The sequence below is a fragment of the Lygodium microphyllum genome, chromosome 1 (assembly GCF_053477565.2).
Source record: "Lygodium microphyllum isolate KBCC chromosome 1, Lygodium_microphyllum_v1.1.10, whole genome shotgun sequence".
NCBI classification, from domain to species: domain Eukaryota; kingdom Viridiplantae; phylum Streptophyta; class Polypodiopsida; order Schizaeales; family Lygodiaceae; genus Lygodium; species Lygodium microphyllum.
The window spans coordinates 192,025,143-192,097,231 of record NC_141135.1 but is presented as its reverse complement, the minus strand read 5'-3'; the positions used below and the strand labels follow the sequence as shown (position 1 = coordinate 192,097,231).

General features: G+C 40.3%; 2 protein-coding genes across 2 annotated transcripts; one reads left to right on the top strand and one right to left on the bottom strand.

Annotated features, from left to right (window-relative positions):
* Positions 1 to 18,313: 18,313 nt before the first annotated feature.
* Positions 18,314 to 20,095, bottom strand: SCPL50 (serine carboxypeptidase-like 50). Its single transcript, XM_087685584.1, has 2 exons — positions 19,217 to 20,095; positions 18,314 to 19,022 (listed from the first exon to the last, which is right to left on the bottom strand). Exons 1-2 carry the CDS (start codon positions 19,952 to 19,954, stop codon positions 18,348 to 18,350), a joined length of 1,413 nt encoding a protein of 470 aa, XP_087541710.1. The 5' UTR covers positions 19,955 to 20,095; the 3' UTR covers positions 18,314 to 18,347.
* Positions 20,096 to 46,554: 26,459 nt separating this feature from the next.
* Positions 46,555 to 55,298, top strand: LOC148042109 (uncharacterized). The gene is made up of 5 exons (XM_087685579.1): positions 46,555 to 47,151; positions 49,538 to 49,644; positions 53,785 to 53,908; positions 54,074 to 54,434; positions 54,518 to 55,298. Exons 1-5 carry the CDS (start codon positions 46,725 to 46,727, stop codon positions 54,999 to 55,001), a joined length of 1,503 nt encoding a protein of 500 aa, XP_087541705.1. The 5' UTR covers positions 46,555 to 46,724; the 3' UTR covers positions 55,002 to 55,298.
* Positions 55,299 to 72,089: the final 16,791 nt, after the last annotated feature.

The following is a 72,089-nucleotide window of genomic DNA, read 5'->3' as shown; positions in this document are numbered from 1 at the left end:
GTTGCAAGTATCAAGAAAGAGCTTCTGGATGTGATTACAGAGCAGCTACAGATGCTGAAGGTGAATACTGCCAATATATCCACTCATGTGGGAGCTGGAAGAGATGTGATGCGCTCTAATACATGGTGCAGAAAGTATCATCAAGCGGGACATTTAGCCACTGAATGTACCCGAAAACCAACCATTCTTGGAGCCTTCTATTCCTACTGTTTGCGGAAGAACCATACAGAGGATATTTTCTCTCTGAAAGAGATGCATGAACAAAGATAGAAGGATGAAAATGCAAGATTTAACTTGCTGGAATCTAAAATGACAACACAAGATATTGGACCAAAGCCTAGGGAATTTGTTCCTAATTTTGGTCCAAGGAGGTTTCCCTCTCAAAGTTATAGAGGACGACAGTTTGGCGGTGGTCAGAGATCAGAGAGGTGAAATGTTACAGGTGTGGAGAAAAGGGTCATATCTCCCTAAATTGTCCAAACCCTAGACGATCTATGGATTACAAGCCCTTATGCAGTCGATGCAAAGTTTAAGGCCACACTGCAAAGGTCTGTCCAAGCCCAGCCCTTGTAAAGGCCAATGGCACTGATAGCCAACAAAAAGTACAAGAGCATGCCTCCAATTTGGTAGAGTTGGAAGTTGCCACTGTTAGGCACATCAAGAAGAAGGAACCAGTTGTTCAGAATGAAAATAACTCTCCTGCCAAGACTGTGAAGTTCAACCTGCCAACAGAAGGACAGAGCAGTACAGAACAGAACAGTGCAGTACAGAGCACTATAGTGCTACAAAGAGTTACAGAGACAGTCCCAGAGATAGGACTAGAGGCCCGGGAGATAGATGATACAGAAGCACCTCCAAAAACAGAAGAAGTGATGATACAGCAATTGTTAGAAGAAAAAGGAAAGATAAAAATGGGTGTAATCCCATTCCCCAGCAGGCTGGAGAAGCCTGTGGATCCTATCAAAGATTATGACTTGGTCAAAGACCTAGACACTTTTAAACCAAACTTAACATTCCGGCAGTTGTTGATGCTGTCTCCCACCTTCTGAAAGAAATTCAAAAGCACCTTGACAAGAATACGCGGACTAAGGATCGCTCCTTCAACAGCGACCAAGACCAATAAGGCCCCAGAGCCTGTAAAGAAAGTAGATGTGGCTAATGCCTTTCTAGATCCTGGAACCCTAGAGATTAGTGTATGGATATAAGGGTGCTTTATTTCAGATGCATTGATTGATGGAGGCTCATCAGTAAACATAATGATAGATGTGATAATGAAGGACTTAGGGTTGCAAGGAATTCAACCTACACAGTGGCTTATCAGATTGGCAAACCAAAGCACAGTCAAACCGTTGGGCATCCTCCCATATGTAAAAACAACCCTTGCAGGAAGGGACTATTGGCTGACATACCTGGTGGTCAAACCAAATTCTTATGGGACCTCATACCCTTTGCTGTTGGAAAGACCTTGGCTTTTTGAAGCAAAAGCTAGGACAGACTGGTTCAAAGGAACCCTAACCCTAGGTAGAGGACGCAACAAAGTGGTGTTGAAGTTATATGGATCGCAAAAAGGCAATGGATCCACATCCATCGAAGTCATAACTGACTCCTCCAATGAGGTAACAGATGGTACATCAGGAGATAAAGAGGCTGTTAAGCAGATCTTTCCTAAGAAAACAAAGGCACAGTCCCTAACAGTGGGCACTGTAAGCCAACTGCCAAGGAAAGCAAAATCCTTTTCCATGGGAGAATTCCTTCTGCCTCAACTAGAATTAACTTCTGAAATCACCTCTGACAATGAAATAGAAGTGTGGATGAATTGTTCTCCCTGTTACATGATAGTCGCAGAGACAGTACAAAGACAGTACAGTTACAGAGCAGATACAAAGCAGAGACAGTATAGTTACATAGTAGAGGCAGTACAAAGACAAAGCTGATACAGAGACAATCACAGAGACAGTAACAGACACAAAGACAGAGCCAGAGCCAGAGGCAGAAGCAGAGTCAGAAGTTGTGACAGAAGTAGAAGCAGATGTAGATGCAGAAGATTTGTTCTTCTCCTACAGAGCCTCTACAGAAGCAACGACAGAGTCTCCAAAGGAAGATGATGAAAATGATGAGGAAGAAAACAAAGTAGGTTATGAAAGTGTAGATGAAGAATTTCCTCTGATAGCGGATGATCTTGTTGATGTCCCTACAGAGACCTCAGAGGCCGAAGATCTCAGGGTGTTGGATGGAATGACCATGGTTCCATTTGGGTTGGCCAATGGAACACAAAGTATCCAGAATCGGTATAGGCAATGGATTAAAGGCATAAAAATTAAGTTCATCAGTGGCTCCTGTCACCCTGACCGTTCACTTCAGAGAAAAGATGATGATGATGCCCCCTGCCAACAGAAGCCAAAGCCCTCAGAGCCACAGCCTCTAAAAGGTCCGTGCTATGTGACATTCCTGGACTCATCCTCTGAAGATGAATACCTAAGTCCAGAAGAAATTACCATTCGCACAAAAGCAAACAAAGCTCTGATACCCTTCCAGCAATCTGAACAGACAAATGAGTCATCTGTTCAGAAGGAGGACACTGTATACTATGCAAGCCAAAAGGTCACTGATAGGGAACGGAACTACACAGTGATAGAGCTTGAACGCTTAGCAATGGTGTTTGCACTGGAGAAGTTTCGACACTATCTATTGTCAACGCATTTCAAGTTCTATGTGGACATGAAGCCCTATCCTTCCTGATGAACAAAGCAGATGTTAAAGGACGACTGATGAGATGGTTGCTCCTATTCCAGGAGTTCGATTTTGAAGTGGTCACTAAGCCTGGTCGTTCCCATGTCCTAGCCGATCATCTATCACGGATCCCTCAAACAGAAGAAGAGGAATAGGATGATCTAGACCTTCCTGATGCTTCCTTGTTTCTAGTTGAAATAGTTACTCCCTGGTATGCAGACATAGCCAATCTCGTGGCAACTCAACAGTATCCTCCTGGCATCTCAAGCCGTGAGAAGAAGAAGCTTCTGTTAGAATCAGCCTCCTACACTTTGTTAGGCGATGCATTGTACAAGAGAGGCAAAGATGAAGTGCTGCGAAGATGTGTTGCAGGGGATGAAATCGGCATAGTATTGAAAGCATGCCATGACGAACCCTGTGGTGGACACTTCACAGGAGAAGCGACATCTAGGATGGCTCTGTTGGCGGGATACTGGTGGCCAACCCTCCTCAAGGATACATATGATTAATGTAAGAGATGTGATACTTGTCAGCGAATGGGAAAGCCAACCAAAACAAGTGCCATGACATTGCAACCCATTCTTTCCCTAAAGCCGTTCGAGAAGTGGGGGATTGATTTCGTGGGTCCCTTTGATCCACCCACCAGACGAAAGTAGAATAGATACATCCTAGTATGTACGGATTATATCACAAAGTGGTGTGAAGCTAAAGCCCTGAAGCGGGATGATGGTAACAGTGTAGCCTTGTTCATGTACGAGAATATTATCACCCATTTTGGCAGTCCCCTCAAGCTGATAAGTGACAGAGGTACTCATTTCCTTAACAAAATCATGGAGGAGTTGACAGAGCTGTATAAGATCCGCCATCGCAAGTCCACTTCCTATTACCCTAGAGCCAACGGCCAAGTTGAAGTCACCAATCACATTCTCTACTCGATTCTGACAAGAACGATTGCCACACATCGTCCGACTGGGACGATCGACTTACAGAGGCCCTCTGGGCATACAGAACCTCTCATAAGGCAACTACAGGACAGACCCCTTTTCAGTTAGTGTATGGTACTGAAGCCGTCTTCCTTGTTGAGCTGGAATTGCTCTCTTTGCGAGTGGCGATTAAAGAACACTTGGGAGATGATGAGTCACTTCAACGCCATCTCCTGCACTTGGAATGCTTGGATGAGATATGGCGGATGGCCCTATAGTGCATGGAAACCACTCAAGCGTGATGCAAGGCCTATCATGACAGTTTCATCAAGTACAAGGAGTTCAAAGAAGGTGATCTTATCCTAGCCTATGATTCGAGGTTTGGCAAGTTTCCTGGCAAGCTTCAACAATGGTGGATGGGCCCGTACAAGGTACTTGCTGTCAATCCTAATGGCTCTGTTCAAGTGCAGACCATTGATGCCTCTGATGATCCTTTCCTAATCAATGACTATCGCCTGAAGATGTACTTTCCTCCCTAGGGATCTTGACAATCACAGTCGACCTACCCTTTCCCTTTTGGGCATCACACTGTCCTTCTCGTCATGCTTCTGATAGCCCTTATGATTCTCCTCATGAAGCAGTCTCGTTCTACTACACCCTCGTAGAAACATCTCAACCCGACCTTGTTCTCTTCTCGTCTGATCCAACAGGTGGCGAGGTTGGTCTTGATACATGATATTTCTACTGTTCTCTTTCTTCACGAAAAAACAAAGAAAAAGGGAAAAAAAATAAAAGAGAAAAAGAAAAAGTAAAGAAAAAAAACCAAGGAAACTGTTATCGGAGAAAATGAAGAAATTCCCTGTCATAACAGGCCTCGTTCCAAGAAAAGGTGGAAACACCCTTGGGCGGGAAGCTGACTGTGGAAAAGGTGGTAACACCCCGCAGTTCAGGATAGCTGACTCACCAGCAGAACCTCTTTAGCAAGTAATTTGAAGCCACCTTCCTTGGTGCGCTGTCTCTGCAAATATCAGTCCGTCTGCCCTTCTTAACAGACGACTCTTCTTACAAGTCATTGAAGTATGAGATTTGTAGGCTGCCTCCCTGGGTACGCCTTGTCTTCAAGATCCTAATGACAATAACAACCGACATTGTCTTCATCATCAACTCCTTGAGTGATGTGAGCTTTCATCCTAACAAGATGGGGATGTGAGTATGGGTTGCCCTCTGTATCTATCAGAGAGTGAGACAGAGGGTGGGGTGAGTGACCAGTCTTTCCCTTTAAATCAAATGAGAGGTGAGATGTGTGAACAGAGTGTTGCATGAGCGGGATGGGCCTCTCAATGTACAATGCACGATCTGTTCCTATGCACTACACCATAAGGCTCCCTGGCCTTCCTTCTTGCATTATATGCTAGCACAGGGTGGGATGCATAGTTGCACCATCAAAAGCGCACAAGGCATACAACCTCTGCACAAGTGACGGTAAGGATTAAATCACTAGGTTTCAGGAAAAGACTACCCTCTGTACCTTTCAACAGAGCGTGAGACAGAGGGTGGGCTGAGTGTGACTGGTGGTTCTTCAATCAATTATCGAGAGGTGAGGATTGAGGGACGTTACAACAATTGGAGTCAAGTACATTTCTGTTTCCCTATGCACCTGGGTCTCTGCCATCAACACAGGACATATCATTCTGTTCTGTACACTGCACTACAAAGCTCCCTGGCCTTTGTCCTTGCACCTATGCCAGACGGGGTTGGACGCACTGATGCACCATCAATTGTGCACCCTAGTATACTCCCTCTATACCATTCCTTTGTGGATTTCTAAACCGGGTGTGAGCTCTGGGTTTTCATCATTATTTCATCGAGTGATATTAGTCATGGGGCGAGTGATTGCTCTTTCAATCCATTTGAGTGATCCTGAGTTGAGTGTAATATCCCTCGTCATCGACGAATTTCCTATGATTCCTTCAACCAACTACCTCCATGGGTGCTACCGCATGGTCCCTGCCACAAAGGACAAAGAACGTGTACTGTGCAGACACCTTGCTACCTCTTGCAGCCCACAAGATACAAGACACAACCTCGATAGTCGACATTCCTCCTCGGCAATATGGGCCAAGTTTTTCTAACCCTACACCTTCTATTTCTCAGTGACGGTTATGTCTTAAGTGTGGGGACGTTCGTGGTTGGTCTGATGTATGGTACTAGGTCCTTCTTGTTCAGTGTACCCTTCCTGCTAAGGTTTTAAGTGTCGGGACACGTTTATGCGCGTCTATGTTGCATACCCCAGGCATATACCCTGTTCTGATCATACATCCATGCCGTGACTTCATTTTAGCCTGATGGGGTCCCTTCCCCACTCCTCCGTTCTATTTTCCCCTATCTCGAACCTATTTTTTGGCCGTTTTCCTTTATCCTTTGTTTTGTGACTTTTTCATACGAACGCACCCTACATTCTCACCGGAATCCCAATCCAACCTTATAGTCCTGTTTGTCCCTTAGAACTACCTATTTTTCCTTTTTACTGACCCCTATTCCGACAGATGGTTCTCAAGTTATTAATTTTTGAAGCAATTCCAGTAAAATGGACGGTTTTCCATGTGAACGAGCCTTTATTACTTCGAAACCCTGATCTGATGTGCCAGACCTGTCCTACCCGTTCCCCTTGACATTTTTCCTTTTTACTCCGTGTCATTCCGATGCACGATTTATCCGTTATTAATTTTTGCAGGCTTTCGGGCATTTTCGTGCTTATTTTTTACATTTTTCCATGTGAACATGTCCTATTTTCATCAGAATTCCAGTTTGACTTCACAGTCGTATCCTGTCAACCTTTTTCCCACTTTTTTCTTTTTCCTTCCCCCTCTTCCGACTGTGGAATTTTCAATTAATAATTTCTCCGAGTATTTTCGGGTGTGATTTTTGTGTTTTTTTCACGTGAACCCCTCCTAATTTCCCCCAAACTGAGTTTTGATACACTAGTCCTATGAATTCCTTTCTTTTGGACATTTTTCCTTTTTACAGTCCTCTATTCCGGTGCAGGGTTCTTCCCGTATTAAATTTCGAGTCCATTTTTGAGTTTATTTTTGGGGTTTTTCCCATGTGAACGCATCCTATCTCAATCAGAACTGTGTTTTATCATGATAGGATTGTAGGACACATTGTTTTGCCCAATTTTCCTTCTTTCTGCACTTCGTTCCGATGCGTGGATTTTCCGATATTAATACATGTATGTGTCTTCGGGTTTTTTTTTGCGTTTTTCCCATGTGAACACCCTGATTTTGCCCAGGACTTTGTGTTGCATGTTTTCATCATTTTCCCCTCGTCTCCTGGCACATATTTCCTTCTTACAATTTTTCGATCCGACGAATAGTTTGGATTTTATTAATTTTTCTTAATTTTTTCCGTGTGACCGCTTTTCTCGTATCGCGCGTGAACGTGCCTGTTTCTGGTTTTACGCACCTTGAGACGCCCCCGTGGCGTCTGTGGCTCGCACGTCACCATCCCTGCTTGTTTGACCCCGTCATTTTTTATCTTTTATTTGTTTTTTATTTTTCTTTTTCCATTTTTAAAAAAAAAACAAACATAGCAAAAGAAAAACAAAAAGACAGAAAGAAAAAAAAAACAACAACAAACCACCTCAAAAAAGAAAAAAAAAACAACTAACAAGGGCACAAACCGAAGACAAAAAAACACAACTGAATACATAATTATAATAATAAATAAATCCAACAAAAAAACAATATAACAACAAAGCAACACCAAAAGAAAAGAAAGAAAAAAAAACACCACAGAAAGATAACAAAGCAAGAAAGAAAAAAAGAAAGAAAAACAAGAAAGAAAAAAAACAAGGGCACAAAACAAAAACAAAGGAAAGAAAAAAGAGAACAAAAGAAAAACACGCAACAATGAAAGAAACAGAGAAAAAAAACGAAAAAAAAAACCTTACTTGTTACTGTTGCGCGCCCGCGTCCTTTTCTCCTTCCTCCCTCCTTCTTCCTCCTCCCTCTCTTCTTCTCCTTTCTCTCTTTTCTTCTTCTCTTTCTTCTTCTTCTCCTCCTCCTCCTTCTTCTCTTCCCCCCCTGCTGCGCGACGCCCTCGGCCGCCCTTTGCCTCCTCGACTGGTGCCACCTCCCATACTCTACTGCCTTCGATCTCCTCCTCCAGCCCTCGGCCGCCCTTCGCCCCTACCAGCGGCTCCAATTGCCCCAGCGCATCCAGCCTCGTCTACCGCCACGTCACCTGTGCCACCCTCCCGCCGACCTCTGCCGTCTTCGACACCGCTCCAGCCGCCGCCCTTCGTCTTCGACGCCCTCGGCCGCCGCGGAGCCTACCCGCCAGCCACCGGTGTCGCCATCATCCCCCTCCACCTCTTCCTCCTCACTCTCCACCTCTTCCTTCTCCTCCTCCTCCTCCTCCTCCTCCTCCCCCACCACCACTGCCACCTGCCTTCTCCTCCTCTCCTCCTCCAACCCCCCCTTCTGGTTAGTGTCTAACCTAACCTTAGTTCCCACTAACCTCACATTAGTTAATAACTAACCTAACATTAGTTAATAATTAACCTAACCCTAGTTAGTTCACTTAGCCCTAAGACAACTAACCCTAGTTAGTTCACTTAACCCCCCTCAACTATCAAAAAAAAAATTGCACTTTTTTTTCGATTTTAAATGAATTTTTGAAATTTTTATGGGTTTTATGTTTATTTTTATGTATTTGCGGGTTGGAAAATAAAAGGCGGTACCTGGGGTGCGTGTGAACAACGAAGGATGACTGCGTGTGAACGGTGGACTACAATACTCCACCGCACGGACAAGTCGGAAGCGCGTCCTCGCGCGTGAATGCCCGCTAGCACACCCGTACTCAGTGGGAAAAGAACGGAAGAGAAAAGGCAGGAATGGGGGCTAACTGAGTAGATTAAGTGAATTAGGTTAGCTTAGTCTGAGAAAGTCAATTAAGTTAATTTAGTTGAGTAAATCAATTAGGTTAGTTAGGTTAGTCTGGTCAAGTCTGGTTAAGTAGGTTAAGTCGGGTTAGGTCTGGTTAGTCTAGTTAGGTCTGAATAGTCTAGTTAGGTCTGGTCAGTCTAGTTAGGTTTGGTCAATCTAGTTAGGTCTGGTCAGTCTAGTTAGGTTAACTAGGTTAGGGTGGGGACTAACCAGGGTTAGTTGAGGGGGGTTAGTTAATCTAACTAGGGTTAGTTGATGGGGGTTAAGTGAACTAACTAGGGTTAGTTGTCTTAGGGTTAAGTGAACTAACTAGGGTTAGTTGTCTTAGGGTAAAGTGAACTAACAAGGGTTAGTTGTATTAGGGTTAAGTGAACTAGCTAGGGTTAGTTGTCTTAGGGTTAAGTGAACTAACTAGGGTTAGGTTAATTATTAACTAATGTGAGGTTAGTGGGAACTAAGGTTAGGTTAGACACTAACCAAAAGGGGGGTTGGAGGAGGAGGAGGAGGAGGAGGAGGAAGAGGAGGAGGAGAAGGCATGTGGTAGTGGAGGAGGAGGAGGAGGAGGAGGAGGAGGAGGAGGAGGAGGAGGAGGAGGAGGAGAAGGCAGGTGGCAGTGGTGGTGGGGGAGGAGGAGGAGGAGGAGAAGGAAGAGGTGAAGAGTGAGGAGAAAGAGGTGGAGGGGGATGATGGCGGGCATTGGCGGCTGGCGGGCAAGCTCTGCGGCGGCCGAGGGCGTCGAAGACGAAGAGTGGCAGCTAAAGCGGAGTCGAAGACGGCAGAGGACGGCGGGAGGGCGGCACAGGTGACGTGGTGGGAGACAAGGCTGGAAGCGCTGGGGCGGCTGGAGCCATTGGCGGGGGCGAAGGGCGGCCGAGGGCTGGAGGAGGAGACCGAAGGCGGCTGAGCACGGGAGGCGGCACCAGTCGAGGAGGTGAAGGGCGGCGGAGGGCGTCGCGCAGCAGGGGGGAGAAGAGAAGAAGGAGGAGGAGGAGAAGAAGAAGAAAGAGAAGAAGAAAAGAAGAGAAAAAAGAAGAAGAGAGGGAGGAGGAAGGAGGGAGGAAGAAGGAAATGACACGGGCGCGCAACGGTAACAGGTAAGGTTTGTTTTTTTTTCTCTGTTTCTTTCATTGTTGTGTGTTTTTTTTTCGTTCTCTTTTTTCTTTCCTTTGTTTTTGTTTTGTGCCCTTGTTTTTTTTCTTTCTTGTTTTTCTTTCTTTTTTTCTTTCTTACTTTGTTATCTTTCTGTGGTGTTTTTTTTTTCTTTCTTTTCTTTTGGTGTTGCTTTGTTGTTTTTTTTTAATATTATTTTTTTGTTGGATTTATTTATTATTATAATTATGTATTCGATTGTGTGTTTTTTTTGTCTTCGATTTGTGCCTTTGTTGGTTTTTTTTTCTTTTTTTTCTTTTTCGAGGTGGTTTGTTGTTTTTTTTCTCTCTCTTTTTGTTTTTCTTTTGTTGTGTTTGTTTGTTTTTTTTAATGGAAAAAAAATAAATAATAAATAAAAGAATGAAAAATGGAGGGGCAAGAAACACACCCTCGGCTTGTGCGCATGCGCGAGCAGGGGTAAAAAAAATTTGCAGTGACGGGGTCAAACATGCAGGGACGGTGACGCCCGAGCCACGGACGCCACGGGGGCGTCCCAAGGTGCGTAAAACTAGAAATAAATGCATTCACGCGCGATACGAGAAATGCGGTCACACGGAAAAAAGTAAGAAAAATTAATAAAATCCAAACCGTTCGTCGGATCGAAAAACTATAAGAAGGAAATATGTGCCAGGAGACGACGGGAAAATGATGGAAACATGTAACACCAGGTCCGGGGAAAAATCAGGGTGTTCACATGGAAAAAACACAAAAAACAAACTCGAAGACACATACAGGTATTAATATCGAAAAATCCGTGCATCGGAACGAAGTGCGGAAAGAAGAAAAATTGTGCAAAACAATGTGTCCTACAATCCTATCACAATAAAACACAGTTCCGATTGAGATAGGACGCGTTCACATGGAAAAAACCCCAAAAACAGACCCAAAAATGGACTCAAAAATTAATACGGAAAGAACCGTGCACCGGAATAGAGGACAATAAAAAGGAAAAATGTCCGGAAGAAAGGAATTCACAAGAGTGGTGCATCCAAACTCAGTTTGGGGAAAATTAGGAGGGGTTCACGTGGAAAAAACACGAAAATCACACCTGAAAACACTCAGAAAAATTATTAACTAAAAATCTGGCAGTTAGAAGAGGGGGAACGAAAAAGGAAAAAGTGGGGGAAAGGTTGACAGGATATGGCTGTCAAGTCAAACTGGAATTTCGATGAAAATAAGACATATTCACATGGAAAATAATGAAAAATAAGCACGAAAAGGCTCGAAAATCCGCAAAAATTAATAACGGATAAACCGTGCATCGGAATGACACAGAGCAAAAAGGAAAAATGTTAGGGGGAATGAGTAGGACAGGTCTAGCACATCAGATCAGGGTTCTGAAACAATAAAGGCGTGTTCACATGGAAAACGTCCATTTTACGGGAATTGCTTCAAAAATTAATAACTTGAGAACCATCTGTCGGAACAGGTCGATAAAAAGGAAAAATAGGCAGTTCAAAGGGACAAATAGGATTATAAGGTTGGATTGGGATTCCGGTGAATGTAGGGTGCGTTCGTATAAAAAAGTCACAAAACAAAGGATAAAGAAAAACGGCCAAAAAATATCTCCGAGGACAAGGGAAATAGAATGGAGGAGTAGGGAAGGGACCCCATCAGGGTAAAATGAAGTCACGGCATGGATACATGATCAGAACAGGGTATATGCCTGGGGGTATGCAACATAGACGCGCAACACTTAAAACCAGCATGAAGAGTACACCGAACAAGAAGGACCTAGTACCACACATCAGACCAACCACGAACGTCCCCACACTTAACACATAACCGTCATTGAGAAATAGAAGGTGTAGGGTTAGAAAAACTTGGCCCATATTGCCGAGGAGGAATGTCGACTATCAAGGTTGTGTCTTGTATCTTGTGGGCTGCAAGAGGTAGCAAGGTGTCTGCGTAGTACACGTTCTTTGTCCTTTGTGGCAGGGACCATGCGGCAGCACCCAGGGAGGTAGCTGGTTGGAGGAATCTCAAGAAATTCGTCGATGACGAGGGATATTGCACTCAACTCACGATCACTCAAATGGATTGAAAGAGTAGTCACTCGCCCCATGACTAATATCACTCAAGGAAATAATGATGAAAACCCAGAGCTCACACCCGGTTTACAAATCCACAAAGGAATGGTACAGAGGGAGTATACTAGGGTGCACAATTGATGGTGCATCAGTGCGTCCAACCCCGTCTGGCATAGGTGCAAGGAGGAAGGCCAGGGAGCCTTGTAGTGCAGTGTACAGAACATAATGACGTGTCCTCTGTTGATGGCAAAGACCCAACCCGTGGGTGCATAGGAAAACAAAAACGTATCTGACTCCAATTGTTGTAACGTCCCTCAATCCTCACCTCTCGATAATTGATTGAAGAACCACCAGTCACACTCAGCCCACCCTCTGTCTCATGCTTGTTGAAAGGTACAGAGGGCAGCCCTTTCCTAAAACCCATTGATGTAATCCTTACCGTCACTTGTGTAGAGGTTGTATGCCTTATGCACTTTTGATGGTGCAACTGTGCATCTCACCCTGTGCTAGCATATAGTGCAAGAAGGAAGGCTAGGGAGCCTTATGGTGTAGTGCACAGGAATGGATCGTGCATTGTGCATTGAGAGGCCCATCCCGTGCGTGCAGCACTCCGTTCATACATCTCACCTCTCATTTAATTTAAAGGGAAAGACTGGTCACTCACCCCACCCTTTGTCTCACTCTTTGATAGATACAGAGGGCAGCCCATACTCACGTCCCCATCCTGTTAGGATGAAAGCTCACATCACTCAAGGGGTTAATGATAAAGATCATGTCGGCTGTTGTTGTCATCAGGATCTTGAAGACGAGGCATACCCAGGGAGGCAGCCTACAAATCTCATACTTCAATGACTTGTAAGAAGAGTCGTCTGTTAAGAAGAGCAAACTGACTGATATTGCAGAGATAGCCCACCAAGGGAGGTGGCTTCAAATTACTTTCTGAAGAGGTTCTGCTGGTGATGAGTTAGCTATCCTGAACTGCGGGGTGTTATCACCTTTTCCACAGTCAGCTTTCCACCCAAGGGTGTTTCCACCTTTTATTGGAACGAGGCCTGTTATGACAGGGAATTTCTTCATTTTCTCCCATAACAGTTTTGTTTATTTTTTTCTTTTTCTTTTTTTTTCTCTTTTTTTTTAAAAGAAAGAGAATGGTAGAAATACCATATGTCAGGACCAACCTCGCCACCGTTGTTGGATCAAAGGAGAAGATAACAATGTCGGGTTGAGATATTTCTGCGAGGGGGTAGCAGAACGAGACTACCTCATGAGGAGAATCATAAGGGCTATCAGAAGCACGACAAGAAGGAAAATGCAACGCCCAAAAGGAAAAGGGTAGGTCAATTGTGATTGTCAAGATCCCCATGGAGGAAAGTACTATTGAGATATCGAGCTCCACTCGTGATATGCCAGGGTGACCGTTGTGCATTTATGTCACCGACTTGTTAGCTGCAGATGCGGTTGGTACACCGCCCATGAATAATAGCTACATGACAGCTATCCTTATCTACTCTAGTTCATGGCTCAGTTAGTATGCCACCTTAGTTAGTTGAGTTTGGTTTGAGACCCATATATAGGGTTCTTCTATTTCTTTGTACTAGAGTTCTTTTGGCTTACACAACTAAGAAGAGGAAAACTGTTTTCAGCCTCCACCTGTGTGTGTATTCCGCCACTGTGCAAGCAGGAAAGCTACAAGTGAGACTCCTTCCTTCTCTCCCACAATCTTGACATGGTATCAGAGCCTTGTTCGTGGTAAGGAGCTCAAGAAAGCAAGCCAAGTTCGCGGTGTTCTGGTAAGAGAACCAGTGTTGCTTTCATTTTTCTGTTTTGGGAGCAAGTCTCTGCAGGTAGCACAGCCGGAAAGTGCAAGAGTGCATTGTCTCAGATTGAGACGCCCTTCACGGTGTAGCAAGAGGGTAGTATATGCTGCAGGTAAGGGCTTTAGCCCTTTGTTGCTCTGTTTTTTTTATTTGAGGCCATTTCGGGGCCTGTTTTGGAGGCAAAAGTTTTATGCACGCACTCAGGAAAAGGCTCTGTTTTATACTGTGCGACCACTGTTCTACAGGTCGGTGAAAACTTACTGTAGAAATTGCATCGTATGCCTGTGCGCAGAGACATTGAGAGTTACAGAATCATCCTTGTTGCCTGTTGATGCAAAATCGTCACTAGGAAGTGACTGTGTGGTCAAATACCACTTTCGTCAATTTTGCAGATTAGCCCTTGTGAGGCTGAAGCTATGTTCCTTGCAGTGACAGATTTTTTTTTGCAGTGTTCTGTAATGGCGTCTGATTCTCTCTCACAGATTGTCACTGAAAAGCTTGACAAGAACAACTTCCAAGCATGGAAGTTTAGAATGAGGAATTCCTTATGGGAAAAGGATATTGGGAATTTATTGCAGGAAATGAAGAAGAACCAGTTCTTCCTGATGTTCCCAATCAACAGCAAATGCAGGCATTTAAAGCATGGCATGAGAGAGCCAGGAAAGTTATGTACTGGCTGTCTATCAGCATTTCAGACTCTATGATTGTGCATATTCAAGATGCAAGTACGCCAAAGGAGGCATGGGATACTTTGTCAAAAATGTATAGCACAAATATGCAAGCCAGGAAAATGCAGCTCAAGCAAGAGTTGCACAATGTGCAAAGAGAAAGTATGAGCATCAATGACTACCACATGAAGGTGAAGAAGATTGCAGATGCACTTGCTTCCATTGGGTCACCAGTGGAAGATGATGATTTAGTTTCTGTGACCTTGAATGGTCTAGGAAAGGATTATGCACAGTTCCGAACATCGATTTCCATCTGTAAAAGATTTTCTGATTTTGAGGAGTTGATTGCTCTTCTAATTTCTGAGGAGCAGAGAAATGGTGGTGCATCTTCTTCAGGAGGAACTTCAAAAGAAGCTGTCTTCTACTCAAATGCTAGAAGAGGTAAAGGCAAAGGTAGAGGAGGCCGATCTGGAGGCCAAGGTAGAAATAAGAATATGCAGCAAACTCAAGAAAACTAGTCCTATGGAGGAGGACGTGGTAACTCTAGAGGCAGGGGGAGCCAAAGAGGTCGTGGTGGATGGCAAAGAGGCCAAAATGCAAACATCAATGTTGAATGCTACTACTGTGGCAAAATGGGTCATATGGCTAAAGACTGCTATAAAAAGCAGAATGACATCATGAATGGAAAATTGCAACAAGAGAATTATGCATCTTCTAGTAGACAGGGTGATGATAGAAATGAGCATTTGTTTATGGTGCAGCACATGACCAATTCTGTGCAAGTGCAGAAGAAAGCAACGATGTGTGGTATGTTGACTGAGGTGCATCAAACCACATGACAGGTCATGTAGAATGGATGCAGGCTGCAAGGAAAATGGAAAAACCAGGATTTGTGGAGACTGGTGATGATACTGCACATCCTATTGTGCAGATTGGGAAAATTTCTTTGTCTATGCAGGATGGGAAAAAGAAATACCTATCGGACGTATTTCATGTCCCGAATATCACCAAGAACCTAGTTTCTGCTGGTCAAATGGTTGAGCAGGGCTTGCAGGTCAGATTTAATTCTCATGGATGCTTTTTTGAGGATATGAAAAATAAAGGCCGCTTTATAGCAAAAGGAAAGAAGAAGGGCAGAATGTTTACGTTGGATGCAGACATGCCTGAATTGAGTGCAGCAATGTTTGCACATGGGACCGGTGTAGTTGCAGATATTGATATCTGGCATAAATGCATTGGTCATGTTAATGTACAATGACTTAAATCAATGCAAGCCCAAAATATTGTTGCAGGATTGCCTAAATTCAAGGTTGCAGAAATGCATAAGGTATGTGAAGCCTGTCAATTTGGAAAACAGGCAAGGAAACCATTTCCTAAACATGTTCAAGAGAGTAAGAAGCCATTGGAATTAATCCACTCTGATGTGTGGACTACTAAAGCTGCATCTCTTGGAGGCTGTCATTATTTTGTCACTTTTATTGATGACTATAGCAGAAAATTTTGGGTGTATTTTATGAAAAAGAAAAGTGAAGTTTTTGGGCATTTCAAAACTCTTAAAGCTATGGTTGAAAAAGAAACAAGCCTGCAAATAAAATGCCTAAGGTCAGATGAATGGGGAGAGTATCTCTCAAATGAGTTTGCAAGGTTCTTACAGGAGCATGGCATAAAGCAGCAATATTCATGTAGTCATACCCCACAACAAAATGGAATTGCAGAAAGAAAAAACAGGCATATTGGAGAGATATCTCGTGCCATGCTCAATGAAAAAGACCTGCCAGATTTTTACTGGGCTGAGGCAGTTGCTACAAGAGTCTACATAATGAACAGGACTCCCATTGCAGCAATACATGGCATGACTCCAGAGGAGAGGTATACTGGTAGGAAACCAGATATTTCTCATTTGAAAATTTTTGGTTGCATTGCCTATGTTCATGTGCCAGATGAGTTGAGATTGCTTTAAATAAGTCTCATTCGCTAAACATTCTAAAAGATATGCATCCAGTAAGTGATTAATGATGTCTTGTCGAGTCACTTCACCTGTGTATATGCAGGACATATGATCTGTCATATTAGTGATGTTTGCCTTTGCGTAGTACTACCATAGAGAAGTGAAATTTCAAAAGTAGAAGTAACCATCGAGCAATGCATCTTGTTGTACAGGGCTTGTTTACAAGATAAAGCAATGCTTGATGATCCACGAAGAAGGTAAAGGGTGTCACTAGAAGATAATGTCTAAACTTCTTTACATCACAAATACCATGGCTAACCCTTCCCTCTCTGTTGTGGAATAATTCATTTTTGTATAAGTGAGCTGTCTACTAGCAAAGCTCACTTATCACGACTAAAACTGGGCTTGACACTGGCTCTAGGGCTCTAACCAAGTCTCTATGCTCAACCAAAACACCCCACGGTCTCGCGGCTAGGGGCATATGAAGGATATGCTCTCTAATCTAAGTTATGCACGCATTTGTACTGTTTATAGTCCAATGGATCCATTTCCGACTCCTCATAGGAAGTACCCAAATTTAATGATGCCTAACATCTCGTATTACATACATAGGGAGCATCCCTTGGTTCACTATCATGGCCCCACTACGGCTTTCTTACACCTCAGGGATAAGCCCCAAGATGCGCTATTCACACATAAAGCACATATGACACGGTCCTCTCTTTATAAAAATCATTCCAAGAGATTAAGTATAATTCTCACTGAATTAATCCCCCAAATAAACAAACTTACTAAACCTATAGCTTGAGATTTTTCACGCTCTCAACATGGGCCAATCTTTATGAAACCAAGTGCTATACAATCCAAGAGCTAATACTCATTTGATACTATGTATGTGGGATGCAATGTAAAGGTGAATGTCTGCGAGTGTATAAACAATTTATTTAATCAAATCAATGTGGATGTGCACAACCAATTCTTTTTATGATTTTCATATTACTAACGTATTTACTTTGTTATATAGGGGATAGCATTGAGCATACTCGTGCTACTGAACCCTTCAACTTTTAAAATGAATGCATCTTATATGTAAAGTGCATGATAAAAATTAGATTTTAGCCTATGTTTAACACTCATGATCCCCTCCCCTCGTTACCGATTAATGTTATGCTTGCAGTGGTAGGTGTAGAGAATGTTTTCAAGTTATATTCTTATCTAAAAAACAATAAATCACACACTACAATATGAAAATGGGAATAAGTTGAGGTTAAACCTCGTACATTAGGCCCACCATACATCCACAAACACATTAAGGATTTTTTGTAGTTTTTTGGTACATAAAAACTATTTTTTTCTTGATTTATTTTAAATAAATTAATGTATTTATTTGATTTTTTTGAGTCAACAAATTAAGTCACAATCTAATCCATCTTGACATTCAATTTTATTTCACATGAACACAATTTGATTGCTCAAAATAACAAAAATACTATTTTTCTTTAAAAATGCACTTTTCAAGTTTTTAAAAATTAATAACTCATGATTACGCGTATAGATTTTGAATTTTACAAAGCAAAGCCCTCAAACATATTGTAATCAAGCATTAAATAAATTTTTCTTGCACATGAACGAGAATTGCATCATAAATTGTAAAGAAAGATTTCATAATTCAATGGTTGGGGATCTCACATCATGTTAGCTTGGGCCATAACACCTGAGTTAAATCATCTGCCCCATTTACCTCCTTATGCACAAGTGTAATTAATAGTTGGCTATTCATCTCATCCGCACGCTTTCCAAATGAAGGTCTGTATCAACGTACATTAGTGAGAGTCATTTATATCGATCCTATGGTAGACATAGCAAGCATGTGCATTCAGGTCCAAAAACAGTATTTGTCCTCCATTGTGATTGCATATTTTTCACATTGTCTGTCTTGCAACACCATTGAACTCTCTTCATGCTTGTTTTATACATGAATGTTTGTGTTAGAGAAAGAAAGCAAATGTACATAAGCACAATATGAGCCATTCCTCCCAACAGCTATAGGAAACACAAGGGATTGACTCCTGGATCAGTAAAATCACAACTGCACTATAAACAGGCGGTGTATCCCATCACAGGGATAAAGCTTTAAGAAAATATTCCCTGTCGAGAGATCCAGCCCTCTATCATCTTCTGTGATGGGTACTCTTTATCTGCAGGTACAAGATGGCCAGCATTAGAGATAACTACATGCGTGAGCAATGAATGGGAGCGCACATAACCAGCCAGGATGTTGTTTTCTGTCCAGATCTTCCGCTCTGAGGCGTAGAAATCTTTCAGCCCGTCCCACTCCAAAAGGCAGATCCAGGCCTCAGAAGATGCTACACCGTCTTGAAGATCAAATTGTCCTTGATAAAGAAGAACAGGTACTGACTGATTCAGAACAGCCTCTACCAGATTCTTGGTGCTCTTGGGCACATCTGAACCCATTCTCCTACTCACTACACCATTACATGGCTCCCATGTGCGTGGCTCCACATGCAAAAGTTCTTTCTGCACCTCCTCCTTGTTAAGAAAGGCAGACAAATAGTCCACACCATCTTCTGTGGTGTAGTAGTCCACCGTCCGCCTAACATCTAGCAGTGTTGCAAGCCCACTCACATTTTGAATGTAACCCAGCAGCTCACTCCGTGCTTCGTGTGCTCCTGGCCAGTTTTCCACCTCAATAAGTGACACAGTTTTTGCAGCAAGCTTGTTGGCATAAGCAGTCTGAAACTCGTCCATAAGTCCCATGGCATATGCAGTAGGAGCATTGAGGGGCACCTGAGTAGAAAACAGTATGAGCTTTCGAAACCATTCTGTATTCTCTCTCTCTCTCTATAAAACTTAAGCAACATTAACATGACCTGAGTTCCTTATGAAACATGCACGACCTTAAAATAACTTCCATTAGCTACGAGCAACAAGTAAATAAAAGCTTCCCGCTTTGATGAGAAAACATCAACTTATCTCTTCACCTGAGCAATTGGGTGGGTAAGCCCATTGCCAATTGCAATACCATCCAGCCTCAATGCCAAGGAAGACTGCACACCAGGAGGAAAGGTGATCTTCGCCTCTTCCTGCTTCCTGAGGATATAGGCTGCTACAGACGGCACATATTTTCCTGCATAACTCTCTCCTGTTACATAGAATGGACGGTCCCGAAAGCCCGGAAATAGATCGAAGAAGACCTGCAAGGCAGCGTACACATCGCGAGCAACGTGGTCTTGATCAGTAGGTATGTCCTCAACAGATGGGGCTATGCTAAATCCTGTACCAACAGGGTTGTCAAGGAACAACAGGCCGAATATGCGGTTCCATGGGGCCGGGTTGCGATGGAGGGCCTGATCTTCGCCAACGCGCCAAGGGCCAAGCTCATAGAAGTTGCCGATCATGCCGGAGCATCCAGGGCCTCCTTGGAGCCACAGGATGATAGGTACTCCCTGCGTTCCATTTGCTGCAGTGGCTGTGGAATGCCTCTTGCCACCGCCGCCCCGCGGAGTGCTCTGTTCTTCGAGGGCCTCATAGTAAGCAAAGAACATCTTGGCGCCGCTGCTCTGGTTCACCATCAGGTACCCAGACGCTGTAGGGGCGGTAGTCCCATTGAGGGCAAAGGATTGGGGGCCCGCTGTGCATGTCTCGAGGGCAGCCCAGTTGAACAGGAATGCCAAGTGCAAGCTCCACAGGAGTCCTGCTGCTGCAGCGGCGGCACCCATGGCTGGTCCTGCGGCAAGATGCAGAATCCCTGGCACGCATCATCGATATTGGTTGGAATTTGACTTGGAAAGTACCCCATGCTACCGTGTGAATGATTGACGATGGCGGAGACCTCAGACAACGAAAGACTGCCAGCTTGCGTCTGTTTCCTTTTGGAATTTGGCCTGTGGGTAGGGAGAGGACCATCTATCTATCTCATCGACCGAAAGTTACCAAATTGCCCCGGCCTTTAGACAACATCCCCCCTTACTAACCCCCCACAAGTAACCACAACACCACTACCACCACACCCACAACCTCCCCCTCTCATATTCCTGGCATACCCTCCTCCCCATTGCTAGTTTTCAAAATCTATCTCAATTCCCTAGTCCTCATAAAATTCCGAAGATACTCGTCGCTATTTCTCAACTACATCGACACCTGCAGCTCGGTTTAGGTAGTCGTACTTTGCTTCTTTTGTATTCAATCCCTTGTTTGAAAGAGTTTGCTTTATTGTATGTTGGTTGAAAATGAAAGCTTAACATACATAAAAACACATTTTTGAAATTGTGAGTGGTCTATTACACAACTAAAATCGAATGAAGGTAACATTTGCTATTCAAGATCTACATGGAGTATATAGTTGTTCTATATTCAACTAGCATAACAATGTATGTTTATTCATGTCAATATAGCGACACTATATGATTAAATGCGGTTTTACAGCTTAATCCCTGTATTTGAAAAAGCTACATGATTTTTTAGAGTATTTAGATGGAGTTGGCTACTTACAAGTTTCTGGAGCTAATCAGATTTGGTCAAAGACCTGCCATATAGCATGAGATGTTATCTCGATGAAAAGTACCTTGTAAAACATAAAATAAAAAAAAAGAAAGTTACGTAGTTGAGATGTGTGGTTTTCACATTTTACTAATTTTTTATTTAAGAATCAGCATGTAACTTCATAAAAATATAGTACTAACACCAAAAAACACATAAGCATGCTATGCAAGTAGCATGCCAAAAAGTTAACACAAGTCTCTTCGTTGTTTTATAATTATAGGGGAAGGTGTCATTCCCTTGTCTTTTGAGAATATATGTACCTTCCTTTGCTTTTCGTTACTTTTCTTTGCTACTACTCATTACGACAAAAAGGAAAAAGAATAGATTCTAACATTGTCAAAGATCCTACATATGAAGGTTGCACTTGTCTTTGCTAAAGTGAAGCCTATAATGATGAGATAAAATCAAACGAGCAAACTATATTAATTCTAAATATAATAATTATTGGTTTCATGTTTAATCACGCAAACACGCACATAGACATACACACAATCTTTGTCTCTTAATTGCAAAACTACACAATAATTAATTAACTAGTTAGTTAATTAATGAGCTAACTTATAGTTATCAACTCTAACTAATTACTTAATTAACTATAACACTGGTCATCACTAACTATTTAACTATATTAGTGTATTATATTAAGATTATATGAACCAATGTTAGTTTTATTATGTATATGCACATATATTGAAAATAATTGTACATGCCCCTACATGTTGAAATACTAAGTTGTCCATATTTGCACCCTTAAATATACATCCATAGACACATATAGTGAGATATTAGTAGTAGTAGTACTTGTATATTAAGACATATATATGTACACAACTTGTGAATAATGCTAAGTACTACCTTACATACCCCCACTTATTATTATTATAATTTGTACATACTTAGACACTTACATATTACATGCAATTGATGTGCTTGTAGAAGGCTTATTGTGAACAAAGTTACAGAGGTTGTCCGTATTATTTTGCTTATAGGAGGGATCAAGTTGTAGCCTCAGATTGTGGAGAAGTTCTGAAGACTTATGTAGAACTAATCAGCTGTATAGACTACAATACACATCAAGAATTACTAGCTTTTATAGGGTGGGTGTGGGGCTAGAAGTACATGTAGGTCCAACGGCACCATAGCTAGCATGGTTGGAGTACGTGTTGCTCATGCCTTCAACTCCACTAGCCATGGCATCCCATTTGTCGATTCCAATACCCTTGACTTATTTGCACTTTTGAGGTCTTTCACTCACTTATTGAGCCCTTTGTTGTAGTGGACTTGTTAACAGTTCATGCCTTCAACTCCACTAGCCATGGCATCCCATTTGTCCATTCCAATACCCTTGACTTATTTGCACTCTCGAGGCCTTTCACTCACTTGTTGAGCCCTTTGTTGTAATGGACTTGTTAATAGTATGCACCAGCGGAGCCCTTTGCTACATGGTCAACTTGTTAAGAGTATGCACTAGAGTACTCATCACAACTACAAGCATTTGCCACCTCCACTTCTCTAATATTTAAGGACTACTCCCTTTTCATGCTTCCCCACTACTCATCATTATTACAACCTTCACCTTGTCTTTACAAATGATCCATTTTCCCTACAATCTATTATTTTTCATGGACTATAGCTCTTAATTAACTATTACACCCTTTATGTCCACCAATTCTAAATTCTACTACTCAATTGTACCTTTTACCAATGTTGACCAATGTGCATGAAATAATAGGCCATCTATGTATTGAAACATCCTCTTTCAATGTCGCACACTACCAGCCACTTTCTCTCGCAAGGACAACTCACGAAACCAAGCAAACTAAACATGTACTCCAACGTTTATCAATGTTGACCAATGTGCATGAAATAATAGGCCATCTATGTATTGAAACATCCTCTTTCAATGTCGCACACTACCAACCACTTTCTCTCGCAAGGACAACTCACAAAACCAAGCAAACTAAACATGTACTCCAATGTCTTCTACATCTTGCAAGAAATAGTCTAACTTTGCTGAGTATCCTACTCCTTGCAATCTTTGAGTGCTAGTTCCACCTACCAAATCAAAAGGCATGCATAGGTATTGGGGAAGGTCAAAGCAACAACCTTGAATCAAGGGCCACCTACACATTTGGATGAGGTTCTAACAAATGGCATAATGATTAAATAATCACCACTATAATAATCATTACATGACAATAGTCATCTATAATCACAATGATTGTAGACGACATACTCATTAATAATCATGATGATTACAGACGATGACTACAGTTGCACACGGCATCACAATGACTACGACTGCACAGAATATGGCAACTACGACTACACACAATACTATGTGTGGCACAATAGTAGGATGGCACATACCTCATCAACATCATTTTGTGGACATGCCTCCTCAATGTCGCTCATCAATGTCATACAAAAGGGAAGCTAACATTTAAAATGACTAAATGATTGCTTACAAAAACTTTAAAAGCATTAAAATGATGAAAGCTTATTATTCACAAAACCTTTAGAAGCTTTGAAGGATGAAAAGCATAAGCTAAAATGAAAGCATCTCCCATGCATCTCATTTCACATAATAAAAAGGGAAAAAATAGATAAAAGATCAAGAAAATATGGTCCTAAGCTACACATGTAAAAATGGTGGAAGATATTATTTCGAAAATGTGTGATGGGTTACATGCTAAGAAATAACTCCCCCCCCCCCCCAAAAGAAAAAACAAAGATATTATAGCAGTTGTGTGAGGATGGTTACATCCTAAGAAATAAATGCCCCCCAACCTCAAAATTACACAGGTGTAATGTCATACATCACAAAGGCATATGCTTTGCATTTTTCAACCTATGGACAAATCTAAATGAGTAACATCCGCCCCCCCCCATCCCGGCCCAAGTGCATGATCCACGCCCATGTCATATGAGAACAAAGAATATCCTCATTAAAAAATAGCTACATTAAGTGGGACTTAAACTCTTGTCATCACTCTCAACAAAGGCTACTGGGATTTCCTAGTAAGCCACAATTACCTTTTTAAAGATATCCAAGCATTTTGGTATGTAAAACGAACTATCACCCAATTTCTTTGTTTTTTTAATGTGGGTGACCAAGGGACTAGGGGTGTGTAACTAAATTAAGCACATGGCACAATAACAACTAACAAGCCAAGAAAATAATGGTGACATCTAAGAAATGGAAATCCTTGACAAAATAATCTTAGGTTGAAAGAGAAGCGGATATAAAGGTAGCGGAGGATGAAAGTTCAAAGTAGGCTTGCAATGTTTAATAGCAACACCAACCTAGCTATGAGCAGTACTAGAAGCCCAGATGCTAAGTCTCAAGTCTCCTAACAATAGAATCAATTCCTTCCATTGCAACATGCACACATCTCCCTTCACATACTTACCTAAGCTCATCTCCATCTCTAGACACAACAATCCACCCCTTGCCTCTATTGTCTCACCCTCACACAGAAGTAGTGGAAGGGGGTGAAGCTCCAACTCAAGCACCAAAGGAAGTAGGAGAGATATTACTCAAAGAAGTAAAGGAGAAGTTGATGATTTGGAGAGAGAATAGAAATAATGTGTTGCATGAGCAAGTCACATTGGCCCATCTGTAACCCTAGCCGCATTTAATAAAATCCTCTTTCATGTATTTGGTGCATGTTAGTCTTGTGTGCATCTTTTTAACTTGAAAGTATTAAAATTCAACCCAAGTGAATTCAATGACAATATCAAACTTTAAAAGTTTTTATATGTATAATTATGTTGCATAATACAATATAATATTGTGGCCTACCAAATGGCTAATATGAATTGAGGGAATGCATAACAAGCATACTAGCTAGATTTAATTATTTTATCCTTTGCTTTGTTCCCATCAAGAAAGGGAGAGTCTCCCTACCTCTAATGCACCATAGGAACCCACCTTTTACCTATCAAATCCACTTAATTACGAGATCTACTAATAAACCCATTAGATGAGATAGCATCTACCAAACCACCTTGGGATACCACTAATTATAAAGCCTATATAAAGATGTCCTATCTCTTTTGTTAATTCAATTCATCTTCTTTTGTGCTTCACCTTTGTGCTCTTCTATTGTGCAATCACTATCTCTCTTTCAAAAATTTTAACATAAAGCATGGCATTCAAGGTATGGGTTCTTTGTTTCTATGTTGCCCTATCACTCAACATTGAAGAGTTGACCATCCTATCTACTCAAGCATTTGAGTTTACCATCTACTATTGATGCAAGATGAGTATGCTCTACAATAATGGCTACTCGTGAAGATCATGCTTGATGAAGATCATGGATGGAATCATGTTGTTTTGTTGGTGCCATTCTCCTGCTCCAAATCTAGCTTAGAATGACTATTGAAGTCTCTTGCAGTTCTATTAATCTGTCATCATTTCAATAAGCTCATTACATGACATTGCAACTCCTATCATGGAAAAAAAATGCACCCTATAGCCCACTTTTCATGTCACCAAAATACACCCTATAGACTTTACTGCAACCTTGCTTCAAGTTGCTTCTAACTCTATGCTTCTATCTTCAATAGCATATGATTGTTAGCATGCTTAGAATTTAGCTTTTGGACTTCCATATTTGTGGTTTCTAGCAATGATCTCTTTCTCCTTCAACACAATAAAAGTTGCATCTAAGAAAAGGTCGAATCTTTATGTTGAAGCTCCAACATCAAACATTGACATACACATGCAATGGATGCTTGCAACTCTTGATTCTCCTATGGCTCCTCATAACTAGCTTATCTATATTAGTACTACTTGCACTAAAGATCATGTCTACTATTGAAATAGAAACATTACATGTGATGGTTAATCACACTAGTTTGTACACTCTTACAATTGCACATCTTGTTGCTCAAGCTCAATTGAGCCCATGCTATTTAGCTACCTATGATCCACACCACTTTTTTTGGAATGCAATGATCTTCATGTCTTCTTATGCCATAAAACATGACCATTGTACTATCTATCAAGCTCTTAAAAGGTTTCCCATGATGTAAGCAAGAAGCACGGTAAAAAGATTACCTTAGCCTCATCTTTGCACTTTAACTTTTGAGCTAGAATATAACTAAATATGATGTTAAATTCATTAATGTGGGAGGCGACAATAGAGCCCTCCTTCATCTACAACTCAAAACAACTTTTTCATGAGATACATCTTATTAGAGACAAATTTGTTCTCATAAGTGACACATAACTTCTCCTATATAAGTCATGTGCAATGATCTCACACACAACTATAAACTACACAAATTCTACCAAGTGTAGCCTAATGTTGGATTGAGCCAATGTGTCAAGCTTTGATCAGTTGTCTTCAGACATTCTGTTGGTTTTGCATTTGTGTCTCTTATGGGCCTCAACTACTTCTTTTGAATAAGAACATCTTGAATCAGCTCTTTCCACAAACTAAAGTTAGTACCATCAAACTTCTAGCTATTATACGGTTTCCTATCCATTCCAAATGATAAAGCCATTTGTGTAAAATAACAAGTAATTGTCAGGTGACAACAACTGGTGGAAAATCAACAAACTACACCACGAAATAAGCAAAATTTATGCAACACTTGCTCAATATAACTAGAATTATGAGAAGATAGAAAATGAATATTTACTTAGTAGTAATGCATATATTGCTATCCAAATATTGTGAAAATCATTGTATTAATACATCAATACTTTCTTACAAATGTAGCAGTATAACAACATGCAATTGTTTTGTAGTATATCAATAGACTGATCTCCTTGAAGCCACTATAGTATATCAAAGAATAGTATACTTACTAATGAGCAAATATGCATGGATAGTATGACAATATATGTAGCTAAAATATTGCTACATCATATACATTAAAGCTTCTACTTTAATAATACTTATTGTATACAATAGCAACCCACAATAAGCTTCAAAAGTGTGAAATCTCTACAACTTGTGTCAAATGATCTACAACCTAAAATTGCTTTGTTTCTAGCAATCTATGCACTAGTTACTAATGTACAGTAACCTATATACATTGTCTCTATAGTGGACATTTTAAGCCTTGACTTGTTTTGTAGGTTCTAAACAACCTCTTATGCAAAATTGTAGAAAAAGATGAAACAACTTGTGTAATACACTTATAAGTAAAAACCAGAGCCCAAAATGCTTTTGCTAGTTGGTGCATTAGAAGAATGCTACTTGTCAAGTTGCACAAACAAGTTTAGATTTTACGTCAAAATCCACTCACAAGACCTTGCACTTCTGCCACAATATCATAGAAATTACTTGTCACACAACCTCATCTTGTTTGCTGCCATAAAATCAAAGTTTGGTGTAAATATAATAATAAAATAAAGTAAAATTTTTCTCTTAAAATTTTCTTATGCAATCTTTCTTCTTTAAAAATCAATGCAATTCCACATTTGTGTAGTGAAAGGTCTACATTAATCAAAAGTCATGAAGCATTTTTACTATTCAAAACATGGTCATACGTAGTCAAATTATCAAATGAGATTATCATAAATTCATTTAATATAAAAGAACCACACACACATGTGTTAAAAATGGCTAATGATATGCAACATGAGAATATTCAAAAAATCATGATGGAACAAGCTTTAACATGTTTAAATACAATTTTAATTTTAGTAATTTTAGTAACACTTACCAAGCCTCATTATCACTTTTAGCAATCTAACAAACTCAAATCTCAATGAAAGCACATTCACCATTGGACCATTGTTTCGATCTAAAAGCCTTCTCCAAACTTCCAACAAAGAAGGCCATGCTAACATGGATAGACCATTTTGAGAACATAGCAGTAACCATAGGTAACAAGATGATTGGCAGGCACATGAAATCTAAATAGTACTAGAAGATATTGTAGAAACATGGCATACACAATAAAATGATGAGATTAAGTATAATTGATCAAACATTAAAGGCTAGCTAACTAAATATTGCACTCAATAAGAATATAATGTAAATTGTGTTACAGTAACTAAATAAATGTAAACAACTCGAAAATAAACATTTTGCTCAATTTGACATAAAATACAACCAGTTATTGTTACATATTGATCCTACAATGTCTAAAGCAATGAAATTACATTTTCTTTGGTCATGATGTCATATGATGCATCCAAGATCAAGGTCTTAAAACATTGTATGAAGCAATACAAATTGCAAAATAGAAAGTAATATTTTTAATAAAAACTTTTTTTATTTTAAAAGCTCACACAAAAAAACCTATTTCATGGATATAGATATTGATAATGTCCAATCCTTTAAGAAAGTATCGCAAATAGATGGTCAAGGTAGACCAATACGCTTTAATTGTAACATGTTTAGACATATAATGGAATATTGCAAGAAGTTGAAACATCCAAAGATGAAGGGATTAAAAAACATTCAAATAAAAAATAATGGGAAAACAAGTAATAAAAAAGTGAATAATGGAGACAAACCAGTAGCACAAATCCAAGCCTCAACAATAAATACTGGACAACTTATATGTTCAATAAAGTTAGAAATAAGAGGATATTCATTAACCACTTTGATAAAAATAGGCTTAAGTGCTTTCTCTTCATTACATAAAGGGATGGCACATGAATTAAAATTAAAGAAGCACCACAACTATCTAATTTATTTAATGTGACAATAGACATTTTCTTCCATAAAGATTATATCCAAAGCTTTAGCAAAATCAATTCTTTTCTATACATCTCTTGAGATATCATGTCTCCACTTCTTATTGCATTTCACAATTGAAGAAGCTTATCATTGTAATCCCAAATGAACATTGATGTTAGGGGTACATGGACTATCCCCATCTCTAACATTGAATCCAACCTTTTTAAGAGATACAATTTCATCCAGAGACACATTTGTTCCTCAACAATAGGCCAAACTAATGGCAACACATGAATATGTTGTGTTTGCTTGTCAACATCCCAAGTATGCTCAATGTCACAGCTACAAAACCAAATCCACTATTGTCTCCTCTACTCTACCTGCCCTCTCTACTCTCATTTTTCTACTTTCTCTCTCCTCCCTCTATTCTACTCTCTCTCGTCTCTCATCTCTCATCTCTATCCTCTCTACTATCTCCACGTTACTCTCTCCTCTCTCTACTTTCTCTCCTCTCTACTCTCTCCTCCTCTCTCTACCCTTTGTTACCTCTCATTTCTCTCTCATCTCCTCTCTTTCCTCTTTCTTTTCTCTCCTTCCACTCTCTATCATATTAAACCATTCATATGATATATATTTTATTTGAATAAATGATAAATTATTTAATATATTCAACTAATAAACATTAGTTCCATATTAAAATAATATCTAGAATTAGTTTTTCTCTATTTATTGCCCCTTAAATAATTAATTGTCTATTTTATTTATTAAAATAATAAAAATAGTTTATGTCAAATAATAATTTAAAAATAGTGAATTTATAGACTTAGATATGCTTGATGATGACTAATGCTCAAATAAAGCATTGTCCTTTGCTTTAGGTATGGTAGTGAGTCAAGATTGCTTCAAAATTGTCTATAATCTCCCTTGTTTCAAGATACCAATGATGAGCACGACAATATAGAGTTCCAGAATAGAAGTGGGCTACTTCAAAACCTCTATTTTTACCAGTTTATTTTTAGCATACAACATCTCTCGGAGAGCAACCCATAAGCATGAAGTATGCAATCCATACATGCTTCTTGATAGCAATAATACATAAAAGTATATTCAAGATAGCAAAGGCCTATCTTAAGCTCATGTTTCCATCTGTTTTAAATTGTAAATTTCCTCATATAATAGTCCATACAGCTTCCTTGTTCAGCCCTAAAGTCTATCTCCAGATTCATCATTGAAGCATGCTTTGTATGCCTACTGTTTTTCAGCCCTCTCCTTTAGCCTGTCCAACCCATGCCCAAATAGTCACTATTTTTGCATTAATTTGTGCCTACTATCTCCCTCTTTTCCACAACTTGGTCCCATCCCCCCAAATTTCCATACAAAGCATACTTTACCTTTCTAGTTTTACCCCTTTCCTCATCCTCATGCATACAATTTTAGACTTAGCCTTTCAAGCATCTCTGTCTTCCACATTAATGAGGGTATGTTATGTATGTTAAGCATTCCTAAATAAATGTGTTGCTCATAGAGTTTTCATACTCTATTCTGTAAACCATACAACATCCTCCCCCTCTAAACTTGCACATCATCTTGCATGTGCCATCTTTCTTAGTCTTCAGTATACTCGAGTTCTTTATCACATCTTCTTCTTCTTCCTAGCTTTGATAAACATGCTTTGTTCTTATTCTTCTTCTTCATAGGTTCTCACTGTTGAGATATCGAGCTCCACTCGTGATACGCCAGGGTGACCGTTGTGTATTTATGTCACCGACTTGTCAGTTGCAGATGCGGTTGGTACACCGCCCCTGAATAATAGCTACATGATAGCTATCCTTATCTACTCTAGTTCGTGGCTCAGTTAGTATGCCACCTTAGTTAGTTGAGTTTGGTTTGAGACCCATATCTAGGGTTCTTCTATTTCTTTGTACTTGAGTTCTTTTGGCTTACACAACTAAGAAGAGGAAAACTGTTTTCAGCCTCCACCCTTGTGTGTCTTCCCCCATTGTGCAAGCAAGAAAGCTTCAAGCGAGACTCCTTCCTTCTCTCCCACAATCTTGACATGGTATCAGAGCCTTGTTCGTGGTAAGGAGCTCAAGAAAGCAAGCCAAGCTCGCGGTGGTCTGGTAAGAGGAGCAGTGTTGCTTTCATTTCCTGTTTTGGGAGCAGATCTCTGCAGGTAGCACAGCCGGAAATTGCAGGAGTGCATTGTCTCAGGTTGAGACGCCCTTCGCGGTGAAGCAAGAGGGCAGTATATGCTGCGGGATAGGGCTTTAGCCCTTGGCGACCTTGTTTTTTTGATTTGAGGCCATTTCGGGGCCTGTTTTGCAGACGGAAGTTTTCTGCACGCACTCAGGAAAAGGCTCGGTTTTATGCTGTGCAGCCACTGTTCTACAGGTCGGTGAATAGTTACAGTAAAAATTGCATTGTATGCTTGTGCGCAGAGACATTGGGAGTTACAGAATCATCCCTGTTGCCTGTTGATGCAAAATCGTCACTAGGAAGTGACTGTGTGGTCAAATACCACTTTCGCCAGATTTGCAGATTCTCCCTTGTGAGGGTGAAGCTGTGGGTTTTGCAGTGACAGAATTTTTTGCAGTCTTTTGTAATGGCATCTGATTCTCTTTCACAGATTGTCACTGAAAAGCTTGACAAGAACAACTTCCAGGCATGGAAGTTTAGAATGACGAATTTCCTTATGGGAAAAGGATATTGGGAATTTGTTGCAGGAAATGAAGAAGAACCAGTTCTTCCTGATGTTCCCAATCAACAGCAAATGCAGGCATTCAAAGCATGGCATGAGAGAGCCAGGAAAGTTATGTATTGGTTGTCTATCAGCATTTCAGACTCCATGATTGTGCATATTCAGGATGCAAGTACGCCAAAGGAGGCATGGGATACTCTGTCAAAGATGTATAGCACAAATACGCAAGCCAGGAAAATGCAGCTCAAGCAAGAGTTGCACAATGTGCAAAGAGAAAATATGAGCATCAACGACTACCACATGAAGGTAAAGAAGATTGCAGATGCACTTGCTTCCATTGGGTCACCAGTGGAAGATGATGATTTAGTTTCCGTGACCTTGAATGGTCTAGGAAAGGATTATGCACAGTTTCGGACATCCATTTCAGTTCGTGAAAGATTTCCTGATTTTGAGGAGTTGATTGCTCTTCTAATTTCTGAGGAACAGAGAAATGGTGGTGCATCTTCTTCAGGAGGAACTTCAAAAGAAGCTGTCTTCTACTCAAATGCTGGAAGAGGTAGAGGCAGAGGTAGAGGAGGCCGATTTGGAGGCCGTGGCAGAAATCAGAACATGCAGCAAACTCAAGAAAACCAGTCCTATGGAGGAGGACGTGGTAACTCTAGAGGCAGGGGGAGCCAAAGAGGTCGTGGTGGATGGCAAAGAGGCCAAAATGCAAACAGTAATGTTGAATGCTACTACTGTGGTAAAATGGGTCATATGGCTAAAGACTGCTATAAAAAGCAGAATGACATCATGAATGGAAAACTGCAACAAGGGAATTATGCATCTTCTAGTAGACAGGGTGATGACAGAAATGAGCATTTGTTCATGGTGCAGCACATGAACAATTCTGTGACAAGTGCAGAAGAAAGCAATGATGTATGGTATGTTGACTCAGGTGCATCAAACCACATGACAGGTCATGCAGAATGGATGGAGGATGCAAGGAAAATGGAAAAACCAGGATTTGTGGAGACTGGTGATGATACTGCACATCCTATTGTGCAGATTGGAAAAATTCCCTTGTCTATGCAGGATGGGAAAAAGAAATACCTGTCCGATGTATTTCATGTCCCGAATATCACTAAGAATCTAGTTTCTGTCGGTCAAATGGTTGAACAGGGCTTGCAGGTCAGATTTAATCCTCATGGATGTTTTGTTGAGGATATGAAAAATAAAGGTCGCTTGGTAGCAAAAGGAAAGAAGAAGGGCAGAATGTTTACATTGGATGCAGACATGTCTGAATTGAGTGCAGCAATGTTTGCACATGGGACCGGTGTAGTTGCAGATATTGATATCTGGCATAAACGCATTGGTCATGTTAATGTACAGCGACTTAAATCAATGCAGGCCCAAAATATTGTTGCAGGATTGCCCAAATTCAAGGTTGCAGAAATGCATAAGGTATGTGAAGCCTGTCAGTTTGGAAAACAGGCAAGGAAACCATTTTCTAGACATGTTCAAGAGAGTAAGAAGCCATTGGAATTAATCCACTCTGATGTGTGGACTACTAAAGCTACATCTCTTGGAGGCTGTCATTATTTTGTCAGTTTTATTGATGACTATAGCAGAAAAATTTGGGTGTATTTTATGAAAAAGAAAAGTGAAGTTTTTGGGCATTTCAAAACTTTTAAAGCTATGGTTGAAAAAGAAACAGGTCTGCAAGTAAAATGCCTAAGGTCAGATGGAGGGGGAGAGTACCTCTCAAATGAGTTTGCAAGGTTCCTGCAGGAGCATGGCATAAAGCAGCAATATTCATGCAGTCATACCCCACAACAAAATGGAATTGCAGAAAGGAAAAACAGGCATATTGGAGAGGTATCTCGTGCCATGCTCAATGAAAAAGACTTGCCAGATTTTTATTGGGCTGAAGCAGTTTCTACAGCAGTCTACATAATGAACAGGACTCCCACTGCAGCAATACATGGAATGACTCCAGAGGAGAGGTATACTGGTAGGAAACCAGATATTTCTCATTTGAAAATTTTTGGTTGCATTGCCTATGTACATGTGCCAGATGAGCTGAGATCCAAGTTGGATCCAAAAGCTGAGAAGTGCATCTTTATTGGTTACTCTCTGCAGCAAAAAGGGTATAGATGCTATAACCCTTCTACTCGTAAGTTTACAGTGAGCAGAGATGTTGTTTTTGATGAGATGAGTAGCTGGTATAAACCAGTAAATGTGATTGATGATATAGATGCACAAAATGGTAATGCTGCACAGAATTCACAGCAGCAGTCACAAAATATTAGTGGACCTGGAGCATCCTCTAGCAGTGGTTCACATTTTTCGCCATGGACAGGCAGATTGAGATCAGGAGAATCTTCTCAAAGCAATGCAGATAGTGGTATGCAGGTATCACGAAAAGGAAAAGAGAAGGTTGATCAGCCCATGTTTGATGTGAATGCAGGTCACTCTTATGTGGATGGTGAATCCAGTGGCTCAGAACAGAGCATTGATGATGAGTTGGGTATTCCTTCTATTGTTACACCTAGAGTAAGGAAGACCAGGGATGTTTTGAGAGCACCTGGGAGTGAACCTACTTTGCGCAGGTCTACCAGAGCTAGGTATCCTGTGGATAGGCTGAAATATGATGGATTTACAGCCATTCATTATGCATATATGGTTAAAGTGATACAGGAATCAGAACCCACTTCTTTTGAGGAAGCCATGGGAAAAGAAAAATGGGAGAAAGCCATGGATGAAGAAATGGATGCCTTGGAAGCAAATGCTACATGGGAGTTAGTACCTTTGCCTAAAGGTAAAAATGCAATTGGCTGTAAATGGGTTTATAAGGTGAAGCACAATGCAGATGGTTCTGTGAACAGATACAAGGCAAGATTAGTAGTCAAGGGTTATGCACAAACATATGGCATTGACTATGAAGAAACATTCAGTCCGGTTGCAAGGATGGCAACCGTAAGAGCAGTCATTGCTATGGCTGCATCAAAGGGATGGTCTTTACATCAGATGGATGTAAAGAATGCCTTCTTGCATGGTGATTTGCAAGAAGAGGTCTATATGGAGCAGCCACCAGGTTATGTGCATGCTGTTCATCCTGAGTTTGTTTGCAGGTTGAAGAAAGCCTTGTATGGCTTGAAGCAAGCACCTAGAGCATGGTCTGACAAGATAGGACAGTATCTTGTCACTATTGGCTTTCAGATTTCCAAGGCAGATTTCTCACTTTATGTGAGAAAAACAGAGAAAGGTATTATGCTACTTGTCATTTATGTTGATGATTTGATTATGACAGGTGACAGTGATGAAGATATCCTTCATGTGAAAATGCTATTGAAGCAGAAGTTTGAGATGAAGGATTTGGGAGAGCTGCGTTATTTCTTGGGCATTGAGGTGATTAGATCACCAAGTGGGATACAGCTCTTGCAGAGGCAGTATGGATTGGACATGCTGTCCAAATATGGGATGACAGGCTGTAAGCCTATTTCAGTTCCTTTGGAGCAGAATGTGAAGCTGAGCACAGATGCAGGTGAGCTTCTGGAAGACCCTACTATGTACAGACGCATAGTAGGAAGTTTGATTTATATGACTATTACCAGGCCAGATTTGAGCTATGCTGTTGGATTGGTAAGTCAGTTTATGCAGGCTCCAAGGAAACCACATTTGGATGCGGCTAGACGCATACTCAGGTATGTGAAGTCCACATTGCAGTATGGACTATTTTATGAGACTAGGGTTCAGATACAGTTGCATGGATACACTGATGCTGATTGGGCTGGTAGTATTTCTGATAGACGATCTACCAGTGGATATGTGTTCTCTTTTGGGAGTGCTGCAGTCACTTGGAGCAGCAAGAAACAGCCTACAGTTGCCTTGTCGAGCACAGAGGCTGAGTACAGGGGTGCAGCAATGGCTGCATGTGAGGTAGCTTGGTTGCATAAGCTACTTTATGATATGCATCAGTCTACAGATGGGCCAGTTGTCATTTATTGTGACAACATGAGTAGTATACACTTGGCAAATAACCCAGTCTATCATGCTAGAACAAAGCACATTGAGGTGCATTATCACTATGTGCGAGAGAGGGTTTTACTAGGTCTTATTGATCTAGTTTATGTCAGCACAGAGGATCAGGTAGCTGACATATTCACGAAGGCATTGGGCGCAGAGAAGCTGCGCAAGTTCAGAGACCTGCTTGGTGTGCAGGAATTGGGATTGAGCTCGAGGGGGAGTGTTGAGATATCGAGCTCCACTCGTGATACGCCAGGGTGACCGTTGTGTATTTATGTCACCGACTTGTCAGTTGCAGATGCGGTTGGTACACCGCCCCTGAATAATAGCTACATGATAGCTATCCTTATCTACTCTAGTTCGTGGCTTAGTTAGTATGCCACCTTAGTTAGTTGAGTTTGGTTTGAGACCCATATCTAGGGTTCTTCTATTTCTTTGTACTTGAGTTCTTTTGGCTTACACAACTAAGAAGAGGAAAACTGTTTTCAGCCTCCACCCTTGTGTGTCTTCCCCCATTGTGCAAGCAAGAAAGCTTCAAGCGAGACTCCTTCCTTCTCTCCCACAATCTTGACACTCACATCCCTTCTTTTGAATATATTATCCTCTTTTAGGCCATAAAACTATCCATCTAGTTTATGAGGTATTATCTTGCAAGTGCAATGTATCTCATTTGTCATAGACCCACAGGCATGGTTACTAAGTCAAAAACCTACTTATAATGCATAGCCAATGGATACAATGATGTAGACCATCACAATTTTATACAAAAGAGTACATCTAATAAGTAGCACATGCCTTCACAAACCATTAGACATTAGGGGAGTTTTGAGGTCTCAAAAATGCCCTATAAGTGATCCTAGAGAGAGAAAATATTTCAGGAAAGAAAATCATTTTTTAGATTTTTAAAAACTTTTATATTTTGGTAAGTAAATATATCAAAAATTGTTAATAAACCATTGTCGCAATATTCTCATGGTCGCATCAAACCTAGAAATCTAGGCCACCATAAAGATGACAAAGATTGTCATAATGAAGATCTTACTCATCCTCATTAAATTGAAAACTAATATTCAATTTGAATTTTGTTCGACATTTGATTACTTCCCTCCATTCTCACTCTCTTCTTTCTTTCCCATCCTTACTAGTTTCTTCTTCGTTTTCCTTCTTGTTTCTAATTCACATAGTTTTTCAATCCAATCTTCTAATCACATCCTTAGCTATGGATCAGTCATCCAATGATCTTTGTAGCTCTAGTAAAAGACATCTCTATCATCTTCATATAGTGAGTAAAAACTACCATAAACAAGTTTCATAGTTTTACTTTATATTGTTGATTGTAGTGTCCTCATCTTTATAGTTTTGCACGTTGCATCTTTATGTTTTGTTGGGGTTAAAGGCGCCTCCACCTAGCCGCCTGTGTATCACTACACTAATAGTTACCGCCACTGCACACTGCAGGTGGCGGGCGCCCATCACCATCACTTTATTCTTTATTCTTTTAATGACAGTTTGAATAAAGGAAGGCCCGGTCACACATTGTGACTGTTGGAGTTCCCATTTCTTGTCCCTCTCTTTCTTGCTCTTGCTCTCCCGCCATAGCTCTTGAGTGCAAGTTTCGATCCTTCTCATCTTTCAACTAGTATCAGAGGTTGGCTTCCTGACTCTTGAGCTTGGTTCGTGGCATTCTCAGCTTCCCATTGACTCCCCACTCGCATTGGGTCTCCTTCCCGGCAGCCATATCCGACTCCTTCGAGCTCCCGTCACTCCCCGACTTCCCGAGCACCTTCCCGGCCCCTTTGGGCACCCTCAAGGCATTCACACAGAGGTATTGCTTCACTCTTTATAGGGTTTACCTCAATTTTCAGCCCTCTTGAAACAGGGCATCCATTACACTCCCAACTCTCATTTCATATGTGGGTTACTCTCCCCTTGTTGCTGGAGCTTGTTTGAGGCCTTCCTCGGACCCCTCCGAAGCTTGGCCACCATTTTTTGCAGCCCCAAGATCAGCATTTACAGTTGGTGCAATCATGTAGCCCTCCCATATGTGTCTTTAGCATTAACAGTCACAACAACAGCTCTCCCCCTCTATTGGCACTTGGAAAGGCTCCATTTCGGGCATATGAACATGCTTTGATGCTTGGTTTTGATGGTTGATGTGCTGGCATAGCATTTGGACTGATTTAACCCTGTTTTGGGACTATCATAACACTCCACAGGCAGTTTATGACAGCGTTACACTGACATTTGATGCTATAGCTTGTTTGGCATTGTCATTTCATGCCCGGTTGGTCCCGTTTGATGCCTGGATGTTAGGGGAATGTATGCCTATTGTTTGGCAACCATTTGGAGCTGATTTTGGTGTTGAAATTCTCAATTTTGAACAGTAAATCACTGATATACACAGTTGGACTGAAGTCATTTTACTCATGTATGCTTATGCCTATGCTTTTCGGGCTATGTTTCGGGCATATATGGTGATGTTTTGACACTTGGGGCTTGACATAGAGCTTAGTTTTGATTCAGGATCGTTGGTTGAGCTTGAGCTCGCTTTGCAAAGCATTTGGATGCTCCGTCTTGGATGTACTTATGGCATGTATGTTGCTTATATCTGACCGGTCATGACATGCTTAGCCTATGCCATTACTACATGCTAGCTACATTGTTTGGACCCTATTGCTACAGGAGGCTTGACCTTGGATTCCCGGAGCTTACTTGAGCTTTTTATTGGCTTGCCAGAGTTGTATCTTGGGATGTACTTGATGTCTTACATGCTTATGGATGCTACATACGGATACTCTACCGCCTACATGTCTGGGATGTACCATTGATACTTGATCTTGGACACTTATCACCAGTGCTTGTACATGCTTTGTTCAAGCTTTGTTGCTTGATATTTATGGATTTTGTGCCAGTGGGAGCGTCTTTGGATGCTTGATAGCCATTAAGCAGGCGGTCTATGCTCTTTGAGCTTTTGAGACTATTTGGGATCTTTTACCCTTCGGGATGATGCATGGTTCATTTGTCTTGGTTCCTCTAATTCTTACGAGCTGACTCTTTGCTTTGGGTCCCTCTCTTTGTGAGCTAACACCTACTTGTGTCAAGTCTTGGTAGTGGTACGAACACTTTGCCCCGTTGACTGGGGGTGTGGCTACTCACTGGTAGATGTTTGTATGACATGTTTGGGTGTTGGATTCATGATTATCTACTATCATATGCCTATGTTATGCTCGCATGATGCCGGCTTTGGTCTTGGCAGTATATGATTGACCTGGGATCCGATTTTGGCACTGTTAGCTCTCATTTACTGAAATCTGTAATTTATTACAGCAAGCATATATGTATGGACTGACATGGATTTTTCATGCGGAAATATTTTGAAATGATGTACTTTCACTAGTACTTGGTGGGCAGCAGCTTTGGCTACACTTTTCTCGCCATTTTCTCTCGATTTTGGTGACTTTTTGGTCATTTTCTGCAGTAAACAACAAGCAGTTTTGAACTGTCTACAATCTTCCAATCTGCATTATGGCGAGTTCGTCCACTGAACATGCTATTTTCAACATCACTAAGCTTGATGATACGAATTACTCTTATTGGAAGAGCCAGATTTGGCAAGTGTTGGTGTAGAAATCGCAAATCAAACCTTTGAGGTTGAGCAGGCATCCGCATGCAACTATGCCAGTTTAGGAATGGCTTGAGCTTGATGAGTTATGCAAGTCCACTATTGTATTATCTCTCACAAAACGGGTTCATTACAATGTATTTGAGGAAGAACAAAGTGCATGGCAGTTGTGGGATAAAATCAAGAATCTCTATGACAAGAAAAGTCCAGCGAGTCAGATGTATTGGCTGAAGCAGCTTATGGATCTGCGCATAAAGGAGAATGTGACTATGTCTACTCACTTGAGCCAGTTTCATGCTATACGCAAGAACTTGACTTCGTAGGACATCACTTTTGCAGAGGATGTCACTCCTCTTTTCTTGCTTGGTACTCTTAATAAGTCATGGGATGTATTCCGCACTGCATTATGTGCCTCTACTGCTACCTTGAAATTATCTGATGTTGAGAGTGCTCTTCTGTCTGGAGTCAAAACTGACTTCTGTCCAAAACTCATAGAAGGGCTGTTCCTGGGCAGAAACTCCTAACTGCAAAGTTGTTCATTGGAAGGTACTCTACGCATACGCAGGTTTACTGAAGCATTTTCAGCATATGAAGAAGGATAAAACGCAGATTTTTCGAAGATTGTGAAAGCCACACCCAAAAATACATAAGCCTTGTATTCCCGAACTTGAGCTACGCTCATCCCGCTAACTTGATTTTGAGTGAGAAAGGTCTTTTGAGTTTTGCAGGATGACGGAACCACATATGGATGATCTTATGGCTGAAGGCGACCTATCTAAACCTACGATGGAGCAAAAGCTGAACTTAATTATGATGCAATTGGATGAAGAACGAAGGGCTAGGCAAGCATTGCAAGTTCAATTGGCAAATTTACGAAGATCGTCTACCGTCAAAGAAGAACCTCAATCTAAAGATCTTATCCGACGTACCATCGACGCAACTCTCGAAGCTCAAACCATCCGCAAGGAATCAAAGATAAGTAAAAGAAGTTTCAAATTCCGTACTTTCAATGGCATACGAGAAGGAAAAACTGTTCTTGCATTCATTAGTCAGTTTGACGACTATTTCCATGAGGAAACCTATGCAGAAAAAGATAAAATCAAGTGTGTTACTAATCATTTAGTGGACAGAGCATCTCTTTGGTGGACTGTAGTACGCAAGAGTATAGATTGTCCCGCTACCTGGGAGAATTTCAAGAAGAAGTTCATGCAGAATTTCCTTCCTCCACAATTTCATGAGAAAGCTATTAAGCAATGGGATCTTCTTCAGCAATGGGATCGTGAGCCTATTCCTCAGTACATAGAGCGTTTTTGGAATGCACTACTCCACTTACGCATGCTTGAAGACGTACCTGAAATGACACACAAGCGCAAGTATATGTCTAGACTCCTTGGGCATTACTACGCTGAAGTTAACATGTTCAAGCCTGCTACTCTTGAAGACGCCATTTCACTAGCTCATGACACTAAAGACAAGCTGCGAGGTAGAGACAGACGTCCACAGCAATTCCAAGCCAATGGTAACTATGGATCTAAGCAATTCAATTCCAATTTTAGAAGATTTAATCCAAGTCGTTTCTCTTCATCATCTTTCCGTAAAATTTGGGCAAAACCACCTGCTTTACCATCTAATGTCAATCAAAACCCTAAGCCTATTCCACAGCCAAATCCTAATGTCCCTAGACTTCCTGCCATTGCAAACAATGTAACCAAAACCAAACCTATAGTATGCTATAAATGCCACCAGCTTGGACATCTAGCAGCAATTTGCCATTTGAAGAAGCCACCTGCCCATATCAACTACCTTGGAGCAATGGACGATGAAGAACATGAAGATATGCCTGATTTCACGAAAGATGAGGACGACACTACTACTCCTTCGGATACTTTACCAGGTATGCCAACTCCACATTCTTTATTGACTATGAAATGTTTGGTGCATGGAAAGGAAAAGATTATTTTGCATGATGACGGTAGCACTCATGATTTTATTTCAGCAAAGCTAGTAAAGGAATTGAAGTTACAGACTGTACCTACGCATTATCGCATTAAAGTAGCATTCTTAGGCACTAGGTATAATGGTACACAGGAAGTGCATGACTTAGAGATTCAAATTGGTCAATACAGTGAAAGAAGAAAATTTCTAGTTGTTCCATTACAGTCGAGTGACATTATTTTAGGTATGCCTTGGCGTCATCAGCATAACCCAGATATAGACTATTCCACATATTCAATGAATATTAATTTTCAAGGAAAACATATTACATTGTATGGTATGCATGCATCTAATGTTTTTCCACTGCTTTCGCATACTCAAGCTAAACGTGCATTACGCAAGAGTAGTAAATCTTATCTCATTTGGGTGAATGAATTGCAAGTAAAAGAAAATCATATGCACTCTAGGCATAAAGAATTTCTTGCATATTTTAAAGACTGTTTTGCCGAAGATCTACCACCTGGTTTACCTCCTTCACGTCCAGAAGACCATAAGATAGATTTGATTCCTGGCACACAACCACCTTGCAAAGCACCATATAGGCATAACCAGATAGAGCAAAAAGAAATTCAAAGTCAAGTTGAGGAATTACTAAATAGAGGATTGATTAGACCTAGTAGTTCTCCATTCGGTACACCTGTTCTGTTAGTCAAGAAAAAGAATAATACCTATCGTATGTGCATTGACTATCGAGCTTTAAATAAGATCACAGTAAAGAATATGTTTCCAATTCCTAGAGTTGATGACCTTATGGATAAACTGCAAGGATCTGCTATATTTAGTAAAATAGACCTTAAGTCTGGTTATCATCAGGTGAGACTAGATACGTCAGACATATTCAAGACTGCATTTCGAACACAGTTTGGTCATTATGAATTTTTAGTGATGCCATTTGGATTGACTAATGCACCTGCTACGTTTAGTAGAATGATGAACCGTATATTTTTGAAATATCAATATTGCGTAATTGTCTTCTTTGATGATATTTTGGTATTTAGTCAAAATGAGAAAGAACATTATGAGCATTTGTCATTGGTTTTCCAGTTACTAAAAGATAATCAACTATATGCAAATCCTGAAAAGAGTAAATTCTTTAAAACAGATATTGAGTATTTAGGTCATATTGTATCATTTGATGAAATTAAAGTTGACCCTAAGAAAATAGAAGCAATATTGAATTGGCCTCTACCTAAAAACGTGCACGAGTTATGCTCATTCCTTGGTCTTGCTAGTTTCTATAGGAAGTTTGTACATAATTTTTCATTACTTGCTTTACCACTGACTAAACTTCTGAAGAAAGGAATTGTCTATCATTGGTCCGAAAATCAACAGAAATCCTTTGACTTATTGAAACATGCCTTAACCCATGCCCCTGTCCTACAGTTGCCTGATTTTAATAGACCATTCTTTCTAGTAGTGACCGATGCTAGTGGATCAGGAATAGGAGCTGTACTTATGCAAGACAATCATCCTATAGCCTATTCTAGTTCTAAGCTGAAACCCTCTGAACTGAAATATTCCACATATGACAAAGAACTATTAGCTGTTGTACAAGCATTAAGACAATGGAAACACTACTTAATGGGTTCAGAATTTATGATTAAGATCGATCAGCAAAGTATTAGACATTTACTTAGCCAACCCCAAATATCTGACCGACATATCAAATGGGCATCTTTTATCCAGAGTTTTCATCCTATCATTCAATATCAACCCAGTAAAGAAAATGTAGTGGCTGATGCATTAAGTAGAAGACCTGCCATTCATAATATTTCTGTTATATCTTTTGATTCTTTGATTACTATGAAAGATACTTATCATCAAGATATTACTTTTCATGCTGATTGGAATAAATTAGTTCAAAATAACTTGATTCCTATTGATTCATTGTCATATAATGATGGATTTATGTTTTATGAAAAGAGATTGTGTGTTACAATTCCATTCCGATCTTTTGTTTTGAATGAGATTCATTGTCCCCCATATCAAGGTCATAGAGGTATCATATCTACTTTACGTACATTAATTGAAGATTTTTATTGGCCGCATATGGACACTGATGTATCTAACTGGTGCGGACGCTATATGCTCGCGTAGTGAATGCCGGAAGGTCCCCAAGAACAATGAACTCTACTTTTTGCACAAATTACAAGGTAAAAAGCATGAACGACAAGAGCAAGAGACCAATTGGGTGCAATCTCCCCCCATGCCTTGTGTGAGCGCTTCACAAAGCATGTATTTTATGTATATTTCATCTTCATGCTCAATAATAGCCCAATTTACAAAAATATATCAAGCTTTTAGCTTTTGAGTTTGCTTTAACACAAAATAGGAATAAAGCTAATGGACGGTGCCCAAAGAGTCTGGCACGCCCAATACAATGTCCAAATAGAAATAACATAACAGTGCGCCCATGCGCATAATAATAAATAATCGATGCCTCAATAAATAGGCATGATGCCTAACAAAATATAATCCATAGATCGAATACTCGCTATCCTCCAATGCTTTCCTCCGCCACTGCTGCTATCTCTACACATCAACTGAAGCATTCACAATCGTTAGTAAAATAATACAATTAAACCGACAAAAGTGAATACCTAGCAGTCTTCAGCTACATAAATAAATCAACTGGTTAGAAATAAATCCTAACCTTAATTTATTACGAGTGCGCACTCTAAACTCATAAACGTTTATTAATTTAATATGCATTTTGCAGAATCACCCGCTATGGAATCACCCATGTACACACTAAATTAATGAAACGCTCGAAAAGGACAGCCGTCCCCATCAACTTCTCGCACAAAGAATCCACTTTGTGTATGAGCCCCGGTCATCAAAGTTTACAGAATCCACCGTAAAACCTCACGGAATCCACAGTGGCACGGAATCCACCGTGAAATATGCCTCTTGGCATCACTAACTTTGTTTCTGAATGTTTGATTTGTTAAAGAGTTAAGAGACATCATGGTAAACAGTATGGATTACTTATGCCTTTGTCTATTCCATCTAAAACTTGGGAACAAATTTCTATGGATTTTATTACTGGTTTACCTAATACTAAATCTAACCATGATATGATTTGGACAGTCGTAGATAGAGTCAATAAACATGCATATTTCATTCCATGTAAGAAAACTTTAACAGCATCACAAGCAGCCCAATTGTTTTTGAAAACTGTTTTCACTAACCATGGATTGCTAAAAGTTATTATTTCTGATCGTGATTCTAGATTTTGTAACAACTTTTGGATTTTTCTGTTTGCTAACCTAGGCACAAAGATTGATTTCTCATCTGCATTTCATCCAGAAACTAATGGACAAACAGAAGCCACTAATAGCACTATTCTAGATCTCTTACGTGCATATACTATTTCTAAACCTCAGACATGGGACACACATTTGTATTTATTATAGTTTGCATATAACAATATACCACACACATCTACAAAGAAAGCACCGTTTGAAGTGATTTATGGTTATAGATTATCTACACCTGTTGCATCTTTGTCAAATAGAATTCAGAGTGCTGATGATATTGCTAGTATGCACAATACTATTTTTGATGAGGTTAAAGACATGATTGCCAAAGCCCAGCAATCATATACCAAACAAGCCAATAAGAAAAGACAAGCAATGAATTTCAAAGTTGATGACTATGTTTGGTTGAGAATAGAAAAACGTAGACTACAAAGTGTAGATAGACACCCAGTTGTCAAATTAGCACCTAGATTCTATGGACCATTTAGGATCATTTATAAAATAAATGACAATGCATTCAAGTTAGAATTACCACCTCATTGGAAAATTCACAACACATTTCACATTAGTTTATTAAGACCATTTAGAGGCCAATTACCTGTACACCCTGTTTATGAAAACCCACCTTTGTTAGAGAAAGAGACTGAAATACTTGAACCTGAAGCTATCATAGACACTGCCTTTATGACCACTAGAACTGGCCGAAGATATTCTAGATATCTAGTTAAATTTAAGAACCATCCTGTAGAGGAAGCACAATGGATGCACGCTAGAGACTTAAATGCTTTCCCCACTCTGTTAGCTCCACATTGAGCTAATAGCAATTGAGGTTAATTGCTAACCTACCCCGGGGGTATGATGCCAGGAGGCATATTTCACTGTGGATTCCGTAAACTTTGATGACCGGGGCTCATACACAAAGTGGATTCTTTGTGCGAGAAGTTGATGGGGACGCCTGTCCTTTTCGGGCGTTTTATTAATTTAGTGTGTACATGGGTGATTCCATAGCGGGTGATTCCGCAAAATGCATATTAAATTAATAAACGTTTATGAGTTTAGAGTGCGCACTCGTAATAAATTAAGGTTAGGATTTATTTCTAACCAGTTGATTTATTTATGTAGCTGAAGACTGCTAGGTATTCACTTTTGTCGGTTTAATTGTATTATTTTACTAACGATTGTGAATGCTTCAGTTGATGTGTAGAGATAACAGGAGTGGCGGAGGAAAGCATTGGAGGATAGCGAGTATTCGATTTATGGATTATATTTTGATGGGCGCATACTTTAGGCATGGCGCCTATATTTTGTCACGCCTATTTATTGAGGCGTCGGATATTTATTATTATTTTGTATGCGCATGGGCGCACGATTATGTTATTTCTACTTGGACATTGTATTGGGCATGCCAGACTCTTTGGGCACCGCCCACTAGCTTTATTCCTATTTTGTGTTAAAGCAAACTCAAAAGCTAAAAGCTTGCTATTTTGTAATTTGGGCTATTATTTGAGCTTGAAGATGAATAATACATAAAATACATGCTTTGTGGAGCGCTCACACAAGGCATGGGGGGAGATTGCACCCAATTGGTCTCTTGCTCTTGTCGTTCATGCTTTTTACCTTGTAATTTGTGCAAAAAGTAGAGTTCTATTGTTCTTGGGGACCTTCCGGCATTCACTACGCGAGCGTACAGCATCCGATCTGCGCACCAGATCCTATAGGTAGAGGTTTGAAATTACCTTTATACAATTACCAAGGGTAAAGGCGCGAGTAGTTGAACAAGGGTCAGTGATAACATAGTTTCTTGACCCTAAAGAGGGTCAATTATAAAACAAGTGTTGGCACACATATATTTCCACTTTGTGGCTTGCACTTGCCATATATTAGAAGGCTCATTTTCTTACATTGGAATTTATGGAGCAAACATTATTTTGTGATTTTTCGATCAAGATGAGTTGAAATCAATTTCTCCAATAGAGATAGACTTGATGTACATCTTTGTAATCTCAAACCTTCAAAAATTTTAAAAATAGTAAAGATCGAGTTGCAAACTCTTAGTTGTTCAACTACTAGTCCTTTATCCCTATAGGAATTAGTGCTAGGCCTGGTATTTCTTTCAATTCTAAGAGTGCAAATATAGATAATGAGTTAGTTGCACACCATGAAAGAATGCCCACCCAGTGCCAAAAATGAAGGGGCATAAGGACAAGTGGCAACATTTTGTTGGTGCCGCATTTCATGGGCTGCTATACGTGGGCGGGCAATATCCCCTGCCCAGTGTGCTGCATTTGCGTCCAAGGAATTGCCCTTGAGAGATATGAACTCCTCGCTAGCGCGGGTAGAAGGCCATTGGTCCATCTCCTACACCATGCACCACTTTTTGAAAGTGACCGAGCATTTCTTTGTGTAAACAATTGACGACTGGGAGTTAACATTTTTCGCTTGGGCGGGCGGGGCATGGGGGTGTGTAACCAGCCATAGATAGACATAGAATAGACAAGAATATAGATATAGAATAGATTGGGTTAGACAAGAGTATAGACATAGAATAGATTGGGTATCGAATAGAGCGGGTCACTAAACCATTTGGAATTTTCCTGGGATTTTTAGGGAAGGAAACTATTCGAATGGGGCAGGGCGGTGCAGGGCGGTGCTCGGAAATATAAATGTCTGTGCCTGCTAACAAACATCAACTAACGAAGGTCAAACTGTGCTTTCATGGCGGATCGCCTTCGCTATCATCATCCCTCGGAGAAGGGCGCGAGCGAACATGGAGACTTTCACGATGATCCTGACAGAGATAGAGACTGGAAACGCCGGCGGTTTGGAGAAATCAATCAAGGCGTAGAGCAGAATGGACATGGTAATCGCATACGTACAGAAAACAGAGACCATGAGGCTGGAAAGGGCTCATCTTTGGCCGGCCGGGATACGGAGGGTTATAGGGATGGGTGTGGCACACGTAGCAGTGGCTATCTCAACAGTATGATTGTCCGTGTGGATAGTGGTGACAGTGGTGGTGGAGGAAAAGCAGAAGGATACGGAACAGGAACGTATGGTCACTCCCGGGAAAGTCATCGTAACCTTCCCTGTGATATGGCACCAAGAGAATATGGCCGAAGTGACAGATTTATCCCATGTGCAGGTTTGGTTCTTCAACGTGCTTAGGGCTTTGCTTCTCGGCTTTCTGATATCTGGATAAAGACCTACACGGTCTAGGGTTCTAGCATTTCTATAGTTTTCAGCAGCTTGCAAACGTGGACATTTGATAAGGGCTTTCTGCATCTTTGCGCAAGAAGTGGTATAAAAGGAAATAATATTTTGGCACAAAATTGTGCCCTCGTAGGATTCGGCTACCCTAGCTTTAGGTGATATTATCCTTCATTTCTGTCAGTTTCTTAGTTAGGGGACAGGTGGTTCACTTCGTTTGATGGGAGACAGGATTGACAGCATTGCCTTTAGTCTGGTGGTACTTCCTGTGGAGAGGCACCACCTAAGAGACCCTCTTCGAAACAACACTGGCTATGTAGGACAGTTGAGAAGTGTCCATTGTCTGGTGGACAATTGACAAACCTGACAAAGTGCCTCTGGTGTGCTCAGAACATGGTGGCGGGCAGTCAAACTTTGTTTCTTTTTTGGGGTTTTATGAACTGCTTTTAGGATAAAAGGTTCAACACGGTGCATTGTCACATGGTTAAAATCTACTGAAGGCCTTAGCAGTTGAGGTATCGAAAGGTCTAGCGTTATCAGTTGCCCCATATCTAAAACTTGAATCACGTATGGAAAAGGATTTGGCTTCTAATGTGAGGCGGATGGATGTTTCAAAGGTGGCAGTTTTGGTCTCAAGGGTGAGATGGTTATATCAAATACTTCAGTATGATACCAACAGCCAATGAGACAACAGTATATTGAGTTCCATTATCTAGAGTGCAAATTTGTCATTTGGCATTTGGATGTTGACTAAATATACTAGCTCCACAGCATCACATTAGCAGGTTCATCTGTTATTTTAGGCCAGACTATCAATGAAAACAACAAGTGGCTGGAGGATAAAAGTAGGGTTTGTGAAGTAAGTGTGAAATATGGAACATTCAGATCAAGATGTGGAAGGCTTGGTGCAAGGGTTCCAACGAGAACATCACCAGAAACTGGGATACTTTTAAACAGAATGGACTCAACATTTGTAAACTCCAAGGAATACTCCTGATATGGACAAGTTTGAATGAATTTATGGCTGTGACCAGAGGAGCATTGTGAAATTTGGCTAGACAGATCATATCCTAGGTAGATTCTGTCTGTGTTTGCTGTAGTATTTTGTAAGGACAGAGCTTGTTTAGGTGTTTAATGGTCGCTTGGGTTTTATCTTGTGTGTCATGGAGATATCATCACTGAGATGTTCCTATTTGATTTCGTTAACATGGTTTTACTGAGCCAGAAAAACTTGTATGTGGAATGCAATAGTGTGTGACTATGTGCCCTCAAAGTGGGGTGCCTCTAAGTATGTGCAAGAGTGCTAAGGCTATGCAGTGTAGGTGCAAGTTCTATTTATGTGCCTAACTCTATGTGCCTCTTGGAGGTGAGATGAGTCATACCACCCCTTTACTTCATGCTGTCAATAAGTGTTCCATGCAACTTATTGTGATGTAGGAGCCTACGTGAGAGTGCAAGGTCAAGTATGCACTTGGTTGCCTAAAATGGAGGTATTCTTTTGGAATTTTGTGTATTGAGGGCAATGTAAGCTTGGTGTCCAACTCTAAGGTATGTGTATGTGTACCCTACCATGGATATATATTGTTGCTCCTCATGTGCACTGGTGAGTGCTTTTTCTACAAGATCTATGCTTACTGTAGTATTTTGTAAGGGTTGGGCTTGTCTCGGTGTGCGATGGTCGTTTGGGGCTTTCCTGAAGATTTTGTGACATGGTGACTTCATCATTGAGATGTTGCCATTTTCACTGAACTAGGAGAACTGACAGATGACTTGGCCGCATGAGATCAGGGAGTCCTGTTTAGATGGTTCAAGGGGGGAGTAGGCATGTTTCAGGCTACTGTTAACCACCTTTACTTCCAATGTCATCAAGGGAGAATGGAGTCTGGGGTATGTGGTACTCAGGAAGACAGGAATCACTCTCCATTTATCATGAATGGAAATAGAGTGATTCTGGGTGCAAATAGAAATGCCTTGTCTAGGGTATTCAGTAGTGCAGGCCAGGATTACGCCTGTAAATTTTTGTGCACGGTATGGATCATGTGTAAATGCTCTTCAATTCAATTGCTTGCAGAGACTGCTTCAGTTGTTTACAAAGGTGCAGAAGCTCTGTTGTCCTTGGTTCTTGTCCATGGCTAGTCACATGTTATTTGTTAGTCACTACAGTGGTCTACATGAAGAGATAGTCTGCTTTTGGAGTGTTGTTTGAAGATTGACTTTTAAGGTTCAGAATCATTTTATTTACTAACTTATTTTTTGTGGCTGCTACCAAGCTGCTATGGTTGCTAGATATGAATTTGTTTAACCAGAACCTTTTCTTGCAGATTTGGCTGCGGCACGGGAAGCTGAAACAATCTGTATATCAAATCTGTCTGAAAGAGTTTCAGAGGATAGTCTAGCAGAGCTGATAAGGGAGATTGGGCCTTTTGAGGTACGTAGCAGCTCAGAAGTTCTGTATGTAATTTAGGTGCTCTTTTTGTTTCACTGACTTATAGTCCTGAAGATTATGGCATTCATTAAAATTGTGATCTGTAGTCAAGAGATCTCTGGATTCTTATGGTCTTCCCATGGATTATCCTATTGATTTGCCTGCACTTCGTGTTTTCCACTGTTTTAAAAGGTTGGGAGTGACCACGAAGCCTTTACTAGTCCTGCACTCCTGAGTCCCGAGTGCGCTGGCTTCTGGTATATGCCTGATGTCTTGTCAAGGACAGGACCTCTGGACAGCCTTCTACCATTGCGCATCATATTCAATGATCCCTCTGGCATATGGAAAGGGGGCTGTGTGTGAACATGTCCAGCTGGGATGATCTAATGGAGATACCAGGCCATGCTCTTTGGCATGGATGCCTATGAGCAAGGAGTATAATGTGCCTTTCAAGTTTCCAGTGAGGGCCTTCAGGAGATTCGGTTTCTGAAACACTCCCATGTATCCAACCTGCATGGGTGAACCATGAGACATGACACAAGCTATACAAGCATAACATAGGAACATTGAGGGACGGGAACAACTAGCTCAGCTCCAGCCACAAAGCTAATATGGGCTTAACCCTGAGCTTGGGGCTAGTGGTACGTTAGATGCCAAACTTCTTTGCTCTGGTTAATTGGTCCTATCCATCCAATCATCCTTAGGCTCCTTGGAGGACGTACTTGTGTAGGGGACACATGTACAGCTGTTCAGCTCATGGCTTGGTTGGGAGTCTAGATAGACAAAATGTGTTTTCGTTTGCCATGGTTAGGAGATTTTAGGTATGCAACCCCCTTATGTTTTCTTAGGTGGCTATTGTGGGTTTATGGTTTTCTAAGAGTCAGATCCCTTGACAACCTAATCCTTTTTGAGATCCTAGGTGACAAAAATGACAAAGAGACCAGAGAGACAGTAGGGTTTGTGGGGAGAAACAGAGAATGTGTATGGCAAACACTGAGAGAGAAGAAAATCTCAGAAACACAAGAACACAGTGATGATACATTGAATCATGCTAAGCTGATATAGTGGAGTTGAAGCTGAGAAGGTAATTGCACTATCTTGTTTGAATCAGGTGGCAGCACCTATGGGAATTTGCACAGCGAAGGGAATGAAATGTAGTCCTCTGTGCAGTGGGCTATCAAAGTAATCACTGGAAGGTGAAGGACAACTGTTGAGGGAGCGGACCATAGTTCTTTGATGCCATCAGACATGAGGAAGATGACCCCTAGCTATCGAGGGAGCAAGCCTAGTCCTCAGATACTAGGGAGATGGCCTGGGTAGCAAAATGCAAACCCTCGAGTGTGTCAAAGTTGTCAAATGCAGGGAAAGCAACCCAAATACTGACGCTAGGGGATGGATGATGATGCTAGATGAAGAGAAAGCCACCAGGAGAGTAAACATAGCTTGTGAGGGTGACGCTAGGCAGTAAGATATATGACGCCAGGTTGGGGAAGGTGATGCCAAATGTGGAGGAGGTCTCCAGGTAGCCAAACACAAATTTGGTTAAGTTTGAAGGGAGTGGAAGAGGTTGCTAGCTATGGAGGGTTGACACCAAGGGGGGAGTGCTATCGCTAGTTTTAGGAAAGATGCGCCAGCTGAAGATGGAGGAAGGCCATGAATTGTGATGTCCTTCGTATTGGTAGTAGTGGTGTGAAGACTGAAGAGTGTTGGAGTGACATAAGAAGAGGGGTGAAGAGCGACTGAAGTGGGTGTTGGTGGTGGTGAAGAATGAATGAAGTGACCACCTATTTATAGGCATAAGCTATCTAGGGTGGTGCACCATTGTGTGGGTGCCCAGTGGAAAAAGTGACCAGAATATGGACACTAGCCTTTTTTGGGACTGTCAATGCGAAACCCTAAATGAAATGTGTAAACTGAAGAAGTGGTTTCTTAACACCCCTCTCAAGCCTAAAAAGAGATGAAGAAAGAGGAGCGAAGAGAGATAAGAAGAAAATGGAGAGGATTTGAGAGATCCAAGATGTCCATTTAAAAGGTAATGTATAGTAAGGAACAATAGATGAGATGGATTGTAAAATTCGACTCCACTTTGAGAGAGAGAAGCCACTGGCTCCGTAACTCTACGTTGAAAGAAATTCGAAGGTCTCGTCACCAAGTCGCGGCTGAACTTGCAAGGCTCTAATCTAAGTTGTACATCCCCCTTTGAATCCCCCTTTACGATAGAGAGAATCCATAGTGACATGGGACGGGGTTTGGGAACGAGAACGGGGACTAGAATTGCCATTCCTTGTCACCGTTAGAGGGGCCTCTAACAAGTGGACGGGATTGGGACCGAACGGAAGCTAGAAGATGGCCATCCCATGTCACTATGAGAGAATCTAATAACTCATGGATCACGAACTCCAAATCATCTGATGATGAAGAAAGTGTGGCCGGTTGTGTCAAAAAAGGTATTTGGGGTGTCGAAGATGGCGAAGAACTCCCACAGGTGGCCTCTTGAACCTGAGTAGTTGAGGGTTGGAAAAGGTGAGGCTTAGGTTGGGCAACAATTAGTGGCTCTCAATGGAGTGGATTGTGGAGCTGAAGTAATGGGGTTGTCAAGATGGCATTCGTGAAACCCTAGAAGTAGAAGCAATCTCCGTAGCACATTGTGGCAGTTGTGATTGAGGAGGTTGTGGTACTAGTTGATCCTCCTATGCACAGTGAAGGGAGCGAAACACAGTCCTCTGAGCAGTGGGCTATTGAAGTAATCATTGGAAGGTGAAGGATAGCTATTGAGGGAGCGTACCGTAGTCCTCTAATGCCGTCAGAGATGAAGAAGATGATCACCAGTTGTTGAGGGAGTGAACCACAGTCCTTAGATATTGGGGAGATGATCTCGGTAGCAAAATGCAAATCCCAGTGTGTTGGAGCTGTCTAACATAGGGAAAGCAGCCCACATGCTGACACCAAGGGATGGATGATGATGCTAGATGAAGGGACAGCCACCAAGAGGGCAAACGCAGCTTGTGAAGCTTGTCAATCCAAAAACGCAAGCACCTAAGGTTGCAGAAATCTTTTGGCATTGCCAGGCAGAACGTTGCTGACGCTAGGTTGGGGAAGGTGACACCAGATGTGGAGGTGGTCTCCAGGCAGCCATAATGCAAATCTGGTGAAAGTCTCAAGGGAGTGGGAATGGTTGCCAGCTATGGAGGATTGATGCCAGGGTGGGAGTGCTGTCGCCAATTGTAGGGAAGATGTGCTAGCTGAAGATGGTGGAAGAAGGCCATGAACTGCGATGTCTTCTGATAGGGGTATGGGCAGTAGTGGAGTGAAGACTGAGGAGTGTCAGAGTGATGGAAGAACAGGGGTGAAGAGTGACTGAAGCGGGTGTTGGTGGTGGTGAAGAATGAATGAAGCGGCTGCCTATTTTTAGGCATAAGCTGTCTAGGGTGGTGCACCTTTGTGTGGGCGCCCACTGAAAAAAGCGACCAGAATGTGGACACTGGCCCTTTTTGGGACTGTCAGTGCGAAGCCCTAAATGAAGTGTGTAGATTGAAGAAGTGGTTTCTCAACACTGGGTGTGGTTGATTAGTCATGATGTCAAAGCAGAAATGTGTGCCACTCTGTGAGCAATTTGGCAAGTGGCTCCTTTGCTGTGCTGTTATGCTACTCACCCGTAAAATGGTTGTGCTCTGTTGCTGCCTAATGTATACATGACATAGTGAACGGTTCTGGTGGATACTGTTTGTTTTCCATATGCTGTCTGTGTGCGCATGTTCACAAACATGTATGCATACTCTTCCCCATTGTAGAGCGGGATAGAACCTGACTTAGGATGCTTTTTAGATTGTCCCATGCCCCAAGACAGCAGGCCATTTTACAAGGGGTAAATGAATTTTCTTAGAATGCTATCACAATATTCCAAGTTTCTTGACTGAACAGACCATTGACCTGTGTTTGGATTAGGGCTGGTGTTAGTTGGTTTATTGTAACTCATATCTGACATGTGCTTGGAAAATCCTCTCTTCCTTCCCTTCTGTGGTAGGGTTGTGATGTGCTGTGTGGTGCTGTTTTCTTGTAATGCCTTATTCTGTCTGTATCTGACCTGGCATATGTTGTCTTATGTTGTCTTATGGCTGCTGTTGGTCGGCTGTTACTCCACAGGTTGATAAAAATATGGGTGTGGTAAAGGTGAAGATCTACAGAGTAAAAGAAACTGGTGCTAAAGAGGCAGAAGTGATCTTGCGTGACCCAAGCAGAGCAGCGGATTTAGCAGACCGTTTGGATGGTAAGTGTACTTTTTAATTTAATTAGTTTCCTTGGTGCAGGCCACATTTGGTCCAGACTTGCATTCTTCAGGATCATCCAAATCTGTTGCTGTCTCATCCCTATAGCTGCTTTGTCCTTATATAATGTCGAGTAGTACCGTTCTAAAGCTCTCTCTTTTGACCAGGTTGCTTGTTTCAGGGAAGCAAGATGAAAGTTTTCTGTGGGCGGTTACCTTACAGCTGTAGCCCGAAACACCTACGAAGGCAAGATACATCAGCATATCTGGATGGAGCAAATGACACTAGCTACGCAAACATTAGTGGGAGAGGCGGGAGTAGAGGAAGGGGAAGGGGTGGAAGTAGCAGTGGCCGAAGCTTTGGAGATCGTCCTTCTCAAACCCTAGCAGTTGCTGCACCATGGGATAAAAATTTGGTAGGCCGAGGCTATGGAGCATGTGATGACTTCCCTTCTACCAGTGATGGAGTTCGGAGAAACAATCCTAATGTTACTCCCAGAGAAGGTGATTGGATTTGCTCCGAACCAAGGTGAGAGCAAACTCTGCTTTTCAATGTAAGTAATTGCATGTTGCTCCTATGCTGTTTTCATATGTCCCTGGTGGTTTTTGCAGTTGTGGCAATCTGAATTTTGCCCGAAGGACTCACTGTAATAGTTGTAACAAGCCAAGGAACCCTGGAATGAGAATGCGTCCAGATAGCTCTCGAGATCCACCTCGAATCTCTGAACATCCAACAGGAGGGATCAACAAACAAAATTTGAAGGGTTTTGGACCAGATTCTGACAGCCAGAGTTTTAGTGAGCCTTGTAATACTCATGAACACCATCTTAATCGAGGATTTCTATCCCGGGGGCCTCAGAAAAATTGGCGTGAAAGGGATCTCGATCACTCTCAAGATCAGTTTGACAGGCATCCAGCTCATCGAACTTATGATGTCAGCAACAGGGGCAGGGGGGACCAAGTCAAATTCCGTGGCCACAGAAGTTTTGGTTTGTTCCCCACTAAGGTCGATAATGCTCGATGGGGCAAAGATATCCATGACAGAAATAGATTGCGTGAGCAGGCCACACACAGGAATGACAGGACCGTTTATTAGTCTTAGTTATCTTAGTAATGATGCTAGTCTTATGATTGCTGGAGTGTCCCTCTAACCCTTGATGAAGAGAGAGAAGGTTTTTGTAAAAATCATCCATGCTAGGGTGATTATATGTACTACTGTAAGGATATCACGACTCCTGGTGTATCTACCTGTGCTGTGATTTTTCTTGACATTTTCTAGTTGGCCGTTCTTACTTCAGAGCTTTAACATTATGAAGAGCTCCCAAATTGCTTAGATTATGATATATTTTTGTTGTTAAAATGTTGTTGAACAGTGAATGGAGGTGTCTGATGATTGGGTTTTCTAGTTCTATGCTGGCAATTTGATTAAATCTCCTGTCGTGCTTGCCATTTGGGTTTTCTCATTACCATTAATCACATTTAGCCTTTAATTGCAACTGGACAAATAAAAAAGGCTTCATTAAATTGTCCACACAACGTAATTAGTCAGGATGCTTAAAGTGTACATGCTCTGGGTCCAGCAATGTTACAATATATCTTTTTGCGTCTAAAACTAAGACTTCACAGGAGTAAATAGGAAAATGGATTAAATGTAGCTTCTTTTAAATAGTTTGCATGGGATGTATTTTTAGAAAGAGGATAAAACTAGGGGAATTTTTATATCATGATGAAAATACTTGCTTGGCTGGCATACTGTTCAAATATATAATGCAAGGTGAGGTTCACTATCATTTTCCTATTTATCTTGGCATCGGAACATTAAAAATAAAGATGTAGAGAGTTTGCTTTATGATAGAAATAGAAAATATGACCTAATATGACCTTAATGACCAAGCCTTGTGTTACAGAACGTTCTTTATTCTCTATTTGACATCAGTGCAAAAATGTAAGTGGATGTTTGATATGTAATATTTAAAAATAGGCCATTGTACTTTTACATTTCAACTTCTTTGACAAAATTCTATGCAAGTTGGCACACGCACTTGTATGTACACACAAGAATTGTGTAACTTTTTACATACAAAATAAATAAGTAACTTTAAACATGAATAAATGAACATACAATATGTACATGTATAGATGTGTTTGCACATATGTGTGTGTGTGTGTGTGTGTGTGTGTGTGTTAGGATAGGGGAATGAAATGAAATGATGTATTAACATTTGCAAGAGGTCAAAATGACTTGTAAGGCTATAAATTACAATTGTTTGTAAAATGCTAGAAGTGTTTAGAGATGAACACTAAAGCAAAGGAAATCGAAATCTAAATGTTGTTAATAAAAGAAATTAGTTGGGAATATGAGTGTATATATCATCTCAAAAACTTCATTGGTTGACATAGGAACATTGTGTTAGAAACCGATGCCTTGCATTTGATCATCTTGAAAATCCTAGATACTAGTGGCCTCTTTTGACCTCCGTCATCGTATATATGACATGATGTGAAAAGTGGATGTGGAAGTGATGGAGGGCACAAGACTCAATTGTAACCAACAAAACAATGATAATGCTACTATTAACAAGTACTTGTATAGAGAATATACTTTCATAGAGAGAGTAGTATTTTTGTACTAATGTCATAGTTAATTGTTTTAGTATAGAATAATAGTGAAATGTATAATGGAAACCAAGTACTAATTCAAAGCTTAATCAACATTACAAAATCCACAATGAATACAGAAGACAAGCTTGATTGATGTATTACTGTCATGTATAATGATATTGATCATAATCAAATTGATGAATAAGTTGAGGGAGAACTACTCAATCCACTCACATTAAGTTGAGATGAAGCTTTGGGTTATGCTCTTTTAGTTCAAAAATGGATCCTCTATGTTCTCTCCATTTTCTCTCTTGGTTATTGCTTGACATGAACATTATATATCTATCTATATATAATAGCATAGTGCATTAAATCATACTTTGAAGATCATGTTGGTGGTGCTACATTAGAGCTAGTCTCACCCAAACCTTTGGTAGGTAGATGGTGCATAATGTGGTGAATAACTCTATTTCATATTGCATATCGAGATGATGGGTGTAGCTCAAGTTATTTAGCTCCCCAAGTAGGTAGCTAGAGATTTCTCGCACTTATTTGCCAACCATAATATAGCCTTGATATTAGGAGATTCATTAATCCCATCAAGCTGAAAAGAAGGGTGTTAAAATTTTCCACGATAATGTATAGTCTTGCAAAGTCAAGGGATGTAACTAATTCATTCCAAGAGTTGACCTTGCCCTTGTGCAAATTGTAATATTTTTTAAATGGCATTGTGTCTCACCTAGTGCCTACAATTCCTAGTTTTGAAAATGTCTAATTTAAAGGCCAATAAAATGGGTTATGTGCCCAAGGGTCAAAAGAGGATGGAAACCCTCTAACCTATGTATAAAAGGGAAAAAAGTAATGAAAGCGGTCATTTGAGTGTATGCTAACTTTGTGTGAGCTTCCTTTTCTTCAAGTTTTTGCATCTATTACTTGAACACTCAAGTGCTATTGAGAGAGAGAGAGAGAGAGAGAGAGAGAGAGAGAGAGAGAGAGAGAGAGAGAGAGAGAGAGAGAGAGAGAGAGAGAGAGAGAGAGAGAGAGAGAGAGTGTGTGTGTGTGTGTGTGTGTAATTGTGAGAATGTGAGGGACATGGTGTGAAGCACTTGGTGGTTCTTTTCTCTTCTCTTGCCCATGCATTCTTATTGCATTCTACTCATGATGGCAATGTGAGGCTCAAGGTGGTAAGTGCACTTGGATTGAGTGCTTGCAAAACAAGATGGATGTACAAGGATCATGAGGCACCCTTCAGCTTGCGAGAGACTACAACAACAAGTGAGCTTGAGGCGTTTCTACTACAATCTTAGTACTATTGTTCGTTGTTACTGCTTCTGGGGATAGCCTTTAGTTTTGAGAGAGAGGTGAGACTAGGTGAGAGCTGGCTTGCATCGGATGGTTGAACTCCTAAAAAAATAGGAGCTTTGCACTTGTCCCACCATCGAGCACAACTATGTCCTAACATTTTGGTTCTATTTTGTCAAGATTGTAGAATCAACCATAAGAGGCATTCACTTCTCTACTGTGCATAGGAATAGGAAACATGCTGTGGGACAAAAGAGAGAAGGGTATGAGGGGTGTATCCAAAGGCACATTCAGGTGCTATCACTAAACGCAAATGATAGCATTCAAGGGTGAAGCACTTTAGCAATAATAAAATTTAAATTCCTTTAAGAAGAAGGGATAGAGGAGAGAGAAGAGAAAAAGGGAAATCAATGCCTATGACACAAGAAACATACTTGTGAGTGTGGAATCAAATGATCCCTATCGGATGCTCTTTTTCTCAAAAGCTTGCATACATAGATGAGTGCCTTCTCATAGCACCTTGTAGCGTTGAATTAGAGACTTGCCTTCAAATAAAAAGGAACTTGGGGATTTAACAACCTTAGGATAGCAAGGACGAATAAATTTTCTCGCATTGCATGCTTTTATGTTGGAAAAAAAACAATAACTGGATGCTTTACATGCAGGGAATCGGATGGGAAGGGTAGTACCTTATACCTAGCTCACTCCTAAAACACAAGCCTTGTATTCTCTTTTTGCCTCGAGATACTCAACACTAATTGTGGTAGTAGAATTGGCCTTGTATTCTCTTTTTGCCTTGAGATATACTCAACGCTAATGGTGGTGGTAGAATGTGGCCTAGCTCGTCGCACACTAGTAGGTGTTTAATGTAGAAGATATTCTAGTAGAAGATTCCTGCACTAGACCTTTGAATGGCACATCACTAGTAGGTGTTTAATGTAGAAGATATTCTAGTGGAAGATTCCTCACTAGACCTTTGAATGGCACATCACTCACTCATAAGATAATTGATGTCTAGGCACTCAATTCTAAATTTTCCCGGCCACTCAACGTCGGCCTGCCATCATGACGACCACAATGCTCTCGTGGAGTCAATCTTCATTTTCAGTGTTCGATTCAAGTGAAATAGGCATCCGAGCCTGAGGCATTCGAGTCAAAGCAAAAGCCGAAGCAGGCGCCCGAGCCTAAGGCATGCAAGTTGACACCAAGCCTAAGGCAATTGATCGAGGCAAGTTTGACCCCAAACCTAGTCGATCTTGATGCGGTTGGTGGCTTGACAAAATCACCACATTGGAGTCCGAATCAGGAGGCACATCATTCATGGCGACACACCATACTTTCACAACCACCTGATTGGCATGCGATTCCACGGACGCAAGCTTGATTGCAGGAGGAGAAGCGCGCAGTGCTATCCTAGCGCAACACAAGAACAACGTAGGCCATAAGTGGGTAGGGCGTAGCCGAGTTGGCAGCTTAAGGAGGAGACGACGGTGGTTTTGCATATATCCTATCAACAAGACAAGACTCCAAGGGTTCACTCGTTCCATCATCTTTTCCCTCCTTGAGGAGCTAAACCTTGAGTCGTTTGAAGCTTTTGAGTCACATGCCATCGAACCAAGCACAATCATAATGTTTGTCTTGCCCCTTGATGAATCAAATGTGTAGAAGGGTAAAGTAGGAAGTTACACTTCTCTGAGAGTCAATTGAAGATAGAAGCTTGTGTCAATCATAGCCTCATCTTTTTCCCAACACTCAATCTAAGGCAACCCTTATTAGACACTGCCTTGGGACATGCCTTGTTATGACCTACTCACTAAATGCATCCATTGTCATAAGGACAAGTGGGACTAGATGCATATTCTTGCTACAATCGACTTTTCTTTCTCGAATGAGAAGTCTCTAAAATCCCTTTTAGGAGATAGAGAGAGAGTGCTCTAGACCAATAGGAGTAGAGCCTCTGTAATGGAAGTTTTATTTTAAAAAATACAAAAATTATTTTACTATATATATATATATATAATATTACAACTTTGTATTATCAATATCTATTTTTAGTCTCTTATATTTGTGATTATGACAATCTTTGCATTAATGATATATAGTCATGGTCACTTTTATTTAATGATATGTTCAGATTAATGATAATGACATGTTTAAACTAAATTCAAATTAATAAAGAGCTTGGCACTTATTTTTTTTTCTCATGTTTTTCTCGTGTTTTTCCCTCCTTTTTGGTAGCTTAGTTCTATATATATGTGTGTGTGTGTGCCATGGAGATATAGAAATTCGACCTTCAACAGGGAGTCCAAGCTCCCAAATCACATCCATATCAGTGTTTAACTCATTCCAAAAAGATGGAAGATGAATTCCTACAATCATTAACAAAGGTAGTTGGATCACCATGCAACATGCAAAACGTGGGAAAAGGTAATATAAAGTAAAACTATAAAACATGAAAGGTGAGAAGGATCGAAGCTTGCACTCGAGAGCTCTGGCGAGAGAGCAAGAGCAAGAAAGAGAGAGACAAGAAATGGGAACTCCAACATTCACAATGTGTGATCGGGCCTTCCTTTATTCAAACTGTCACTAAAAGAATAAAGTGATGGTGACGGATGCCCGCCACCTGCAGTGTGCAGTGGCGGTGATTGTCAGTGTAGTAATACACGGGCGACTAGGTGGAGGCGTCTTTACCCCCAACAACCTCCCACTTAAAGGTGAATCTGCCCTAGTGAGGAGTGAAAAGAAAAAGAAAAAGACAGTACGACATGTACACATGTACAACAGGATGAGGAAAGACGTCATCTCATCCCACGCCCATCAATCTCTTGAGGAAGGCAAAGCGCTTAGTAGAGAGGCTTTTCGTGAGCAGATCTGCATGATTCTGGTCAGTCGAGATCTTGACAAGATCAACAGACTTGTTCTCAACGACCCCACGTATGAAGTGATACCTCACCTCAATGTATTTCGTCTTCGTATGGAAGACCAGATTCTTGGCTAATTGAATAGCACTCATAGAATCCAAATGCAGTGTAGGGATAGCATCAATACCAAGGTCAATAACCAAACGACCCAACTGAATGGCCTCCTTGCAAGCCTCAGTGGCTGCAACATACTCGGCCTCTGTAGTAGAAAGGGCCGTGCATTTCTGCATCCTGGACATCCAAGAAACAACACCTCCAGCATATGTGAATACATAGCTGGAAGTGGACTTCCTACTATCTGCATGTCTTGCATAATCAGAGTCAGTGTATCCCACGACTCCTGTATCCTGGCTGCCATAGCATATGCACGTATCTGCAGTGCCCTTCAGGTACCTCATGATACCCTTCACGACATCGCAATGCTTTTTGCTAGGTGTAACCATATAGCGTGCCGCAACACCAACTGCAAAGGCAATATCTGGACGAGTGGCTATTATGGCATACATAAGACTTCCCACTGCGGATGCATAGGAAAACTTGGCCATCTCGGCCATCTGCTCATCTGTCTGCGGATAATCAGTCTGTGATACCTTCACATAAGAAGGCAATGGACAGCCAATAGGCTTTACGTCCTGCATGCGGAAGCGCTCAAGGACTTTATGAATGTACTCTCTTTGTGATAAGTAGAGGAGTCCCTGATGCCTGTCGCGTCTAATGCGCATACCAAGTATGTGAGCGGCCTATCCCAAATCTTTCATCTCAAAGCTCTTCTTGAGCTGAGCCTTAAGAGCATCTAGCTCATCATGAGCTTTCCCTGCTATCAGCATATCATCCACATAGAGGACCAAAATCAATAAAGAACCATCACGGGCTTTCTTCGTGTAAAGACACAGATCCGTAGCACTCCTACTGTAGCCTGTGACTGCATAAAGGCATCAAACTTATGATACCACTCCCTAGGTGCCTGTTTCGAGCCATAAAGACTTTTCTTCAATTTGCACACTAGGTGCTCCTTGCCAGGTTCTGCAAAGCCCTTAAGCTGCTCCATATAAATCTCATTATGCAAGTCCCCATGTAAGAAAGCCATCTTGACATCCATCTGGTATAAATCCAAGTCAAGCTGAGCAACCAAAGTCAAGACTAAGCGCAGGGTGTTCATCTTAACCACAGGAGAAAAGACCTCATCAAAGTCCACACCATGCTCCTGCTTAAAACCCTTTGCTACCAATCTAACCTTGTATGCCGGCTTGGGGTGTCCAGGGGTACTTTTCAGCTTGTACACCCACTTGCATGGCAAAGCCTTCTTGCCCTTAGGCAAGGAAACCAAATCCCAAGTCTCATTCTTGTGCAAGGAGTCTATCTCAGACTATATAGCCCTCTCCCAGGAGTGACTGTCACCCCTGCGCATAGCCTCATCATAAGTGAAAGGCTCTCCTGCATTTGTAACCAAGACATAATGCATCGAGGGCTGAAATCTATCAGGTGGACGTCTGTCTCTAGTAGACCGTCTCACGGCACACTCTGCTGCATGCCCAGCTGCCTGTCCAACACCCTGACCATGAGCATCTGTTGTAGCTGTAGGCTGTCCAACTGGCTGTGCGGGAGCTCTCGGCTCCTCCTGAAATATGACCCTGCGAATCTCAACAACTCTTTCAGGCTACCTATGCATCTTGTCTTCATGGAAGACTACATCATGACTGCGGATGACTTTCCGCGGCTACGGATCTCGGAGATGGTAATCCATCTCGCCTGTATCCCCATAACCAAGGAAAATGCATTTGACACTCTTAGGATCTAGCTTACTTCTCTTGTCCCTAGGCACATGGTAAAATGCCTCACATCCAAAGACACGGAGATGCGCATAAGAGGGAGGTTTTCCAGTCCATACCTCCTCGGCAACCTAGAAATCCAAACCACTAGAAGGTGATCTGTTTATGATATGCACAGCTGTACTAACTGCCTCAGCCCAAAAGCTCTGTGGTAGGCCTATGTGGCTAAGCATACTATATACACGCTCCTGGATGGTTCTATTCATCCGCTCAGCCAAACCATTCTGGGGAGGGTGTAGGGGGCGGTCAACTGATGCTTAATTACCCCTCTCATCACATAACTGCTCAAAAGCACGTGAGACATACTCACCCCCATTATCTGCCCTTAGGCATTTTAGCCTATACCCAGACTGGTTCTCAACCAATGCAAGCCATCTTTGAATCACAGCCAAGACATCGGGTTTCAGCTTAATGGGATAAAGACGCACCTGAGTCCAAGAGCCAACACTGTGCATACATAGAGTGTATCTTTGTCATCTGCGAAGCACTAGAAGAAGCTGCAAGGATATAATCATCATCAATATCCTCAGGCTGCATAACATTGATCTCTTCAATTTTAACACTGGACTTTGCAAGCACTATGGTGCGATCAGAAGTCTTATCTTGCACTTTGTCTTTCCCCTTATCTTTGCGCCTTTCATTGCGTAGTTCATGGCATTGTGGCCTAATATGGCCCTTTTTCCCACAATGGTGACAAGTAACATCTGCATTCTTGCCACGGGATTTGCTACGTGACTTCATACGAGACTTGAACCGAGATTTTTGAGAATCCCGTCCACGGCCACTACCACTACCACTGCCATGCTTTCCATATCCATCATTCCTACCTCTACCTGTCATAGCATGCGACACACGAGGGGCATCCAAATTCTTACGGTTAACCTCTTCCCGTTGACTTGTCTGACTTGCAGAGTACCAGACTAATGTGACTTGCAGAGTTTGTAGACTTGCAGAACTTGCTTGCTTTGTTGGACTTGCAGAACTTTGACTTGTTAGAACTTGTTGAACTTGACTGGTTGTGTGTGACTTGAAGTTTGGGATGACTTGACTGATTAGAGCTTATGTGATTAAGCTTGGTAGCTTAATGTTACTATCAACGGCAAAATTCGTGGGGGGGAGCGTTTTTTAAGGCAGAATTTTCGGAATATACTCTGAGATCTCGCGTTGCAATTTCGAAGCTTTAAGCTTCTTAAAGCTTATCAAGCTTTAATACTAAGCTTACTAAAAATAAAAGCTTTTAAGCTTGTAAGCTATGGAGCTTATCTCTCTGGTTTTTGACGACTTGATGAAGAAGATGTAGGAGTGGTCCTCCGCCTCTGCAGACTGGTCCTTCGCGATCCGATGATGGAAACAGGGGTTCTTGATCGCCAGAAATCTGGATGTATCGACCGTTCACGACGAGATTGACCGTAGAGCCTGATCGTTCCAGGAGCTCCGCCTTCGCACGAGATGGGTAGCGATTGGAAGCTCTTGATCTCAGCTTCGCTCTGATACCACTGGTGTGCAGATCGGATGCTATACGCTCGAGTAGTGAATGCCGGAAGGTCCCCAAGAACAATAGAACTCTACTTTTTGCACAAATTACAAGGTAAAAAGCATGAACGACAAGAGCAAGAGACCAATTGGGTGCAATCTCCCCCCATGCCTTGTGTGAGCGCTCCACAAAGCATGTATTTTATGTATTATTCATCTTCAAGCTCAAATAATAGCCCAAATTACAAAATAGCAAGCTTTTAGCTTTTGAGTTTGCTTTAACACAAAATAGGAATAAAGCTAGTGGGCGGTGCCCAAAGAGTCTGGCATGCCCAATACAATGTCCAAGTAGAAATAACATAATTGTGCGCCCATGCGCATACAAAATAATAATAAATATCCGACGCCTCAATAAATAGGCGTGACAAAATATAGGCACCATGCCTAAAGTATGCGCCCATCAAAATATAATCCATAAATCGAATACTCGCCATCCTCCAATGCTTTCCTCCGCCACTCCTGTTATCTCTACACATCAACTGAAGCATTCACAATCGTTAGTAGAATAATACAATTAAACTGACAAAAGTGAATACCTAGCAGTCTTCAGCTACATAAATAAATCAACTGGTTAGAAATAAATCCTAACCTTAATTTATTACGAGTGCGCACTCTAAACTCATAAACGTTTATTAATTTAATATGCATTTTGCGGAATCACCTGCTATGGAATCACCCATGTACACACTAAATTAATGAAACGCCCGAAAAGGACATGCGTCCCCATCAACTTCTCGCACAAAGAATCCACTTTGTGTATGAGCCCCGGTCATCAAAGTTTACGGAATCCACCGTAAAACCTCACGGAATCCACCGTGGCACGGAATCCACCGTGAAATATGCCTCTTGGCATCATGATCATATCCCCCCGTACTCCCTACACAAGCTAAAACCATCTCTTTATAAGGAAGCCCCCAAATTTGCACTTTTTTAATTATGTAAAATATTTTAAAAAGAAAAACTCAATATTATTCTCATACAATTCCTCTTGATGAATCTCAAAGAAATGGAAGTGTGAAACACCCCCAAAAATACATCTTTCTCATATGCTCATTTTTTTAGAAAAAAAGGGTATAAGTATCGCAAATTCATCGCATGAGGTAGCATGAATGATTTGTGATGCAGATTCATCACATGAGCTAGCACTAGTGTGTGGCTGATCACCCACACCTAATATGGAATTCGAAAGTGTAGATTCACCACATGAGGTAGCACTAATATATTGAAGTTGAACTTTATCAAGCTTGGTTAGCAATTATATTCAGATTTATCAAAATATGACATATATTCCATATTCTAGTGGTATGAGACACTAAAGTTTATATTATGTGGGTAGTAGAGTACCTAAGTTGTTTATGCTCTTGCCATGAGCATCTTAAATGTATAGTACTTTTTTTTTAGGGTTGATGCAAATCCATGTATAGGAGAGGAGAGTAAAAACTTAGTTTTGTTGTTTCTCCCTCATATAGAGCTGGAATTCAAAGCTTTTGAAGTCATTTTGGGGGCTCTACCTCATTCCAAGCACAGTGCCTTGCCGTATGGTCCACTTGGCAACACGATCATTAGTGATGCCCTCATATTGGGCCAATGTAATTCACATGTTGATTTTGCAAGCCAAGAGTTCTTTTTACATGGTTGATTTGAATGGAAACATCCACAGAAGTAATGTGAAGATTGGCATAATTTTGCATCATCATATATACAATAGCATGCATGGCTCTTTATATTCAAGTATCTTAGTAAGTGAAACATATGCATGGTTGCAAATGGCTAGAAAGCTTTTGAGCTAACTTTAGAGAAAGCAATCATTGTGAACATAACACAATTAAAAGGTAAACTCCTTTGTAGACACATCATGTATGTTGCGGGAGAGAAGAGCACACACAATGTAGGTGCTGTCAAGAATGATATGACAGCCTTATTGCACTATTTCATATATATGAATAAAGAATATGGGCGGTTAGTGTTGCTTTCTTTTTCATGACTTCTAAAGTAGCATCTCTAGCTTTACCTACACGACTCTTCGGTATTCTTTTTCCACATCTCGCTAATGAGTGGCATATGGTTTTGGCTATATATATATATATATATATATATATATATATGTATATATATATATATGTATATATATACATATATACATATACATATATATATAATAGAAACAAATATTTATCTCCAAATGATTGAATTGTTCTTCGAAAGTAAATAATCCACTTTCAATTACACAAATAAATATCCCACTAGCCTAAAACCTCTTTTCTTTTTGTGAATATTATTAACATCTCACATTTCAAAATCCTATAAATATCTCACATTTCAAAATCCTATAAATTCACATTACACACTTGGGAATGATTCTAGGCTTGAGTGCAAGTGTAAGAAACTTTAGTTTTGCTAGCTACTCCATTGGCCAAGCCCACTAAATGCACATTGCACACTTGTGGACTTGCAAAGCTCACAAGGTTTTGCTTCACTCCCTTTGCATTTGTGAGCAAAGGGAAGCACTCATGCTACCACATGACTTCTTCCCCTTACTCACAAATAATAAGGATGATACTTTGTGTGACATAACATTGCACTTTATATGTGCATGCTACAATAGCTCATGTACACATGTGGATGGGGTTACATGTGTATAACATAACATTGCACTTTATATATGCATTATACAATAGCTCATGTACACATGTGGATGGGGTTATGTGTGTGCGTGTGAATGTGTATATGTGTCATGTGCCTATATACTTTCTGTACATGAGAAGTTCAACATTCATGTGTAGGTATGGTTATGGGTTTTTTCAATATATGCATGTGTATTACATGCTCATGCACACAAGTGCATTGTAAAAGAAGAGTATCATGCAACCTCAAACCTAGTTTAGTACATATCATTTTATAGATATATAGTCAAATATATATAAGATTGATTGCATGCTAAATGCTAAATGGAATTGCATATTTTGAAAGTAAATTATACTCAAAATAAACTTTTGAAGAATGGAGCTCACTTCTTGTCTTCTAAGCTCTCTTCATTTTCTCATCTCTTTGCTATATGATTTATGCATAGTGTTGATGCCAAGAGGCATATTCCACGGTGGATTCCGTGAGGTTTTGCGGTGGATTCCGTAAAACTATATTTATTTATCGAGGCTCGTACACAAGGTGGATTCCTTGTGCGAAAAGTTGATGGGGATGCCCCTGTCCTTTTCAGGCGTCATGTTAATTTAATGTTCAAGTGGGTGATTCCATAGCGACTGATTCCGTAAAATACAATGGACATTCATGAGTTTAGAGTACACTTGTATTAAATTAAGGTTAGGACAGAGTTTCAATCTATTTATTTATTTTGTAGCTGAAGACTGCTAGGTATTTACTATTGTTTATTTATTTTATTTATAAACAATTGTGAATACTTCAGTTGATGTGTAGAGCTGACAGTGGTGGCTTTGGGTAGCACTGGGCGTTAGCATAAGTCCAAGTGTAAATTTCATTATTGAAATTATTACTCTATTTGTAAGTTATAAGTTTAAACTTCTTTAGTAATAATTAGATCATTGTCCTTAGTACTATTAATTAATTTATTTTTTAATATAGATTATTTTAAAATATGAGATTTAATATATGCTTTTATTGAAATAAACTTTCTTTATGGAATACTTGCTATTTTCTTAATGTGGTTAAGTTTAGAAGGCTTGTCTAACTTTCTTTATAAAAGCAACAGGATCGCGCGCAAAACAGGAGAACAGTCCAGGAGGCATACTCCACGGTGGATTCCGTGAGGTTTTGCCGTGGATTCTAGAAAACTATATTTATTTGTCAGGCTTCATACACAAGGTGGATTCCTTGTGCGAAAAGTTGACGGGGACGCATGTCCTTTTCAGGCGTCACATTAATTTAATGTGCAAGTGGGTGATTCCATAGCGAGTGATTCCACAAAATACATATTTAAATTAATGGACGTTTATGAGTTTAGAGATAATTTTCTAACAATTGTGAATGCTTTAGTTGATGTGTAGAGCAAGTGGCGGTGGCGTTGGGAAGCACTGGGCGATAGTGTGTATTCAAGAAGAAATTATAAATTTTTATGGACATGCGTCTTATCATTAAAGGTGTGGCACTAATATTTATTTAGACGTGCTTATTTATTGAACCGCTTGACATATATCTATTATTTTGTATACGTATGGATGCACAGGTTAAATATTCATTATTGGACATTGTATTTGGGCATTGCCCGACTCTTGGGCCGTCCAACCGCTTTATTCTTTATTTGGACAAAAGCAAACACAAAATTTAAAGCATGCTAATTGTAAAATTGGGCTATTTTTAAGCTTTGAGATGAATAAATTTATAATTACATGCTTTGTGAAGTGCTCACACAAGGCATGGGAAGAGATTGTACCCAATTGGTCTTTTTGCCTCATGTATTGTAAGTCTATTCTCTTGATTTTTGAGCTTAAAGTAGAGTTCTTTGTTCTTGGGGACCTTCCGACGCTCGCTACATACGCATTCAACATCCGATTTGCGCACCAGGATACCAATGCTACGAAGCGGAATAAGTGGCAAATCTAACAAATTAAATCTCAATCATAAACAAAGAATTTAGTGGAAAAATCTAATAAATCAAACATCTCAACTATTAAATACAAACAACATTTAATACATAAGAGGATTTGAATAACTCAATAGATTAAGAAAGAAAAGAGAAAAACACACGATTGAGCCCAACCTCTCACATAGCAAAAGCTATGGTTTCCCATCCTTAATTATATATTATAGTTTTACATGGATATTTACATACATATCTTATATATAATTATAAAGAAAGTACAAATATCAATTGAAATAAAGAGTTTTAAGATTTAAAAAATATCCTGTAACATGCTATAGTTGCTATAGAAAATTATATGCTCTGAATCTTGACGTTGTGACATCACCATCACATCCGGAGTGTGCAAAAATCCCCAAAATGACTCTTGAATCTCTGAATTCTGATTTCGAATAAGGGAGAAACGAAAAAACTAAGTTTTCACCCTATTCTCTTGTTTTACGCATGATCTTGTTGCTTTTATAAAGAAAGCTAGAAAAGCCTTCTAAACTTAACCACATTAAGAAAATAACCAATATTCTATAAAGAAAGCTTATTTCAATAAAAGCATATCTTAAATCTCATATTCTAAAATAATCTATATTAAAAAATAAATAGTACTAAGGACAATGATCTAATTATTACTAAAGAAGTTTAAACTTATAACTTACAAATAGAGTAATAATTTTAATAATAAAATTTATGCTTGGACTTACGCTAACGCCCAGCACCATCCAAAGCCACCACTACCTACTCTACATATCAACTGAAGCATTCCCAATTGTTTATAAATAAAATAAACAAACAATTATGAATACCTAGCAGGCTTCAGCTACAAAATAAATAAATAGGTTTAAACTCTGCCCTAACCTTAATTTAATATGAGTGCACTCTAAACTCATAAATGTCCATTAATTTAAATATGTATTTTGCAGAATCACCCGCTGTGGAGTCACCCACATACACATTAAATTAACATGACACTTGAAAAGGATATGCGTCCCCGTTAACTTCTCGCACAAGGAATCCACCTTGTGTACGAGCCCCAACAAATAGATATAGTTTTATAGAATCCACCGCAAAACCTCACGGAATCCACTGTGGAATATGCCTCCTGGCATCATACCCTCAGGGTGGGATAGCAATTGCCCTCAATTGCTATTAGTTGCTTAATGTAGAGCTAGCAGTGTAGGGTAAGCACTAAGGGCGCGAGCGGTGATCTATTGCACGTCTTCAACTGAACTAAGTATCTAGTATAGGACAATAAATCAATTGGAGTCTAATTATTAACAAACAATTGATTCTAATAAGATTAAAAACTAGTGTTAGTGCTATAGATGTCTTTCATGGGAGTAAGAGAGTCAAAAGATAAGACATAAATATTATGAATGCTAGGTCTCAAACTCAAAGTATCGACAATAACAAATAAAATTGTTATTCTAGTTTAGTAGTAAGTAAAAATTTAACTAAGAATTTTAGAAAAAATAAAATAAAATAAAAGACTTGCCTATCTTACCTTGATTGGAGATCTCTATCTTTACTAGAAAACGTGAATTCGCAACAGAATTAGGAAGTTGAAGAATTTTCCAAAGTACTTTTAAGAAAAATTTGTTAGTATCAATGTTTATCAAATCAAAAGATAACAACATTAAAGGAATACTATAATTGTCAAAAATTAGAGCGAGAATCATATTGAAAGCCTGCTTTGAATAAAAAACAACTTATATCTTCTTGTGAATCAAGTTAGTCTATAACTAGAGAGTTGGAGCTTACAAGGAATTTTACAAAACATTTACTTATGACTAAGACCAAAATTTAAAAAGAAACATATTAAAGATAAGGCTAAAGTTGGATAAAATACTAGTCTCCTACTAGGAAATTAGATGTTTGTATAGGTTAAAATTTACAAATTTTACCGAGTCTAGGTTAACTGTGAGACCTACTTTCAAGATAAAAAACTTTCTTTGTAAATAGAATCGGGTCATGATGATAACTAGAGAGTTGTAGACAATAAAAAGTTCTACAATTTATGTCCCTATGATGGATTACCAAATCTGAAGGTAAGGTCATAAAAAATAGGGCCCAAAGTTGACTACTACACAGTTTTTTGTATACTATTGTGAAATTTGTATTTAGGGTCACTTTAGGACTTGAATAAATCGCTAAATATTCAAAATTTGTAAAATATGTGTCTAATAACAATTGTATATCTTTCTGAGAGCTAAAACTTTTGTTTTTACACCATCCTCAAAATATGAACTAGTAAAAAGTTACATTACTTGAAAATTAGTTGTTTGATTTTTATGGTGAATCATATGCAACAGCTAGACTACTTTCAAGTGCCTCTTCTATATAGCCTGTAACATAAATAAAGACTTAGTATGCTTAAACTTGAAACTTTTATAAAATAAAACAAAGCTATGAAATAAACTTCAAAAGCTTTTTGGCTATAACATCATGTTTGCATAGCCAAGTCCATGCTATAATCCAAATTTAGATCAGAAGAACAAATTGGATCAATTCGAGTCAATCAACTGTGGATATAAGGCTATCCAAAACACGAGAAATGCAGCTGCAATGTTCATATGTAGTGATTTTTCTTATAGATTGCGATTGTTCCATGGTGTTCGTCTTTATATATACTGATATCATACAATTGAAAACTCAGAGCGTAGCCAAGCTCTGATACCAATGTTGCGAAGCGAAACACGTGGCAAATCTAGCAAATCAAATCTCAATCATAAACAAAGAATTTAGTGAAAAAATCTAATAAATAAAACATCTCAACTATTAAATACAAACAACATTATAATACATAAGATGATTTGAATAACTCAATAGATTGAGAAAGACAAGAGAAAAATACACGATTGGGCCCAATCTTCCCTATGGCAAAAGCCATGGTTTGCCATCCTTAATTATATATTATAGCTTTACATGGATATTTGCATACATATCTTACATATAATTACAAAGAAAGTACAAATATAAATTGAAATACAGAGTTTTAAGAGTCAAGAGATATCATGTAACATGCTGTAGTTGTTGTAGAAAATATGATGCTAGGAGGCATATTCCACGGTGGATTCCATAAAACTATATTTATTTATCGGGGCTCGTACATAAGGTGGATTCCTTGTGCGAAAAGTTGACAGGGACGCCTGTCCTTTTCGGGCATCACGTTAATTTAATATGCAAGTGGGTGATTCCATAGCATGTGATTTCGTAAAATACATATTTAAATTAATGGAAGTTTATGAGTTTAGAGTGCACTCATATTAAATTAAGGTTAGGATAGAGTTCCAACCTATTTATTTATTTTGTAGTTGAAGACTGCTAGGTATTCACTATTGTTTGTTTATTTTATTTATAAATAATTGTGAATGCTTTAGTTGATGTGTAGAGCA

Coding starts and splice junctions, on each gene's coding strand:
- SCPL50 (XM_087685584.1), bottom strand. CDS start 19,954: ATGGGTGCCGCCGCTGCAGCAGCAGGACTCCTGTGGAGCTTGCACTTG. Junction 19,023..19,216: donor TTACCCACCCAATTGCTCAG/GTGAAGAGATAA, acceptor TTTTCTACTCAG/GTGCCCCTCAATGCTCCTAC.
- LOC148042109 (XM_087685579.1), top strand. CDS start 46,725: ATGGCGGATCGCCTTCGCTATCATCATCCCTCGGAGAAGGGCGCGAGC. Junction 47,152..49,537: donor CAGATTTATCCCATGTGCAG/GTTTGGTTCTTC, acceptor CTTTTCTTGCAG/ATTTGGCTGCGGCACGGGAA. Junction 54,435..54,517: donor TGGATTTGCTCCGAACCAAG/GTGAGAGCAAAC, acceptor TGGTTTTTGCAG/TTGTGGCAATCTGAATTTTG.